Source organism: Oncorhynchus tshawytscha, linkage group LG16 (assembly GCF_018296145.1).
Source record: "Oncorhynchus tshawytscha isolate Ot180627B linkage group LG16, Otsh_v2.0, whole genome shotgun sequence".
In the NCBI taxonomy this organism is placed as follows: domain Eukaryota; kingdom Metazoa; phylum Chordata; class Actinopteri; order Salmoniformes; family Salmonidae; genus Oncorhynchus; species Oncorhynchus tshawytscha.
Genome location: NC_056444.1, coordinates 57,727,899 through 57,799,987, shown reverse-complemented (window position 1 = coordinate 57,799,987; position 72,089 = coordinate 57,727,899). Strand labels below are relative to the sequence as shown.

General features: G+C 42.2%; 1 protein-coding gene across 1 annotated transcript; it reads right to left on the bottom strand.

Moving 5' to 3' along the window:
- Window positions 1–12,154: 12,154 nt before the first annotated feature.
- LOC112215990 (neurotensin receptor 1 (high affinity)) lies at window positions 12,155–65,363 on the bottom strand. Its single transcript, XM_024375529.1, has 4 exons — window positions 64,547–65,363; window positions 27,086–27,287; window positions 14,393–14,474; window positions 12,155–13,171 (listed from the first exon to the last, which is right to left on the bottom strand). Exons 1-4 carry the CDS (start codon window positions 65,237–65,239, stop codon window positions 12,922–12,924), a joined length of 1,227 nt encoding a protein of 408 aa, XP_024231297.1. The 5' UTR covers window positions 65,240–65,363; the 3' UTR covers window positions 12,155–12,921.
- Between the last annotated feature and the right edge of the window lie 6,726 nt (window positions 65,364–72,089).

The window sequence follows — 72,089 nt, the reverse complement described above, 5'->3', positions numbered from 1 at the left end:
ATGAGCAGTGGCATCAATTGGTCCTGATGGATGCGCTGCTTGTGTCACCTATCCTCAGACACGTCCAGGGATATCTGAGCCCCTCCAGGTGGTATTCCAATAAGCCCCTGTTTAGCCCCTTTCATTTAAACTCCTGTAAAAGAAAGGGGTCATTCTGTAAAAGAAAGGGAAGAAAGTGAGGAATGCCCTCTTTGGCTTGCCAACTTGACTCTTCCAGTCCACTGCCTGGGCATGCCTCTGTTGCTTTGCCAAAGTCGGTGGGAAGCTGCACTGTAAAAAGTGGGAAAGCGCTGGTTTTCATCTGAAGTTCTTTTACTGACTGGAATGATTAAAAATTACGCTTTGGTTCGTTCAACCTATTTTATTCAAACTGTCTGAAATCCAATAATGAATTTGTCAGATCAATGTGTTTCTAAATTGCTTTCAGCACTTGCTACTTGAATAGCAGTGGGGGCAATTTCGGGGTGGCAGAATCATATATTGGGTTTTAACAAAAAATATTTTTTTTCCAATTGAGAAAACAAATTTACTTGGTTGATTCAAAAATGTATTGTTTACAGTGTGGTTCGTGCTCCAATGTTTTCCTTAAAAATAATTTGCAGAGCAGGTTCCCAGACCTGAGACTATTTGCACCTGTATTAGTTTGACAGCCCCATGTGGTTGGATAATAACATGGGGTTCATACGCTTCATATCACTCAGTATTTTATTTCTCTTTTCCTTCTGGGTGTGTATTGAGAGCATTTTCTGCCTGGCTGGTCCGTGTTCCCGGCTCCAGAGAAAGACTGGCTCAGAGGAGGCACATCCCACAGTGTACGAAAAACAACCATGAATCCAGTCCAATTTCAGACAACACTGAGGACAGAAAAAGAAATGTGAAAGAGCAATGGGGAGAGAAAAGCACAGAAAGAAACCAATGGTGCCATTTCTAGAGTAAGGACTGTCATTGGGGAAACAAATGTGACCTGGCTATGACCTTTCATCAATGGACTGGGACAAGATGAGAGCCACACTTCACATTATGACCAGATGACCTTGCATTTCAAACAGATTGGTTTGCATCCAATAATGTGTTGATGTATCGTTTTAGTTTTACACATGAATTCCCTTATATGCTCACTGCACGGTGAAAAGGGAAATGCAATATACATATCAGTACATTGTGTTCCCAACCGTGACTAGTGAACATTGCCATAAACATGAATACCACAACCTTTCACCTACTTTTCTATGCGGGATATCCAGGGGTGTCATGCATCCATTATTTTAGAGGGGCCACAAAGTACTTGAGTATGAAGAAGTTGGAGAATATTTTTTTTTTCAAGCACCTGCAATCCAGAACCATAATCATGATGCCTAGTTTTGTGTAAAAAATGTACATTTTTCTACATAGGCTATCTAATCATACCTCTTTACCTGTTCAATTGTCATTCTGACCGTTCCTAAATCACTCAATATACTGCACTAACATGCCTAGAATATTCCATCCAAATGACAACACCATACATGATATCATAACACACATCGTCAATACAGGCACATGTCATGGCATCATAATAAATGCACAAATATCATGATAATATCTTAATTAAGGTGCCAGGCTACTGTACATATAAACCAAGTATTTTTCTGCATATCGAAGCATAACTGTATCCTTCTGACTGGTGGTTATTTTTCTTAAGAAACTACAATGGCTTGCGAAAGTATTCACCCCCTTGGCATTTTTCCTATTTTGTTGCCTTACAACCTGAAATTAAAATGTATTTTTGGGGCGGTTTGTATCATTTGATTTACACAACATTGACACACTTTGAAGATGCAAAATATATTTTTTTAGTATGAAACAAACAAGAAATAAGACAAAAAAAGCATGCATAACTATTCACCCCCCCAATCCCCCAAATTCAATACTCTGTAGAGCCACCTTTTGCAGCAATTACAGCTGCAAGTCTCTTGGGGTATGTCTCTATAAGCTTGGCACATTTAGCCACTGGGATTTTTGTCCATTCTTCAAGGCAAAACTGGTCCAGCTCCTTCAAGAAGGATGGGTTCCACTGGTGTACAGCAAATCATACCACAGATTCTCAATTGGACTGAGGACTGGGTTTTGACTAGGCCATTCCAAGACATCTAAATGGTTCCCCTTAAACCACTCAAGTGTTGCTTTAGCAGTATGCTTAGGGTCATTGTCCTGCTGGAAGGTGAACCTCCATCCCAGTCTCAAATCTCTGGAAGACTGAAACAGGTTTCTCTCAATAATTTCCCTGTATTTAGCGCAATCCATCATTCCTTCAATTCTGACCAGTTTCCCAGTCCCTGCCGATGAAAACATCCCCACAGCATGATGCTGCCATCACCATGCTTCACTGTAGGGATGGTTTTCTTGGGGTGATGAGAGGTGTTGGGTTTGTGCCAGACATAGCGTTTTCCTTGATGGGCAAAAAGCTCAATTTCAGTCTCATCTGACCAGAGTACCTGTTCCATATGTTTGGGGAGTCTCCCACATGCCTTTTGGCGAACAACAATGTTTGCTTATTTTTTTCTGGTCACTCTTCTGTAAAGCCCAGCTCTGTGGTGTGTAAAACTTATAGTGGTCTTATGGACAGATACTCCAATCTCCACTGTGGAGCTTTGCAGCTCCTTCAGGGTTATCTTTGGTCTATTTGTTGCTTCTCTGATTAATGCACTCCTTGTCTGGTCCGTGAGTTTTGGTGGGCGGCCCTCTCTTGGCAGGTTTGTTGTAGTGCCATATTCTTTCCATTTTTTAATAATGGATTTAATGGTGCTCTGTGGGATGTTCAAAGTTTTGGATATTTTTTTATAACCCAAACCTGATCTATACTTCTCCACAACTTTGTCTGTGACCTGGAGAGCTCCTTTGTCTTCATGGTGCCGCTTGCTTGGTGGTGCCCCTTGCTTAGTGGTGTTGCAGACTCTGGGGACTTTCAGAACAGGTGTATATATTCTGAGATCATGTGACAGATCATGTGACACTTAGATTGCACACAGGTGGACTTTATTTAACTAATTATGTGACTTCTGAAGGTAATTGGTTGCACCAGATCTTATTTAGGGCCTTCATAGCAAGGGGGTGAATACATATGCATGCACCACTTTTCCATTTTGTTTTTTGTAGAAGTTTTTTTGTAGTAGTTTTTAAAAAGTTATTTGTTTCATTTCACTTCACCAATTTGGACTATTTTGTGTATGTTCATTACATGAAATCCAAATAAAAATAAATTTAAGTTACAGTTTGTAATGCAACAAAATAGAAAAATGTGAATGGGTGAATACTTTTGCAAGGCACTGTAAATATGCTTCCCTGCATCTCTGCTAAAATCTGGGTAATAGATTGAAAGGAATGTGAGTCTTATTCAGTACATTTAGTAGTGGATTACTTTTCTTATGTAGCAACCTTGCCAACAGGCATGCCGGCTAAGATAGTTAGGCAAGGTTCTCTACTTGATTGATAGCCTGAATTGGATTGGTTGCTAGATATGAAGTTGGGAGATTGGGAACTTATATAGCTGGCTAGCTAAAGCCAACTTCATAAAATTGCTACAGTAGGTGGCTAGTATTACAAAGAAATAACAAAACATTGTTTTATTTTTATTCATCAAAAATGAATTAATAGGCTAAATAGCTTGATCAAATTCATTTAAAACATACATCTTGCGAGTCCTTCCCATCACCGGCAGCTAAAACACAATCAAACGCTACACTCTCTCTCCTCCTCCACTGACGATACTCTCTCTCTCAGATATGCTAGCGTCCAGCCTATGCTCCTTTGTGCACCTGGGGAGGAACCACATACTAGGGGGAATAGAGGGGGGGTTCCAGTCAGTGTGCCCCCTACCTAAAATACTGTTGAGAGATCTTTTTATAAATAATTCTGATGAACCGTGGGCTTAAAAATGAAGTTTAGTAGTTAGTTGAACACAAAAAAACAAAACCATATCTGAGGGGGCACATGCCCTTGTGTTCCCTATGGGAATGACGCCACTGGTAATATCGAAGATCTTCTGCACCTGTCTTAGATGAAGCAAGTCTTAGATGATTTTCTATCTTATATGCATTCCTTAACTCAGGCTGTCATCTGATCACTGCATTTATCGTTAGTGAGAGTAAGGAGATTGAGTTTACAGGAATAGACAATCCCTTGGGTTCCAGCTTGAAAACAAAACGAACATAACCTGGCTGTAGTGAATTATTCAGTCTGCAAGTTATTCTCTCTCCACTCTGCCAGGCAGGAATCTTGTAAGCTCCTCTCCCTCCCTGAACGGGAGTAGCCAAGCGGGTGACAGAGCAGAAATGAGAGGAGATTATGATTTATGTTGCATGATTTCCTGAGAAGAGAAGGCTGGTCACTGAGGTGAACTCTACCCGGTGTGCCATGCCGGTTGTTTTAATCCACATGTTCCTATTTTGTGCAATCCCCCAACACCTGCTGTAAATCAAGTCCTGCCTTCGTGACATAATCATGAGGGGGGTGACTCAGCCCTCTGGACAGAGAGAGAAAGGCAGAGCCATCCCACTGGGCACAGACATCAGTTCAACTTCTAGGTTTGATTTACATTTAGTTGAGTTGTCAAAACTAACCGTGAATTCAACATGAAATCAACAACAAATGTCACCATGTCATTGGATTTCGGATAAAAGTTTGGTGAAAAGAGTAAATGCCTTTACTTTTTGCCAATCAAATCAGTTTTCCACAGGGATTCAACACCATCACATACATTTTTTGGTTGAAATAACGTGGAAAAATGTTGATTCAACCAGTTTTTGCCCAATAGGGTAACTGTTTCCTTGAACCCTAACAAGGACCTGCTGGAGAGAGCAGAGACAGGACAGGCAGAGAGAGAGAGAGAGAGAGTGAAAATGGAGTGAGAGAGAGAGGCAGAGGGGAATGTGGAATTGGGTGAGGACAAACAGCACAGATGGGTGAAATGGCATGAACATTAAGCTGCATCAGGGTTGGACTTTCAGAAAGCTATTGCTCTCAGAAAAAGGCTTTACAAACTGTAAACTTCTGCACTGTTAATTTGGTATTCAAATGAATGGGGAGTTATCTTGAGTGAGAGTGTACTGCATCTGTATCTCTGAGACAGTACGGTATAGGGTAGACTAGTGAAACAGGGAAAGCTGCCTGCATGTTCAATGCCTTAAAACAGCTTTATCACTTGCTAAACAAATCTTCATAAGTGATGTACTGCCTTCTTTGTTCATCACATAGAGGTACATTTGAAGTCGGAAGTTTACATACACTTAGGTTGGAGTGATTAAAACTCGTTTTTCAACCACTCCACAAATTTCTTGTCAACAAACTATAGTTTTGGCAAGTCTGTTAGGACATCTACTTTGTGCATGACACAAGCAATTTTTCCAACTATTGTTTACAGGCAGATTATTTCACTTATAATTCAGTGTATCACAATTCCAGTGGGTCAGAAGTTTACATACACTAAGTTGACTGTGCCTTTAAACAACTTGGAAAATTCCCGAAAATGATGTCATGGCTTTAGAAACTTCAGATAGGATAATTGACATCATTTGAGTCAATTGGATGTGTACTTGTGGATGTATTTCAAGGCCTACTTTCAAACTCAGTGCCTCTTTGCTTGACATCATGGGAAAATCCAAAGAAATCAGCCAAGACCTCAGAAAAAAATTGTAGACCTCCACCAGTCTGGTTCATCCTTGGGAGCACTTTCCAAACACCTGAAGGTACCACGTTAATCTGTACAAACAATTGTACGCAAGTATAAACACCATGGGACCATGCAGCCGTTATACCGCTCAGGAAGGAGACGCGTTCTGTCTCCTAGAGATTAACGTAATTTGGTGCAAAAAGTGCTAATCAATTCCAGAACAATGGCAAAGGACCTTGTGAAGATGCTGGAGGAAACAGGTACAAAGTATCTATATCCACAGTAAAACGAGTCCTATATCGACATAACTTGAAAGGCTGCTAAGCAAGGAAGAAGCCAGTGCTCCAAAACCGCCATAAAAAAGCCAGACTACGGTTTGCAACTGCACATGGGGACGACATCGTACTTTTTGGAGAAATGTCCTCTGGTCTGATGAAAGAAAAGTAGAACTGTTTGGCCATAATAACCATTGTTATGTTTGGATGAAAAAGGGGGAGGCTTGCAAGCCGAAGAACATCATCCCAACTGTGATGCATGAGGGTGGCAGCATCATGTTGTGGGGTGCTTTGCTGCAGGAGGGACTGGTGCACTTCACAAAATACATGGCATCATGAGTATTGAAAAGGATGTGGATATATTGAAGCAACATCTAAAGACATCAGTCAGGAAGTTAAAGCTTTGTCGCAAATGGGTCTTCCAAATGGACAATGACCCCAAGCATACTTCCAAAGTTATGGCAAAAAGGCTTAAGGACAACAAAGTGAAGGTATTGGGGTGACAATCACAAAGCCCTGACCTCAATCCCATAGAACATTTGTGGACAGAACTGAAAAAGCGTGTTTGAGCAAGGAGGCCTGGAAATCTGTCTGTGTCAGGAGGAATGGGCCAAAATTCACCCAACTTATTGTGGGACGCTTGTGGAAGGCTACCCAAAATATTTGATCCAAGTTAAACAATTGAAAGGCAATGCTACCAAATACTAATTGAGTGTATGTAAACTTCTGACCCACTGGGAATGTGATGAAATAAATAAACCTGAACTAAATCATTCTCTCTACTATTATTCTGACATTTAACATTCTTAAAATAAAGTGGTGGTTCTAACTGACCAGGGAATTTTTGCTAAGATTAAATGTGAGGAATTGTGAAAAACTGAGTTTAAATGTATTTGGCTAAGGTGTATGTAAACTTCCGACTTCAACTGTAGTTATGGCTGAGGACTTTCACCACCACAAAACACTCAATGGGCTAGGTGGATGAAGAACACACTCTCTCAGCTTGTCCCATGACCCCCGTGATTGACAGCTCCATTGTAAAGGCAGAGCTGATAAGCCACCAGGGTACACTTTAGAGAAGGTCAGACACATCTGTGCTAAATGGTGCATGTGCCTGCCTCTGTGTGTGTGCTTGGTGTATCCATCTGGGAGTGTGTGTACTTGGTGTGCGAGTGTGTGCCTGTCTGTGTGGCAGTATGAATGCATGGTGTGCCTGTGTGTGTGTGTGCCTGTGTGTGTGGAAGACCATGAACAACAGAGCAAGAAAACTGATATCACTATATTCACTCTTTTATTCATATATAGCAAAATGAGATGGAACTATTTATTTTCAAAACATTTATAAAGCAGAGCCATCTATACAGTATATAACTCTTAGATAAAGCAGAAATAAGCCTCCATTTTCCATAACAGAACTCAGACAGACATCACCATTGGCATAGAGCACAGTAGTTACAGTAAGCTGCAGGGGTACATCATGAGCAAATACTTAGATAAACGGGATGAATAGGTACAACAGCACCTGTCAGAAGCTACACATTGGACACAGATGTCATTTCAACATCTAGTTTTGATATACATTTGGTTGAAATGTCAACTATTGTGAATTCAATGTGACATGAACAAAACATGTCACCATGTCATTAGATTTAGGTTAAAAGCGTGAAAAATATTTTAAATGCCCTTACGTTGATGACTTTTTGCAAATGCAATGAGTTTTCCGCGTTTATTTAACAACATCACATAGATTTTTTTGGGTTGAAATGACGTGAAAACAATTGATTTAACCAGTTTTTGCCCAGTAGGTAAGTACCATGGTTCAGGGATGGGATCTCATTCGATGTACTGTGGCATATTGAGGTGCGTGACACACCCTCCTTAGCCACAAAGAATTTCACTGTACTATTTACACCTGTTGTATCCTGTGCATGTGGGGAATAAACTTTGAAACTCCAAACTATATTGAAGGCTACAAGGCGTTTGTTGGTGCATACTAAGCTGTGGAACCTGCACACCTGAGTGTTACTAATCAAAGCCTGCCGGCAGCGTTGGAGAGGGGCATGCTTGTTCATACTGCGCCCCTTTCAGTTCAGGAATTTGATTATCGTTATTCAAAGAATTAAAGCATTACTCATTATTTTGATTTAGGATTCTAGACTTAAACATTTAGGCTATGCTGTGCTACTGTTGACTACATTCACCTCATATCCAAGCTATCTTTGGGGAGAAAAACATAACTTTCGTGTTCTAATTAGGATCACATTCAAACCATCACCATGGCAATGGCTGGGAAAGTGGTAGATTTGTGCCTAGATATCCTGAGCATAGCCTTGTACAACAAACTGTTACTCTGTCATTAATGCACTTAAAACAGTGCCATTGGAAAGTATTCAGACCCCTTGACTTTTTCCACATTTTGTTAGGTTACAGCCTTATTCTAAAATTGATTAAATTGTTTTTTCCCCCCTCAATCTACACACAATACTCCATAATGACAAATTAAAAACTGTTTGTCAGACATTTTTGCAAATGTATACAAAAAACTGAAATATCACATTTACAGATCTTGTTAGATCTTGTTACAGCCTTATTCTAAAATTGATTACATTGTTTTTTTCCCCCTCAATCTACACAGATTACAAAAAAAACAGGTTTTTAGAAATGTTAGCAAAAGAAATGTATGAAATATCACATTTACATAAGTATTCAGACCCTTTACTCTGTACTTTGTTGAAGCACCTTTGGCACCGATTACAGCCTCGAGTCTTCTTGGGTATGACGCTACAAGCTTGTCACACCTGTATTTGGGGAATTTCTCCCATTCTTTTCACCAGTTCCTCTTGAGCTCTGTCAGGTTGAATGAGAGCGTCGCTGCACAGCTATTTTCAGGTCTCTTCGATTGGATTCAAGTCCGGGCTCTGGCTGGGCCACTCAAGGACATTCAGAGACTTGTCCGGAAGCCACTCCTCAGTTGTCTTGGCTGTGTGCTTAGGGTCGTTGTACTGTTGGAAGGTAAACCTTCGCCCCAGTCTGAGGTCCTGAGTGCTCTGGAGCAGGTTTTCATCAAGAATCTCTCTGTACTTGGCTCTATTAATCTTTCCCTTGATCCTGGCTAGTCTTCCAGTCCATGCTGCTAAAAAACATCCCCACACCATGATGCTGCCACCACTGTGATTCACTGTAGGGATGGTGCCAGGCTTCCTCCAGACGTGACGCTTGGCATTCAGTCGAAAGAGTTAAATCTTGGTTTTCGTTCAGATTAGAGAAGCTTGTTTCTCATGGTCTGAGAGTCCTTTAGGGGCCTTTTACTGAGGAGTGGCTTCCGTCTGGCCACTCTACCATAAAGGCCTGATTGGTGGAGTGCTACAGAGATGGTTGTCTTACTGGAAGGTTCTCCCATCTCCACAGAGGAACTCTAGAGCTCTGTCAAAGTGACCATCCTCCGATTGCTCAGTTTGGCCAGGCCGCCAGCTCTAGGAAGAGTCTTGCTGGTTCCAAACTTCTTCCATTTAATGATGTGTTCTTGGGGGACCTTCAATGGTGCAGAAATGTTTTGGTATCCTTCCCCAAATCTGTGCCTCGACATAATCCTTTCTCGGAGCTCTGTGGACAGTTCCTTGGACATCATGGCTTGGTTTTCGCTATGACAAGCACTGTCAACTGTGGACCTTACATAGACAGGTGTGTGCCTTTCCAAATCATGTGCAATCAATTGAATTTACCACAGATGGACTCCAATCATGTCGTAGAAACATATCAAGGATGATCAATGGAAGCAGGATGCACCTGAGTTTAATTTTGAGTCTGATATCAAAGGTTCTGAATACTTATGTAAATAAGGTATGTTTTCTATTTATTTTTAATACATTTGCAAAAATGTCCAAATCTGTTTTCACTTTGTCGTTATGTGTTATTGGGTGTAGATTGATGAGGACAAAAATTACAACGACCCTAAGCACAAAGCCAAGACAATGCAGGTTGTGGATCGGGACAAGTCTCTGACAAATACATTTGATTTTGATTTGAGTGGACCTTCCCTCTGTCCAGGAGAATACACTTATTTCCCCTCCTTTGTCCTAAAAAAATAATCTGGTCGATTTCCTGCATCCACTTTAAATCGACTTTTCTTCTTTCAATGTGTTTGATTAATTGGAACCGCGTGATCAGTTTCTGACTCACTGTCTCCATTTCTGAAATGTTCGCCATTCCCCATGGTACACAACATATTGTAAAGACACTCAGTGGCAGTGTGGTGTAAACTACACCCAGGTTAGCTACAGTGTTCTCTCCATGCTCCAGAGTCCATATTGTGTCCATAGTTCTCCGTTTTGTAATACAGCATTCATTTCATACAAGCCTCTTAAACATTATTATTTCAAATAAAACACTGTTAAAGGTCAGTTAAATCACAGTTAGATAAAAGCCTCAGTAGGAAAGATATTGGTTACTTGACCAATTGACGCCATGTGTGTAGTGATGTGATACATCCAAATTATTCCAAAACCAGCCCTACAAAATACAGTTGAAGTCAGAAGTTTACATACACTTAGGTTGGAGTCATTAAAATTCATTTTTCAACCACTCCACAAATTTCTTGTTAACAAACTATACTTTTGGCAAGTCGGTTAGGACACCTACTTTGTTAGGACATACTTATAATTCACCGTATCACAATTCCAGTGGGTCAGAAGTTTACATAACCTAAGTTGACTGTGCCTTTAACCTTCTTGGAAAATTCCCAAAAAGGATGTCATGGCTTTAGAAGCTTCTGATAGGCTAATTGACATCATTTGAGTCAATTGGAGGTATACTTGTGGATGTATTTCAAGGCCTATTTCCAAACTCAGTGCCTCTTTTTAAAAGAAATCAGCCAAGTCAGCCCAAAACAAATTGTAGACCTCCACAAGTCTGGTTCATACTTGGGAGCAATGTCCAAAAGCCTGAAGGTACCACGTTCACGTTCATCTGTACAAACACCATGGGACCACGCAGCCGTCATACCGCTCAGGAAGGAGACGCGTTCTGTCTCCTAGAGATGAATGAAATTCGGTGCCGAAAGTGCAAATCAATCCCAGAACAACAGCAAAGGACCTTGTGAAGATGCTGGAGGAAACGGGTACAAAAGTATCTATATCCACAGTAAAACGAGTCCTATATCATCATGAGCTGAAAGGCCGCTCAGCAAGGAAGAAGTCGCTGCTCCAAAACTGCCATAAAAAAGCCAGACTACGGTTTACAACTGCACATGGGGACAAAGATCGTACTTTTTGGAGAAATGTCCTCTGGTCTGAATAAACAAAAATATAACTATTTGGCCATAATGACCATCGTTATGTTTGGAGGAAAAAGGGGGACACTTGCAAGCTGAAGAACACCATCCCAACCGTGAAGCACAGGGGTGGCAGCATCATGTTGTGTTGGTGCTTTGCTGCAGGAGGGACTGGTGCACTTCACAAAATATTGTCATCATTAGGAGGGAAAATTATGTGGATATATTGAAGCAACATCTCAAGACATCAGTCAGGAAGTTAAAGCTTGGTCGCAAATGGGTCTTCCAAATAGACAATGACCCCAAGCATACTTCCAAAGTTGTGGCAAAACGGCTTAAGGACAACAAAGTCAAGGTATTGGAGTGGCCATCACAAAGCCCTGATCTCAATCCTATAGAAAATGTGTGGGCAGAACTGAAAAAGCATGTGCTAGCAAGGAGGCCTACAAACCTAACTCAGTTACACCAGCTGTCAGTCGGAATGGGCCAAAATTCATCCAACTTGTTGTGGGAAGCTTGTGGAAGGCTACCCAAAATATTTGACCCAAGTTAAACAATTTAAAGGCAATGCTACTAAATACTAATTGAGTGTATGTAAACTTCTGACCCACTGGGAATGTGATGAAAGAAATAAAAGATTAAATAGATCTCTCTACTATTATTCTGACATTTCACATTCTTATAATAAAGTGGTGATCCTAACTGACCTAAGAAAGGGAATTTGAACTAGGATGAAATGTCAGGAATTGTGAAGAACTGAGTTGAAATGTATTTGGCTAAGGTGTATGTAAACTTCTGACTTCAACTGTGTTGCTGTAATTGGTCAGGAGTTGGCATACTAGATCAGCCTATAGGGCTCAACCCCACAGCAGATCATCCATGAACTGTAACTGCCATCTGTTGCTCCTCTTCACAATATCACATCTTCTCCCAGCATTTCATTAACATTCACAGTTCAAGCAGAGCATTTAAATTTTTTAATGACCAGACATTTTGTTTTTATCAATACTCTTTCCAGGCATTAGTTCCTCAGCAGATAAGAAATGGTGGTTCATTTGATCACCATTCTCTGTATCCCAAAAAAAGAGTTGGATAACACCGCCCCTTCCACTTTACTGCCGCATCATGTCCCCTAATCTTATGCACTGGCTTTACGATTAGTACATAAAATTTGTGAAAACGCATTAAAGATAAATATACATACACATATTTGTGTATGTGGATGAATTTACTTCTGCCAGTTGCCTTTTATTATGTTTTTGCCCCTGAAACACCATTGCTCTTAGTTTTTTCCCATTGAAGACCAATTAAAAAGCTTACAATGTTCAAAAACTGAGGGGAAGTCACTTCCTGGTAACTGTCACAGCGTAAAGTTTTTTGCCTCCTACTTCAAAGATACGTGTTCTGATCGTCATCATATAATTTGATAAACTACTGTGTGGTTAAAACCGAGTAGCATTGATAGTTCTATAAAAATCAGAATGTACATAGATGTTACATTATTTACAGCGTTAAAGACTATTACATCCAACACTTCATCTTTCTTTCTATTAATCATACCAATATCACATTTTGGATATGTTCTGTGTGTGTAGCCTATGTAGCACAACGTGTCAGTGATTCAAAGTGCCAGAGTCCCCATCAAGCCCATATTTAGTCCTGCCGAGTACTAGAATACATACATTGCAGTTCTGAAATGGAATGTTATCAGGGGTGTGGTTCTGTCGTGGTCAGTAGACGGTCTCCTTGATGATGTTGGAGGAGAAGGTGTGGTTACTGCAGATGCTGATGGAGTGTCTGGTCAGAGGACGTCTCTGTTTCTTGCGACGACATGGTAGGCAGAGGCAGCGGAGCGTGTTGAAGAAGATCTCCCGGTAGTTGGCTGAGACCAGGTTGTAGAGGACTGGGTTGATGGCTGAGCTCACATAGAAGAGGACGTTGGTCACCATGAAGAAGTAGTGGTAGTAATCATACCCTTCCCTGTCGGGGAGGTGGAGGGAGGGGAGCACAGGGAGGAACAATCAGTGGTTTTCATTGATTGATGCAATACTGAAAAGCTTCATATCACCAACATGTATGCCAATTCATGTGTCATTGTAAATTTAAATAATTGTTTGCCCATAGTTTTCCTCTTTATTAACCACAACTGTTAACAAAATGTACTTCTACTGTCCTCTCCAAGACAACTGTGTTTAAATTGAGCATTAGGTCTCAGATGATAGAGGGGTGAAGTAAACCATTGAAGAATGTCAGATGGGAAAACTTGTTTACAGAAGGCTTACACGCCGAGTGTACAAAACATAAGGAACACCTGCTCTTTCCATGACAAACTGACCAGGTGAAAGCTATAATCCCTTATTGATGTCACCTGTCAAATCCACTCCAATCAGTGTAGATGAAGGAGAGAAGACAGGTTAAAGAAGGATTTTTAAGCCTTGAGACGATTGAGACATGGATTGTTTATGTGTGCCGTTCAGAGGGTGAGCGGGCAAGACAAAATATTTAAGTGCTTTTGAACTGGGCATGGTAGTAGGTGCCAGGCGCACTGGTTTGTGTGTGTCAAGAACTGCAATGCTGCTGGGTTTTTCACTCTCAACAGTTTCCCGTGTGTACCAAGAATGGTCCACTACCCAAAGGACATCCAGCCAACTTGATACAACTGGGGGAAGCATTGGAGTCAACATAGGCCAGCATCCCTGTGGAACGTTTTCGACACCTTGTAGAGTCCATGCCTGACGAATTGAGGCTGTTCTGTGGGCAAAAGGGGGTGCAACTCAATATTAGTAAGGCATGCCTAATGTTTTGTACACTCAGTATATATATATATATATATATATATACACACAACCACCTTCTCCATCTGTGAAGTTTTATTTGAATCCTTTCTGAGACGTGCTTCCTTAGCTTTAAACTCCCTTCTGCAATCACTTACTCAATGGTGTGCATTTGGTTCAATTAAAAAAACATATATTGATAGTTGTCAGGCGATCGTTTGGACATTGGCGAGAGAAAGACTTAGCTAATTTAATCAGGGAGATCTATCTACTCTGAATGGGTGGCTGAGCTCCCCTCTGTCACCCTGCTCTGATGGATGACTCTCTGACCAGTCAACCAATGTGTGTGTACTATGTATGAAATAAAGTATACAAAACACTTATTTACTGGTATGTGTACCCATTGAAATGTCTGCATGTTACTCACTCTGTGAACTCTGCGTAACAGTACATGAGGCGCCGTACATAATATGGTAGATAGCACACCACAAAGGCAACAACCACAGCCCCTGCCGAGAGAGAGAGAGAGAGAGATGTAAAGACATATTATACTATTCAGGCAGAGACAGACGCTCCATCTGAAATGGTACCCTATCCCTTATATAGTGCACTATAGTGATAGGAAGCCATTTGGGACAAAACCAGAGTGTGAATCTCTGTCATCAGGGTAACACATGATCAAAGCCTGCACAGTTGAATTACGTGCAGTGGGTCTAAGACAAACATTGCTTTCACAGTAACAATAGCAGTACATATTAGCAGTATACTATAGGTCAGGGATCATCAAATAGATTCAGCCGCGGGACCATTTTCTCTTGAGCAGATGGTCGGGAGCTCGCAACATAATTACAAATAGTTTGTAGACTGCAAATTGACCACAAGAAGCCCAAACAGATGTTTAACTAAAACAAAATAATTTCGAACCTTGCTCACATTTGTATACGATCACTTCTCTTAAATTATGCGTGGGAATACAGATTTCTTCAATAAAAATCGCTGATTTCCCGGTGGTTGAAATAAAAATAATTTAAAAAAGGCTCTAAAAACTTGGGGGGCCACACACAGGCCGCGGACCGCCAGTTGGGGAACCGCGCTGTAGGTATTTGACATGCTACTAAATAAACCAAAGACTAATTAGCTTAATTGTTACAGGGTGAGATGGCGCTGCAGTGGATAGCAGCCATTTGACAGACTCCTGACCAATTCTGCTATTTTCTGACGCTGATCTTAACTGTTTTTGTACATAATATCTCTGCCAATCAAAAACAGCTTCTGGACATCAGAAAAGAGATCACTAACCTTGATTTGATGACAATTTCTACTTCAACGTGTTTACTACGGACCAGGCCCTAATCCCAGGACTTGAAAGAGGAAGCGACAGCGCAAGAGAGGCAGAGGAGACGGTATCCTGACGGGACTATGTTGGCAAGCAAATAAACTGCCTCTACCCTCCGTTCTATCATACAGTCACTAGAGAATAAACTGAATGACCTCTGTTCGAGACTATTCCATCAACGGGACCTGAAATATTCTGTTTTTACCAGCATGTCAGCATGACACCATGCTAGATCTTCACGCACTGAAACACATACAAGGCTCTCCCTTGCCCTCCCTTTTTGCAAATCCGAACATAACTCTATCCTACAGATTCCTGCTTACAAGCAAAAACTCTAACAGGAAGTACCAGTGATGCGCTCAATACGGAAGTGGTCCGATGAAGCAGATGCTAAGATACAGGAACATATTCCGGGATTCATCTGGAAACATTGAGGAGTTTACCACATCAGTCACCGGCTTCATTAATAAGTGCATCTATGATGTCGTCCCCACAGTGACCGTACATATATATCCACACAGGAGCCATGGATTACAGGCAACTGAGCTAAAGGCTTGAGCTGCCGCTTTCAAGGAGCGTGACATTAATTTGGACGCTTATGTAAAATAACGCTATGATCTCCGACGACCAATCAAACAGGCAAAGTGTCAATACAGGACTAAGATCAAATTCTAGTACGCCGGCTCTGATGCTCGTTGGATGTAGCAGGCCTTGAAAATGATAATGCATTACAAAAGGGAAATGCATCCGTGAGCTGCCTAGTGACGTGAGCCTACCGCCCCATATGATTCCACATCTGTTATTTCATGGTTTTGAGGTCTTCACTATTATTCTACAATGTAGAAAATAGTACAAACAAAGAAAAACCCTGGAATGAGTAGGTGTGTCCAAACTATTGACTGATACTGTACACATGTTCATGAAATATAATAGATTGGTACTGTACACATGTTCATGAAATATAATAGATGGCCATAATCCCCCCTAGACACACCTGGCTAACTTGATGGGTCATGTAATCCTCTGAAAAAGTGAAGTCTTTTCTTTAGACATGTAGCTAGCGAACAGTACACTTTAACTTGCAATGAAATTACTTTCTGACAAAATTAGAAATGTGTAATATCTGAAAATGTAGCCAGACTGTTAGACTGTTAGACTGTTAGACTGCTAGACTGTTAGACTGTTAGACTGCTAGACTGTTAGACTGTTAGACTGTTAGACTGCTAGACTGTTAGACTGTTAGACTGTTCCGTATACATGGATGAACGCTTCACGGCAGCGTGTCTTTTCCGTTTTGGTTTGTAGATAGCTACAGCCTGTTTTTTAGTTTGAAAAAAAAGGACTTTCTAGGCAAGTCGGTTAAGAACAAACTCTTATTTACAATGACGGCCTACCGGGGAACAACTGCCTTGTTCAGGGGCAGAACGACATATTTTTACCTTGTCAGCTTGAGGATTCAATCCAGCAACCTTTTGGTTACTGGCCCAACGCTTTAACCACTAGGCTACCTGCCGCTCCACTAGGCTACCTGGCCCGTTGTTGTGTCAAGTTGCTCCAGTTCACACTGACCGTGTGCAGAAAGTGGTCCATCATAAATTTTCCCACGGATCTTTGTCGATAGCTAAATTCTGCGCAGCGATGTTGAGAGCTGTAGCAACACTTTTGCAGTTTTCCATGGCTAACGTTATATCTTTCCAAAAAGCTGCGGTAGCAAGGATTATCTACAAATACTGAGCAGCTCATGTTATAGAAAGAAGCGAGCTACATGGCGGGCCAATCCGAACTCATCTCTCGGTATGTCCAGCCCATAATTTAACAATTGTATTCATATTTACAAATGGCAAACACGTTTGTTATTAAGGCACATGAAAGTTCACATGTTCAAGAAGGCATTTTCTAGATAAAAAAACTAAAAAAAACGTTAAAATTCCTCTCCTGTGAAGTAGTGACGTGTGACATAGGCCTAGTTTCTTGAAACGGGTCACAAATGTGATCTATATACACTCAAACACACACGAATTCAGCATTAAAACCCTTTCATTGGGGCAGGCTACCCCACTGGCCACGGAGAGCTACGACGAGGACCTGAGACTGAAGGAGAAAGTGGACGCCGGGACCGACTTCATCATCACCCAGCTCTTTTTCCGTATCGACCCCTTCCTCAAGTTTGTCAGGGACTGTAGGGCTATAGGGATCACCTGCCCCATCTTCCCTATCCAGGTACTGTGGGACATGGGCCTAAATTGGGACATTGACGTGGGTGTGTGTGGTGTGGTCAAAGACTACATTTTATTGAGGGAGGTTTTAAAAAGGGAGCGTCTGTGTACTTTGTACAGTGCCTTGCGAAAGTATTCGGCCCCCTTGAACTTTGCGACCTTTTGCCACATTTCAGGCTTCAAACATAAAGATATAAAACTGTATTTTTTTGTGAAGAATCAACAACAAGTGGGACACAATCATGAAGTGGAACGATATTTATTGGATATTTCAAACTTTTTTAACAAATCAAAAACTGAAAAATTGGGTGTGCAAAATTATTCAGCCCCCTTAAGTTAATACTTTGTAGCGCCACCTTTTGCTGCGATTACAGCTGTAAGTCGCTTGGGGTATGTCTCTATCAGTTTTGCACATCGAGAGACCGACATTTTTTCCCATTCCTCCTTGCAAAACAGCTCGAGCTCAGTGAGGTTGGATGGAGAGCATTTGTGAACAGCAGTTTTCAGTTCTTTCCACAGATTCTCGATTGGATTCAGGTCTGGACTTTGACTTGGCCATTCTAACACCTGGATATGTTTATTTTTGAACCATTCCATTGTAGATTTTGCTTTATGTTTTGGATCATTGTCTTGTTGGAAGACAAATCTCCGTCCCAGTCTCAGGTCTTTTGCAGACTCCATCAGGTTTTCTTCCAGAATGGTCCTGTATTTGGCTCCATCCATCTTCCCATCAATTTAACCATCTTCCCTGTCCCTGCTGAAGAAAAGCAGGCCCAAACCATGATGCTGCCACCACCATGTTTGACAGTGGGGATGGCGGGTTCAGGGTGATGAGTTGTGTTGCTTTTACGCCAAACATAACATTTTGCATTGTTGCCAAAAAGTTCAATTTTGGTTTCATCTGACCAGAGCACCTTCTTCCACATGTTTGGTGTGTCTCCCAGGTGGCTTGTGGCAAACTTTAAATGACACTTTTTATGGATATCTTTAAGAAATGGCTTTCTTCTTGCCACTCTTCCATAAAGGCCAGATTTGTGCAATATACGACTGATTGTTGTCCTATGGACAGAGTCTCCCACCTCAGCTGTAGATCTCTGCAGTTCATCCAGAGTGATCATGGGCCTCTTGGCTGCATCTCTGATCAGTCTTCTCCTTGTATGAGCTGAACGTTTAGAGGGACGGCCAGGTCTTGGTAGATTTGCAGTGGTCTGATACTCATTCCATTTCAATATTATCGCTTGCACAGTGCTCCTTGGGATGTTTAAAGCTTGGGAAATATTTTTGTATCCAAATCCGGCTTTAAACTTCTTCACAACAGTATCTCGGACCTGCCTGGTGTGTTCCTTGTTCTTCATGATGCTCTCTGCGCTTTTAACGGACCTCTGAGACTATCACAGTGCAGGTGCATTTATACGGAGACTTGATTACACACAGGTGGATTGTATTTATCATCATTAGTCATTTAGGTCAACATTGGATCATTCAGAGATCCTCACTGAACTTCTGGAGAGAGTTTGCTGCACTGAAAGTAAAGGGGCTGAATAATTTTGCACGCACAATTTTTCAGTTTTTGATTTGTTAAAAAAGTTTGAAATATCCAATAAATGTCGTTCCACTTCATGATTGTGTCCCACTTGTTGTTGATTCTTCACAAAAAAATACAGTTTTATATCTTTATGTTTGAAGCCTGAAATGTGGCAAAAGGTCGCAAAGTTCAAGGGGGCCCGAATACTTTCGCAAGCCACTGTATTTCCCTGGAAAGTCTACAATACAGAGTTCAGCTAAGAGTGTTTTGAGTCTATGAAAGCTGCAGGTTTCATTGTCTTACCTTTACAAATGGCATGTGATATCATGTTGGCTCATTAGCTCATGAAAGAGATGATAGAGCGGGAAGAAAGGGCATCTCGCTGTAGTTTTGTGAGTCAGAGCGCTGTCTGTCTCCATGTGGAGCTCCACTGTGGCTCTGATCAAAGTCTATTTAACCCCACCATCCAGCCGTTAGCTACACGAAGCAGCAGGCGGGCAAAGACACACACTTAAACATGAACACAGAGCAAATAAACATGAAAGAGTAAAACAGTCATTTCTCATTGACTCAGCTCGGACAGACTGGATAATACTGTCACAGTGATTAAAGCCTCTGATTTTCTCCAGGGTTGGTTCATTTCTGAACGCGCTCATACACACACATTAACTCACATTAAGTCCACTTAGTTCCACTTTGTGATTGCCAATCAATTAAGAAGGGGCATTTCCATTTTTTCCTGTCATGATTGTGATCAGAGGCCGGAGTGACAGGCATGAGCTAGTGTCTTCAGGGGAGGTTAATGTCTGTTACCAAAACAAGCCAGTTGCATCAGTTTGAGTGGGACTCTGAGTGCTGTCACTGAGATTAAGTGCCAACAGTAATGGCCTTGTCCTACTACTATATGGCAGTTTTTCAGAAAGATTCCCTTTGCCTGTATTTATCAGTGGGCAGCTAGTTCACTAAGAGGACAGAGGCTGATGATTATGGTCCACTACTGTTTCAAGTGCATGTAATCACTGAGTGGCGTCCGTCCGTCTTCCCCTCTAGGAGGAGGAGGCATTGAGCTAATAATGCTGACAGCCTGACGCCAGGCATAAAGAAACAACTCCATCCTATTATTATGGTAATCAGGAGTTGAAGGAGGTTAACTTGTCCTTTGAAGACTTTGGTCATGTCTCTACCCAACTAGCCACAGCAGATGGAGAAAGCTGTGAGAGAAACTCTTGCTCCTACCCCCTACTTTTTCGAACATTCTGTTAAAAATCGCGCAACATTTCAGCGCCCTGCTACTCAGGTCAGGAATATAGTATATGCATATGATTAGTATGTGTGGATAGAAAACACTCTGACGTTTCTAAAACTGGTTAAATCACGGCTGTGACTATAACAGAGCGTCTGTTTCATCGAAAAGCGCAGGAAAATCTGATCACTGAAAATGGAAAAAAATATCCATGCGCCACTTCCAGGAATTGTTAAAGGTGAACCGTATTAAATGAGGCCGAGGTTGCAGTACCTACAGCTTCCACAGGATGTCTAGAGTCTTCTCATTTGCTTCGGATTTGATTCTTGGTCGAACCGACCCAAGGGAACCGATTCCCTCCGGCCTCCAACAGGATGTATTGGTTGAGTTTTTTCCGGACATTTTTTCCAGACGACCACCTATAGAATTTACATCGCCTCCTGATGAATTTTATCGCTTATTAACGTGTACTAATACCTAAAGTTGCATTACAAAAGTATTTCGAAGTGTTTTGTGAAAGTTTATCGTCGACTTTTTTACTTTAAAAAAATGACGTTACGTTATGAAACGCTATTTTTTTCCGTTTATCACACAGTCTTCATAGATCGATATCTAGGCTATATATGGACCGATTTAATCGAAAAAAAATACCCAATATTGATTATGGGACATCAAGGAGTGCCAACAAAGAAGATGGTCAAAGGTAATGAATGTTTTATATTTTATTGTGCGGTTTGTGTAGCGCCGACTATGCTAATTATTTTGTTTACATCCCCTGCGGGTCTTTTGGGGTGTTACATGCTATCAGATAATAGCTTCTCATGCTTTCGCCGAAAAGCATTTTAAAAATCTGACTTGTTGCCTGGATTCACAACGAGTGTAGCTTTAATTCAATACCCTGCATGTGTATTTTAATGAACGTTTGCGTTTTAACTAATACTATTAGCGTTTAGCGTAGCGCATTTGCATTTCCAGAGCTCTAGATGGGACGCCTGCGTGCCAGGTAGGAGCAAGAGGTTCATTAACCACATTTCCATCCACAGTTTTTAGGTGAGTAAAGTCATAACTTAGAAAAAATAAATAATGACAGCTGGGATGGAAATAGGAAGCTTCGGTACAATTTTATAAATGCAGAAAGATAATTCCTTCGTTCGACATGGTGGGATCTTTCTGTGTCGGTAAAATTAACTATGTGAGATTTGTAACAGATTGGTAATTTATGCGCAACTATTGATTTAATGACCATCATATCGAAGCAAACTTGGAGTCACGCAATGATATGTTGTGTGGTCCTCCCACTACGACTAGGGAAACCATGCAGTTTATTAGGCTACAGATTAAATAACTTGTGAACTTCACGGTGATCTTGATGCTCCTTTCCAATAAATCTCAAGGGTCTGATTCTGGTGACATGATGATCCATAATTGACTGCAGTTTGACAACAAAAAAATTCCCGCCAAAAAATTATTCTACATTGGAGATAATATAAGACAAGTATTGGAAACAATTAGAATACAATGAGAAATTTGGGAAACCAGGCCTGGTGTTCATAGCGGACTTTGAAAAGGCTTTTGATAAAGTACGACTGGAATTTATATACAGTATAAATGCCTGAAATATATACATTTTGGAGAAAATCTACATACAATGGGTTAAAGTTATCTATAGTAACTCAAGTTGTAAAATAGTAAATAATCGCTTTTTCTCCGAAAGTATTAAACTGTCAAAGAGGAGTAAAACAAGGTTGTCCACTATTGGCATATCTATTTATTATGGCCATCAAAATCTTAGCTATTAAAATCAGATCCAACAATAATATCAAGGGGCTAGAAATCCAGGGCTTAAAAACAAATGTGTCATTGTACGCTGATGGTTCATGTTTTATTTTAAATCCACAATTTGGATCCCTAAACAGCCTCAGAGTGTATTGTAGTGTACTATATTACGTACTGGATCACAAAAAAAAGACAACTTTTACATTAGCATGTAGTTTACCAATAAAATGGTCTGACGGTGATGTGGACATACTCGGTATTCATATCCCAAAAGAAATTATCACTACAATACATTTGAATAGAAAGTTACAAAAAATAGATAAGATCTTGCTACCATGGAAAGAAAAATACCTGTCTATTTGTGAAGAAAAAGAATCACCCTGATTCACTCTTTGGTCGTATCCCAGTTTACCTATTTGCTTGTGGCCTTGCCTACACCTAGCAACCTGTTATTTTATTATATGAGCTAAAAATATTACATTTGATTTGGAACAGCAAGCAGGACAGAATTAAACAGGCCTATTTATATAATGAATATGAATTCCGGGGGAAGAAATTATTAAATATTAAAGCATTAGACCTCTCACAAAAGGCTTCAGTCATACTTAAATCCAAACTGGTTCTCAGGTAGATTAGTAAGAATGTCTCACCACATGTTCAAGAATTGCCTTTTTCCCTTTATTCAGATTACAATATCTCACTTTCATTCTTTTTTTATTGAAATCATCTCCAAAATATCACTAATATTTAAAACAAGTGATAGAAAGTTGGTTGCAATTTCAGTTTAATCCACCAGAAAAGACAGAACAAATAATACAGCAAATATTAGGGTTAAACTCAAATATACTAATTGATCAACAAAAAAATATATATCTATAATTTTTTTTATAAAAAGGTATAATCTTTGTCAATTATATCTAACTAACAAAAATATTTAGTGCCATCCATCACTCCTTCAATTCTAACCAGTTTCCCAGTCCCTGTTGATGAAAAACATCCCCATCTGCCACCACAATGCTTCACTGCGGGGATGAGATTCTCGGGGTGATGAGAGGTGTTGGGTTTGCGCCAGACATAACATTTTCCTTGATGGCCAAAAAGCTACATTTTAGTCTCATCTGATCAGAGTAACTTCTTCCATATGTTTGGGGAGTCTCCCACATGCCTTTTGGCAAACACCAAATGTGTTTGCATATTTATCTTTTAAAGCAATGGCTAGTTTCTTGCCACTCTTCCGTAAAGCCCAGCTCTGTGCAGTGTACGGCTTAAAGTGTTCCTACGGACAGATACTCCAATCTCCACTGCGGAGCTTTTCAGCTCAGGGTTATCTTTGGTCTCTTTGTTGCCTCTCTGATTAATGCCCTCCTTGCCTAGTCTGTGAGTTTTGGTGGGTGGCCCTCTCTTAGCAGTTTGTTGTGGTGCCATATTCTTTCCATTTTTTAATAATAGATTTAATGGTGGTCTTTATGGTGCCGCTTGCTTGGTGGTGCCTCTTGCTTAGTGGTGATGCAGACACTGGGGTCTTTCAGAACAGGTGTATATATACTGAGATCATGTGACAGATCATGTGACACTTAGATTGGATGCAAGTGGACTTTATTTAACTAATTATGTGACTTCTAAAGGTAATTGGTTGCACCAGATCTTATTTAGGGTCTTCATAGCAAAGGGGGTGAATACACATGCACGCACCACTTTTCCACTTTTTCTTTTCTTTTTTGAAACAAGTTATTTATTTATTTTCACTTCACAAATTTGGACTATTTTGTGTATGTTCATTATATGAAATCCAAATAAAAATCTATTTAAAATACAGGTAGTAATGCAACAAAATAGGAAAAACGGCAATGGGGATGAATACTTTTGCAAGGCACTGTACGTAGCTGAAGGACGGAATTAAAAACAAACTAAATATAACTATTGTAAAATACATTGTGTCCATAAAATGTACATAGTATGTACAGTATAAGCTGGAAGTAGAAGCCTAAGTGTTGTTGTTAGGGGAGGGGTGGTAGGGCTAGGGGAAAATAATAAAGGAAGATGACCTGGCCTCCACAATCACCCAATCTCAACCCAATTGAGATGGTTTGGGATGAGTTGGACCGCAGAGTGAAGGAAAAGCAGTCAACAAGTGCTCGGCATATGTGGGAACTCCTTAAAGACTGTTTGAAAAGCATTCCTCATGAAGATGGTTGAGAGAATGCCAAGCTGTCATCAAGGCAAAGGGTGGCTACTTTGAAGAATCTCAATTATAACATATATTTTGATTAGTTTAACACTTTCTTTGTTATTACATGATTCCATGTGTTATTTTATGCTTTATGTATTCACTATTATTCTACAATGTAGAAAATTGTAAAAATGAAGAAAAACCCTTGAATGAGTAGGTGTGTCCAAACATTTGATTGGTACTGTATATTCTTGCTCTGATCTATAATAATTTAATTATGTAGACTACCTGTATCTCCAGCTGTTGGCTAGAGTGCACGTGCCAAGACCAGAGTTTTTGTGACAAATCTCTAAGTAGAGTTGAAAATGCGATGGAAACACATTGAACTTCAGATTTTTATTTAGTACATGAAAATTTAAGCAAAAAAGTACATTTTGTGTGCACTACATCCTCACGCACTGTTTTCTGTAACAAGTCCATTTGTTGGAAACGCCACTGTGGGAAGATTTGCATATTTTCTGTATGCAGATTTTGGGATATTCACATGAAAATTTGTCACCAATTAGATGAAAACCTAGCTAATGGAAAGGATTTATTCAGGTAGTAGATTTGGCTGCAGGTTCTCTCTTAGATAGTGTGTCCCTTACTGCAAATGAAATCAGTGGTGCTTAGAGATATGAAGAGTGAGGCTCAGGCTGGATGGGCCGGCGTCTGTTCTTTTAAACATCTTTACGCATATTTGTCATGGGAGGGAGGACTACTTTGGCGTCCTTGGATAAATGTACTCTTTATAGCTCCAGTACGCTATTATATCAACCAACTCAGTGGCCTTATGGTTAGTGTGTCTAAGATTGGAAGTTTGGGAGTTTGATCCCTGGCCGAGTCATACCAAAGACTGTAAAAATGGGCCCTGATGTGTTTTTGCTTGGCATTCAGCATTAAATAGATAGATAGGGGGTAAGGCCCTACGAAAGACTAGCGTCCTGTCCAGGGGTTTTACTTGTACATCAAGCCTACACTACAGAAATAGGACATACTACTGTTCCTATGAGCTGTTATTGCTCGTGCAAGGCTACTTACAATTTTATCAGGACATAAACAACCTTAATCTCAGTTGTTACCAATATGTTATTTATTGGCTTGGAGATGGGGTCTCACAAAAGTTGAGACCCCATCGTCTAATGTCTAATGACTGTTCTTCGGTATGTAGTAGTTCTTACAAACATACATACATAATACATACATACAGTTGAAGTCGGAAGTTTACATACACCTTAGCCAAATACATTTAAACTCAGTTTATCACAATTCCTGACATTTAATCCTTGTAAAAATGCCCTGTTTTAGTTCAGTTAGGATCACCACTTTATTTTAAGAATGTGAAATGTCAGAATAATAGTAGAGAGAATGATTTATTTCAGCTTTTATTTCTTTCATCACATTCCCAGTGGGTGAGAAGTTTACATACACTCAATTAGTATTTGGTAGCATTGCCTTTAAATGGTTTAACTTGGGTCAAACATTTTGGGAAGCCTTACACAAGCTTCCCACAACAAGTTGGGTGAATTTTGGCCCATTTCTCCTGACAGAGCTGGTGTAACCGAGTCAGGTTTGTAGGCCTCCTTGCTCGCACACACTTTTTCAGTTCTGCCCACAAATGTTCTATAGGATTGAGGTCAGGGTTTTGTGATGGCCACTCCAATACCTTGACTTTGTTGTCCTTAAGCCGTTTTGCCACAAATTTAGAAGTATCCTTGGGGTCATTGTCCATTTGGAAGACCCATTTGAGACCAAGCTTTAACTTCCTGACTGATGTCTTGCGATGTTGCTTCAATATATCCACATAATTTTCCCGCCTCATGATGCCATCTATTATGTGAAGTGCACCAGTCCCTCCTGCAGCAAAGAACCAACACAACATGATGCTGCCACCCCTGTGCTTCACAGTTAGGATGGTGTTCTTCAACTTGTAAGCATCCCCCTTTTCCCTCCAAACATAACGATGGTCATTATTGCCAAACAGTTCTATTTTTGTTTCATCAGACTAGAGGACATTTCTCCAAAAAGTACGATCTTGGTCCCCATGTGCAGATGCAAACCGTATTATGTTTTTATTATGGCGGTTTTGGAGCAGTGGCTTCTTCCTTGCTGAGAGGCCTTTCAGGTTATGTTGATGTAGGATTCGTTTTACTGTGACTATCGATACTTTTGTACCTGTTTCCTCCAGCATCTTCACAAGGTCCTTTGCTGTTGTTCTGTGGATTGATTTGCACTTTTCGCAGCAAAGTACGTTCATCTCTAGGAGACAGAACGTGTCTCCTTCCTGAGCGGTATGACGGCTGCATGGTCCCATGGTGTTTATACTTGCGTATGATTGTTTGTACAGATGAACGTGGTACCTTCAGCTGTTTAGAAATTGCTCCCAAGGATGAACCAGACTTGTGGAGGCCTACATATTCTTTTTCTAAGGTCTTGGCTGATTTCTTTTGATTTTCCCACAATGTCAAGCAAAGAGGCACTGAGTTTGAAGGTAGGCCATGAAATACATCCACAGGTACATCTCCAATTGACTCAAATGATGTCAATTAGCCTATCAGAAGCTTCTAAAGCCATGACATCATTTTCTAGAAACTGCCAAAACTGTAGTTCTTTAACAATAAATTTGTGGAGTGGTTGAAAAACAAGTTTTAATGACTCCAACCTAACTGTATGTAAACTTACGACTTCAACTGCACATACCTGTTTAAGCATTTCTGCCAGTTAAAAGGCATAGTCTTGTGTTTAACTCTTCATAGCTGTTTATGTGTGTGCGTGCGTGCTTGTATGTGTACACAAGTGAGCATTGTATACTTACGTAGAACCATGACTCCATGACGCAGCGACTGTGTGCGGTTTGGCTCCACAGCGATACTCAGCATGGTAGGGTTGCCTTCAATGATGCAGATGCGGGTGTCCTGCTTCGTCTCTCTGAACATACGCAGCAGCTGACTGGCGATGACCCCATTCAGAGCAGATATGGCTACCATGGGAACCACAAAGGACAGGAACACATTCACCTGTCCAGAGAAAGGGAGGGGCAGTGAGAAAAAGTTAGTAAGACTGTGTAATTTTTGGAATTCTGCCAATGAGCCAATATAGTATTTGCCTCAAACAGTTTTGGAAATGCAATCATCAACGATCAATAGACATATTGATTCCTTTTAAGTCTGTTTAAATGTTGGTCTGAAAGAGAGAGAGTAAACAGTAGAGGAGAGGACAATGTGGAAGATGGCCCTGTACCTGTGTCTGGAAATAATTAGTTATATGTTATCTGATATCTGAATGCTACACCAGACAGACCAGAAGTTTCAGCCATGTTCCCCTCTCTTATTAGCTGCTGTCCTTTAATATCAGCGGTGGTGCTTGAACAATATGCGTTTCATCATTAGTATTCTGGGAACCCCTATCCCCACCCCGCCCTACCTGCTGTGCCCCCACAGTCCCCGCCTTGCACCGCTTCCATTGCTTTTTCAAGCGCAACGATCATTTCGGATGAAAGATGTTAATCGTCTTAATTAACAGATTGCAGAATTTTAGCGTCTCTCAGTTTGCCTAGATTACATACTAATTAGGCTTGAAATGGGAGAAAACGGATAATGCCATGGTATGCTGTCAAAATAATAATTTGGGCAAGTGCTTTTGCAAAGCTGGTGCTATAATGTGTGCCCAAGCTAAACCTTTGGATAATTATTTGTGTCATGCACTTTGTTGTGCTCATGGGGGGAGATAGGGGGTCCAACTAAATCACCCCAAACAACCCAAAACAGGTACCCAAAACAGATACGCAGAACAACCCAAAACCAAAAGTACCCAAAAGGAACACAAACTATGGCGTGGATGTATCACCGGAAGATCTGGAGTGATGCCATCAGATCGGCATAAAACAGAAGAATGCTAAATACCCTTGCATGGTAATCTGTAAACTGTGAAACTATGCGACCAAAGTCAATATTATGAAGACAAGGGGGAAAGGAGATTAAAATCCATGGCCAGTCCATTTGATTCATCTAGGATCTGTCTGCTAAACCGAGGGAAAATCATAAGCAATTCCTTCTGTTCAAACAGTCACTGGAGGAAAAAGGAATAAAGACTCAATTCCGATTCCCGGCAGTGCTGTGGGTATGGAAGGGAACACAGAGGATGGAGTTCACATTCGCCAATGAAGCCCTGAACAGGTTGCAGGAAATCTTTCCAGTTGAGAGCCCAATGCCCTAAGGAGAGGAAGAAGCTGAAATAAGTGATAAGCATACTAGGCTACATACAGTGATGCCCAAGACCAGTTTATTGTAAGTTCAGACAATATTCTTTCCCCCTCCTCCAATACAATCTAGACTCAATCTATTGTCCCCAAGTAACTGTTCTTCTTTAGGAAGTAGGGATGGAATTAGCCGATGCCAATGAGATACATGGACACTGAAACACAATATAAATGGGAAATATAGCATGTATGTTAGTAATTGTCAATAATTGACCTGTTTGTGTGGGAGAGAGGGTGTGAGTGGGTGTATGTGCACATGGGTATACACTGAGTATACCAAACATTAGTAATATTGAGTCTCCCCCCCATCCCCCACTTTTGCCCTCAGAACAGCCTCAATTCATCAGGGCATGGACTCTACAAGGTGTCAAAAGCATTCCCATGTTGACTCCAATTCTTCCACCGTTGCTTCAAGTTGGCTGGATGTTGTTTGGGTGGTGGACCATTCTTGATACACACGGGAAACTGTTGAACATGAAAAACCCAGCAGCGTTGCAGTTCTGTACACAAACCGGTATACCTGGCACCTACTACCAAACCCTGTTCAAAGGAACTTAAATATTTCTACTTGCCCATTCACCTTCTGGATGGCACAAATACACAATTCATGTCTCAATTGTCTCTACGCTTAAAAATCCTTCTATAGCCTGTCTCCACCCCTTCATATACAGTGCCTTGCGAAAGTATTCGGCCCCCTTGAACTTTGCGACCTTTTGCCACATTTCAGGCTTCAAACATAAAGATATAAAACTGTATTTTTTGTGAAGAATCAACAACAAGTGGGACACAATCATGAAGTGGAACGACATTTATTGGATATTTCAAACTTTTTTAACAAATCAAAAACTGAAAAATTGGGCGTGCAAAATTATTCAGCCCCCTTTACTTTCAGTGCAGCAAACTCTCTCCAGAACTTCAGTGAGGATCTCTGAATGATCCAATGTTGACCTAAATGACTAATGATGATAAATACAATCCACCTGTGTGTAATCAAGTCTCCATATAAATGCACCTGCACTGTGATAGTCTCAGAGGTCCGTTAAAAGCACAGAGAGCATCATGAAGAACAAGGAACACACCAGGCAGGTCCGAGATACTGTTGTGAAGAAGTTTAAAGCCGGATTTGGATACAAAAAGATTTCCCAAGCTTTAAACATCCCAAGGAGCACTGTGCAAGCGATAATATTGAAATGGAAGGAGTATCAGACCACTGCAAATCTACCAAGACCTGGCCGTCCCTCTAAACGTTCAGCTCATACAAGGAGAAGACTGATCAGAGATGCAGCCAAGAGGCCCATGATCACTCTGGATGAACTGCAGAGATCTACAGCTGAGGTGGGAGACTCTGTCCATAGGACAACAATCAGTCGTATATTGCACAAATCTGGCCTTTATGGAAGAGTGGCAAGAAGAAAGCCATTTCTTAAAGATATCCATAAAAAGTGTCGTTTAAAGTTTGCCACAATCCACCTGGGAGACACACCAAACATGTGGAAGAAGGTGCTCTGGTCAGATGAAACCAAAATTGAACTTTTTGGCAACAATGCAAAATGTTATGTTTGGCGTAAAAGCAACACAACTCATCACCCTGAACACACCATCCCCACTGTCAAACATGGTGGTGGCAGCATCATGGTTTGGGCCTGCTTTTCTTCAGCAGGGACAGGGAAGATGGTTAAAATTGATGGGAAGATGGATGGAGCCAAATACAGGACCATTCTGGAAGAAAACCTGATGGAGTCTGCAAAAGACCTGAGACTGGGACGGAGATTTGTCTTCCACCAAGACAATGATCCAAAACATAAAGCAAAATCTACAATGGAATGGTTCAAAAATAAACATATCCAGGTGTTAGAATGGCCAAGTCAATGTCCAGACCTGAATCCAATCGAGAATCTGTGGAAAGAACTGAAAACTGCTGTTCACAAATGCTCTCCATCCAACCTCACTGAGTTCGAGCTGTTTTGCAAGGAGGAATGGGAAAAAATGTCAGTCTCTCGATGTGCAAAACTGATAGAGACATACCCCAAGCGACTTACAGCTGTAATCGCAGCAAAAGGTGGCGCTACAAAGTATTAACTTAAGGGGGCTGAATAATTTTGCACGCCCAATTTTTCAGTTTTTGATTTGTTAAAAAAGTTTGAAATATCCAATAAATGTCGTTCCACTTCATGATTGTGTCCCACTTGTTGTTGATTCTTCACAAAAAATACAGTTGTATATCTTTATGTTTGAAGCCTGAAATGTGGCAAAAGGTCGCAAAGTTCAAGGGGGCCGAATACTTTCGCAAGGCACTGTACACTGATTGAAGTGTATTTAACAAGTGAATTCAATAAGGGATAATAGCTTTCACCTGGTCAGTCTATGTCATGCAAAGAGCAGGGTGTCCTTAATGTTTTGTACCCTCTGTGTGTTGTGTGTGAATGAAGGAGAATGGATGAGTAAGTAGATGTAGAGAGGGGTGTAGACGTGTCTGAGAAGAAGGGAGGGTGGCAAAGATGGATGTTGGGATAAACTTGCCCTGGGTGGGTAAGAGAGGACATGTATGGGAGGTGGTGATAAGCTTGGCTTGGGGGCGCAAGGATGGGTATGGATGGGTATGCTTGTTTGGCAAAAAGGGTGAGTAAAAAGTACACATGTGAGGTTGGAATAAACTTGGGTGGGGTAAAGGGGGGAGAACTGGGAGGGGTGGTGGAGAGGGATGGATTTGGTTTGGGATAGGGAGAGAAAGTGAGAAGGAAGGACTTAATTATATACTACAATGCTTTTTTGTGTGACTTGCAAACCCATTGTAAAATGAATAAGAGTTCTGGACAGATAAGAAAGGATGTTTAATCATTATTATACCTTTCTTGTCATAATAACAAAGGTTCAATGGTGGTTATTGGTGAGAATGGAGAGGGGCTTTAGCCAGGGGATTGGGTTGGGGTGACTGAGAGGGCATCGGACATTTCTCTTAGGTGTGTGTGGTGCCTCCACTGATCCCATTTCAGTCTCTAGGTGGACCCTCTCTCCCAAATTAGACCCCAACAGCCACTATACTTGAATTTATAAGGTAATAGAAACTGACCACAGTACTTAACTGTCAGTCTTTCTTCAATGTATGTATAATGACATAATGCACATTAGGAGAGGAGTTTGAGCTAAGAAGACCTAAAAAGGCACAGCCGCTCAAGTACAAAGACGTGCCATGCTTTATGTTTTTGGTCTGCTGAGTCCACATGCCCACACATTCAAAGTGTATTCAGACCTCTTGACTTTTGCCACATTTTGTTACATTACAGCCGTATCCTAAAATTTATTAAATTATTTTAATCCCCCGCATCAATCTACACACAATTCCCCATAATGACAAAGCGAAAAGGGTTTTATGTTGCACATTTATCAAATTTAAAAAAAAACTACAGAAATACATAATTTAGATAAGTATTCAGACCCTTTGCTATGAGACTCAAAATTGAACGCAGGTGAATCCTGTTTCCATTGATCATACATGAGTTGTTTCAACAACTTGGAGTCCACCTGTGGTAAATTCAAATGATTGGACATGATTTGGAAAGGCACACACCTGTCTATATAAGTTCCCACAGTTGACAGTGCGTGTCAGAGCAAAAATCAAGCCATGAGGTCGAAGCAATTGTCTGCAGAGCACCGAGACAGGATTTAATTTATATTATGGTGCTTCTATTCCAAGAGAAATTCAATTACATTTTACAGTAGCCTATGTCTTTCCTACCTAAAACATTCGTTAATAGATTTGAATTCCTTTAAAATAGAAACAACATATCATAATGTTATAAAGTAGAATATAAACTAGATACTGGCTAATGAGGGTGGGATAGGCTAAATAATTACAGCCGAATAGGCCAATTCAAATAATAGTTATAAAGGAAATGAAAAATGCTAGGTAGAGCAGGCCCAGAGAAAAATTGTATCTGGTCGAATTACACTCCTCGCTCTTACAGTGCCTTCAGAAAGTATTCATACCCCTTGACTAATTCTACAGTTTGTCGTGTTACAGCCTGAATTCCAAATTGATTAAATAATTAAAACAGCTCACCCATCTACACACAATAACACATAATAACAAAGGGAAAACATGTTTTTAGACATTTTTGCAAATTGTTTGAAGATTAAATACAGAAAAATCTCATTTACAGTGCATCGGAAAGAATGTACCATTCGGAATCCTGAGTGGTGCAGTGGTCTAAGACACTGCATCTCAGTGCAAGACGCGTCACTGCAGTACCTGGTTTGAATCCAGGCTGCGTCACATTCGGCTGTGATTGGGCGGCGCACAATTGGCCCTGCGTCGTCCGGGATTGGCCAGGTTAGGCCATCATTGTAAATAAGAATTTGTTTTAACTGACTTGCCTAGTTAAAGAAAGGTTAAATAATAATATATTTAGACCCTTTCACTTTTTCCACATTTTGTATGCAACTGCCTCATTCTAAAATGTATTAAAAGCGTTGTTTTCCCCCTCATCAAGCTACACACAATACCCCATAATGACAAAGCAAAAACAGGGTTTTAGAAATGTTTGCACATTTTTTGAAAAAAAAATCTGATGTGACCGACCTGCTCAATTCGGATTTAAGTAGCAACGTTTGAAATTATGTTTTTTACATTGGATAAAAGTAGGGACTCAGAGCTAGAAAAGGGTATATTATACACTAAAGTTGAGAAGAAATGGGAAAGTAATTCTGCTTTGAAAATTGATAAACTTGTAACCCCACTTTTGAGAAAATGGCCCTTGAATGATTTGGTAAACCTACTGGATAGCTCTTCTTTGTCCACACCCATTCAGCATACAGTGGGGCAAAAAAGTATTTAGTCAGCCACCAATTGTGCAAGTTCTCCCACTTAAAAAGATGAGGCCTGTAATTTTCATCATAGGTACACTTCAACTATGACAGACAAAATGAGAAGAAAAAAAATCCAGAAAATCACATTGTAGGATTTTAAATGAATTTATTTGTCAATTATGGTGGAAAATAAGTATTTGGTCACCTACAAACATGGAAGATTTCTGTCTCTCACAGACCTGTAACTTATTCTTTAAAAGGCTCCTCTGTCCTCCACTCGTTACCTGTATTAATGGCACCTGTTTGAACTTGTTATCAGTATAAAAGACACCTGTCCACAACCTCAAACAGCCACACTCCAAACTCCACTATGGCCAAGACCAAAGATCTGTCAAAGGACACCAGAAACAAAATGGTAGACCTGCACCAGGCTGGGAAGACAATAGGTAAGCAGCTTGGTTTGAAGAAATCAACTGTGGGAGCAATTATTAGGAAATGGAAGACATACAAGACCACTGATAATCTCCCTCGATCTGGGGCTCCACGCAAGATCTCACCCCGTGGGGTCAAAATGATCACAAGAACGGTGAGCAAAAATCCCAGAACCACACGGGGGGACCTAGTGAATGACCTGCAGAGAGCTGGGACCAAAGTAACAAAGCCAATCATCTGTAACACACTACGCCGCCAGGGACTCAAATCCTGCAGTGCCAGACGTGTCCACCTGCTTAAGCCAGTACATGTCCAGGCCCGTCTGAAGTTTGCTAGAGAGCATTTGGATGATCCAGAAGAAGATTGGGAGAATGTCATATGGTCATATGAAACCAAAATATAACTTTTTGGTAAAAACTCAACTCGTTGTGTTTGGAGGACAAAGAATGCTGAGTTGCATCCAAAGAACACCATACCTACTGTGAAGCATGGGGGTGGAAACATCATGCTTTGGGGCTGTTTTTCTGCAAAGGGACCAGGACGACTGATCCGTGTAAAGGAAAGAATGAATGGGGCCATGTGTCGTGAGATTTTGAGTGAAAACCTCCTTCCATCAGCAAGGGCATTGAAGATGAAACGTGGCTGGGTCTTTCAGCATGACAATGATCCCAAACACACTGCCCGGTCAACGAAGGAGTGGCTTCGTAAGAAGCATTTCAAGGTCCTGGAGTGGCCTAGCCAGTCTCCAGATCTCAACCCCATAGAAAATCTTTGGAGGGAGTTGAAAGTCCGTGTTGCCCAGCAACAGCCCCAAAACATCACTGCTCTAGAGGAGATCTGCATGGAGGAATGGGCCAAAATACCAGCAACAGTGTGTGAAAACCTTGTGAAGACTTACAGAAAACATTTGACCTCTGTCATTGCCAACAAAGGGTATATAACAAAGTATTGAGATAAACTTTTGCTATTGACCAAATACTTATTTTCCACCATAATTTGCAAATAAATTCATAAAAAATCCTACAATGTGATTTTCTGGATTTGTTTTTCTCATTTTGTCTGTCATAGTTGAAGTGTACCTATGATGAAAATTACAGGCCTCTCTCATATTTTGAAGTGGAAGAACTTGCACAATTTGTGGCCGACTAAATACTTTTTTGCCCCACTGTATATATTGATTGCAATTATTTCCGGATGAGTGAGCGTTCATGTGCAAAGGATTAGCATTTCAATGGTTATAATTATCAACTCTGTAGTGCCTTCTCAGCTGACCCCCCCCCCATTCCCCTTTTGTCTCTTACAAGCCACCATGCCGGTTTAGTCCACTAGGGCACATTCTCCTATAATTTCCTTGTAACCATATCTACTGTTTGTTGTGCATTTCTGTGAGTACTTAGTAAATAAATAATTTTAAGACAATTGATGTATGGATGACTCATAGTGAAGACTGGGTTCGTGCAGATAACCAACAATTTACAACGTTTGGAATGAGGTAATGACTTCCTAGTTAATTACAGTTATATGATTAATCAGTTTAATCGCATAATAATAATTACAGAGAGTTATTTGATAAATAAGTCTTCAGTTTTAATGATGCCAAGGACACAACATATTTGATGCCCCCGTGCGAGGATTCTAAGATAGAATTAGACTTTGCTGTTGTCACGGCTGTTGAAGGAACTGGAGCAAGGTGCAGCGTGGTAAAAGTACATTTTCTCTTTTATTCGAAATGACGCGGACAAAACTAACAATACAAAACAAACCATTAAGCTTCAGACTATGTGCCATCAAACAAAGTTAACTTCCCACAAACACAGGTGGGTACCTAAGTATGGTTCCCAATCAAAGACAACGATAGACAGCTGTCCCTGATTGAGAACCATACCCGGCCAAAACGTAGAAATAGAAAATCATAGAAACACAAAACATAGAATGCCCACCCCAACTCACGCCCTGACCAAACCAAAATAGAGACCTAAAAAGGATCTCTAAGGTCAGGGCGTGACAGCTGTGGACTTCTATATATCAATTGTGCAAACAGAATTGTACAAACAGACTGCTTTCTATACAAATTGGTTGTGTGTGTATTCCCATTGGAACAAGCTATTACGGAGCGCCTCCGGTCGTGTGTCGTTAGCGTCAGAGCAATGAGTGAAACATTCCAGATTTAGTCCGTTAGGCCAAACGGTACTATTTCTGTCGGTCAATATTAACTTCTAGAGCAAGTACATAGAGCCAGTAAGGTTAGAAATTAGAAGATATCTGTTCCGTGACCGAGCCGAAGTATTCTGTCCTCCTACCGCACTAAGCAAGTGTGGGCAGACCACAGGCATATCTGTATTTATGTACCGTGTCGCTCCGGTAAACATAACGCTATGCCGAATGGGTTAATGTGAGACGTCACTAGTAAACCCACCCTTTCCATGGTGAGAGGACCCTATTTTGTACTTGGAAGTGATATTTCTGAACAACGTAGGATTAGCTTGCACGGGATGCTAAGCTAACAAAATGGAAACATTATTTCCTGTGTCCATTTCAATTCCTCCGCCTTGCGCGACGGAAGTCCAGCCCTTTGTACTTCCGTTTGATTTCAGCATTCTGCATCACTGGTGGTGAAGAATCGCAAGTACATCTCTTAAAAGAAGTAGGGTAAATCCAAACGTGCATCACGTTAAGATATCCAGCCAATCGCAATTGACTGGATATCGATGTTTCATTCAATTTAACTAACAAGTGAAATTGACAGATTTACCTTTTAAATAATATCCAATTTTATTGGGCTTCTACAATGAGACAAGATTAACGTTTTCCACATTAACTTCTTATGGCTGCAGGGGCACTATTTGAGTAGCTTGGATGAAAGGTGCCCAGAGGTGCCCAGAGTAAACGGCCTGCTCCTCAGTCTCAGTTGCTAATATATGCATATTATTATTAGTATTGGATAGAAAACACTCTGAAGTTTCTAAAACTATTTGAATGGTGTCTGTGAGTATAAGAGAACTCATATGGCAGGCAAAAACCTGAGAAGAAATCCAAACAGGAAGTGAGAAATCTGAGGTTGGTGGATTTTCAAACCAGGCCCAATTGAATTCACATTGGGATATGAATGAAGTTGCACTTCCTAGGAATTCCACTAGATGTCAACCGTCTTTCGAAACTTGAATGAGGAATCTACTGTGTTGTGGGACTGAATAAGAGATGAATGAGTCAGCTTACTGGCAGAGAGCCATTTCCTGGTCACGCGTATTCCACATGATATCGACTTGCGTTCCATTCCTCCTCAAGACACAAAGGAATTCTCCGGTTGGAACTTTATTGAAGATTTATGATAAAAACATCCTAATGATTGATTCTGTACTTAGTTTGAAATGCTTCTTCGACCTGTAATATAACTTTTTGAAGTTTTTGTCCGAAGAAATGCACGAGCGTTCTGGATATGTATACCAAACTCGCAAACAAAAGTAGCTAATTGGACATAAATAACGGACATGTTCGAACAAATCAAGCATTTATTGTGGATCTGGGATTCCTGGGAGTGCATTCTGATGAAGATCATCAAAGGTACGGTAATATTTATCATGTAATTTCTGTTTTTTGTTGACTCCAACATGGCGGCTAATTGTATTATATTTCTGAGCGCCGTCTCAGATTATTGTAAAGTCTTTTGAAATCTGACACAGTGGTTGCATTAAGAGGTATATGTATAATTCCATGTGTATAACTTGTATTATCATTTACATTATTAGTATTTCTGTTGAATCGATGTGGCTATGCAAAATCACTGGATGTTTTTGGAACTAGTGAACATAACGCGCCAATGTAAACTCAGATTTAAAAAAATATAAATATGAACTTTAACAAACAAAACATATATGTATTGTGTAACATGAAGTCCTATGAGTGTCATCTGATGAAGATCATCAAAGGTTAGTGATTCATTTTATCTCTATTTGTGCTTTTTGTGACTCCTATCTTTGGCTGGAAAATGGCTGTGTTTATTCTGTGGCTTGGTGGTGACCTAACATAATCGTTTGTGGTGCTTTCGCTGTAAAGCATATTTGAAATCAGACACTGTGGTGGGATTAACAACAAGATTACATTTAAAACGGTATAAGATACATGTATGTTTGAGGAATTTTAATTATGAGATTTCTGTTGTTTTGAATTTGGCGCCCTGCACTTTCACTGGCTGTTGTCATATCATCCCGTGAACAGGATTGCAGCCCTAAGAAGTTTTAACTTAGATGAAGCTCTCAGGTTAATTTAAAGTTTAATTCCCAGATATCCTATACAGGTTTGATCAATCAGTAAAATCTGCTTTTGCAAAGCACAATCAATCTGTCCCGCCTCCAGCGGGAATTCCATATGGCTGTGGCCTGAGGGGAAAGTATACCATAGTGGTGAATGTACCTAACATTACTTTTATGATAATCCAGCAATCTCAATTGGGTATCATCATCTCATTGAATTTATTTAAATTGTTGAACATACCTTTCTAGGTTCTTCCAATTAAATGAGACATCTTAAACTTTGCAATAGTAACCTAGATGAACCATCTTCCCAGATAGCCTATCCAGGCATGATTAATCATTATCGATTAATTTAATTTGATTTTGCAAATTCATTCACGTCCAACTCCCCATTCATTAATTCGAAGACTAATTGATCAGATATTAGGAAGACAACTTTCTAATCTGAATATTTTCCTTGATGCCCTGACTTCCTAGTTAATTACAGTTACATTGCGTAATAATAATTACAGAGACTTATTTGATAAATAAGTCTTCAGTTTTAATGATGCCAAAGACACGACAGCAGTATGAACCCTCAAAACACCTGTGACCTTTCAAATCAGAGAGCCTGTGACTTCTATTTAACATGACTGAAAATAGGATCAGCCAGTACATAGTTCGTTTTTTTTTATACCCCTACACTCCAAAGGTTGTGTCCCGCCATTCATTCATTTTGGTACAGTGCGTCTCCTCAGCTGATTATTAGATGTTGTCAGACACACATGGGTTTCTGAAGATGATTATCTTCCTCAAGTGTGCAGCGAATTCTGATAGATTAAAAGATAAAATTAGTATGATATCCTGGCATTTAAAACCTAAAAACAATTCTACATTTCTCATAAAACAATTTTTTCGCATACCCAAAATGCTTACTATTTAGAATGCAAGTATTCAGTCTGTTGTCTTGGCACTGGTCCCGAGGAGTTTGGGGTTTCCCTTTGCCCTGTTCTGCCCTCCTGCTTTTAGACAGATGACTGGAAATTAGGTGGTTGGTCTGTCTGCCAGGGAAATTGGTGTAAAAGCTCCCCCTTCTGAAAACCTGAGAGGACTTAGTGTGCGTAATGAACAGGGTCAGAAACGGCAGGGCAGAACATGCTTTGGGAAAACATGAACCGTCTGATTGCATGGCCCTAACGAGGCTAAGCTGGGGCAGGCAATTAGAGGAGACAAGACCCTAACGAGCTGCAGCCAGTCTGAGCCACTTTCAATGACAGCTTTCAATGATTAGAGCTTTCTAATTATATATATTTTTCTCTGAACTTGTACTTTTGAGAAAAAAATAGGCTAAATTAGGATTTAAACAATTTGCTCGCATGCTCTGTTGCATGCTTTGAGAATGCCATGTTATTAGCACTCCATAGCTTTAGCAGACCTTTGAACTTCAGAGCATATACTGTATCACTCGTTAAGCATTCCCCATTTGTTCAGCGGAACTGACATGATTAAGGGAAGGATCATGAATCTGAGGACACCCGTCTAGACTATAAAACATCTCTAAATCATACTGTGTCTCTGTCTGTCCCCAAGATCAATACAGTATGTTCCAGCCACAGCAGCTCCTAGCCTCCAGTAAAAGATGAATGACCAAAACAGCTTTATTTTGGTACTATGTTAACTGTTTAATGCAATGTCATGAACGCTACCTTTCAGAAACTTCCTCTGTGGGCATCCAGTTGTCATTTGTGGGTATACAGTTGAGTTAGATTGCATTGTCAATACTGGGCGATGATTATAGCTTTTCATAAGCACACACACATTTTTTGTTTGTTTTGCAGTCTGTGGAATGTGCGAGTCCATTGAGCATCTGACAGGCTGGCTCTGGGTTTAACCCCGGTGCTGTCTCTGACTGGGTCCCAGGGAGAGCTGTCTGCTCTGGGCTCAAGGCCAGTCTCACACACAAAACAAAGAATACCTGCCCAGAAACCTCAGCACCATGAAAACACTCCTCCCGGGAATGCCCATGCATTCAATTTTCTCTCTTGCTCTCTCTCTCTCATATAGATACAATTATGCAGGTACAGATGGGGAGAGGATAGTTTTTTTTAGAAGTAGATGAAAGTGTCTTGATGTGTAGTGGCATGTTTCCTTTCCTCTCCAATCTCATTAAGTTCAATGAAAAATCATTTTGTTTATGATCAGAGGACAGCTGACGTCAGGCTATTGGCTCTGTGGCGTTACGCATACAGGGACCCAGCAGGACTAATCAAACACACTTTGGCTCCGTTTGGAAATACAATGTGTGGAAATTGCATGATTACCAACAGCAGTATTGGCTGTTGCTCTGATGATGACTGGTCCTGGGTAGCCATATTCTGTCCTTTTGTGTCAGCCCTCCTGCTCCTGATCCAAACTCAAACGCTGCTAACCACGTTTCTCTTTAATTTTTGTAAGTCTGTTTTTGTAATTTCTGTAGCAATTAATTTCACAGTTCTTTACCCTTTTGTTCTCCATCCATTCCCTTATTGTGGGTGTTGTGTGAACCTTTCTTAGTTTGGCTGTTTTGACCACCCTTTTATGACCAGGCCAATTTGGAGTTTCTACTGCCATGTGCCCACAGACCTGAATAAAGGCTTCATGATAAGAAAATATTAATTATGAATTCCCTTGAAACCCCCACTCTATACAAATCAAATCAAATTTTATTTATTTACTATAATTATGATATGAATACCACTAAACCATATAGCTATAGCATTTCGCTACACTCGCATTAACATCTGCTAACCATGTGTATGTGAAATAAAATTTGATTTATAGTCCAGCAGTGTTCTATAAACATGTGTGTCCATAACAGCCAGGTACATTGCATTAGACAATGTCTTGACAAAATAAATTGATTAATTAAATAATCAGATTTGTCTATTGAAGATCCTAATGAAATGTGTGATTATTCTGTTCTCAGTATGTGGGGGTCTGACTTTTTAGGTTAAAAAAAGTTGTGGAAAGTAACGTGATCGGAAGGTTGGGTGTTCGATTGGCAGGTTGGGAGTTGGATCCTCGGTCGAGTCATACCAAAGACTCCAACATATCCCTCTCTGATTGGCACTCAGCATTAAGGAGATGAATTAGGGGTAAAGCCCTGTGACAGACTAGCATCCTGTCTAGCGTTCTATCCAGGGGGCGTACTTGTACACCAAGCTGTCTCTCGCTGTAACGCTCGTCTGAAGAAGTGGACCAAGATGCAGCGTGAGGTAGGTTACTCATTATTTAATGATAACCAGGAACAACAAGAAAGAGAAAACCAACGAAACCTACAGCCTTGAAGGGCTCAACTGCAACAATACAAGGACAAGATCCCACAACTTAGGTGGGAAAAAAGGCTACCTAAGTATGATTCCCAATCAGAGACAACGATAGACAGCGGCCTCTGATTGGGAACCACACTCGGCCAAACGCAAAGAAATACCAAACCAAATAGAGACATAAAAAGGCTCTCTAAGGTCAGGGCATGACACTCGCTACAGAAACAGGGGGTCCTCCTGCCCTATGGGTCACTATGACTTGGGCTCTATTCAATCCATAAACAGAAGTTCAGTGTTACAGCGCGATTGAAATTTAAGGCAATGTTCCCGCGTTAGCAGACAATGCATTCACAGTAAACGCTGCATATGTTGGCTCAATCGGAAATCACCTTTACATTTCTAGTGTTCTATCTATAACACTTCAACGATACAGATTGGGGGGGTATACAGATTGCTTACTGTGACTCACTGTGACCACAAGTTGATGTGATCCAATTTCAACATCTAGTTTTGATTTAGGTTTAGTTGAGTTGGCAACTAACCTGAATTCAACAGAAAATGTCACCATGTAATTGGATTTAGGTTAAAAGTTGAGAGAAAACAAAAAATCCCTCAGGTTGATTAATTTTTGCAAATCCAAATCAGTTTTCCACTTTGAATTTTATGTTGTTGGAATCAAATCAAACTTTATTTCCCACATGCACTGAATACAACAAGTGTAGACTTTACCGTGAAATGCTTACTTACAAGCCCTGAACCAACCAGTGCATTTTGAGGATTTGTTAAGCAGTCTAATGGCTTGGGGGTAGAAGCTGTTGAGGAGCCTTTTGGTCCTAGACTTGGCGCTCCGGTACTGCTTGGCGTGCGGTAGCAGAGAAAACAGTCTATAACTTGGTTGACTGGAGTCTACAATTGTATGGGCTTTCCTCTGACACCGCCTATTATATAGGTACTGGATGGCAGAAAGCTTGGCCCCAGTGATGATCTTACACATTGTTTACCTAGCTGGCTAGCTACATGTCTTAACAAAAGACTCCACTATGCAAGTAACCATTTCGGCTGCATTGGTAAATTCAGTTTGAGTATGCCAGGGCTCAGAATAACTGATGAATTTACGAATGCACAACACCCATTGAATATGTTCAGTGTCAGTAAAAGTCGGCAAAAAAGGCTAATGAAATTGTTGCCAGCAGAGCTGATTAGGCTGTTTTCATGTTATCCGGAGGTAAACAAGTCATCGGCCAGAGCATCAAGTGTGCACTCTGAATGCTCCGAGAGTGAAACGAGATGGGTGGGGCTAAAGCTTAAGAGCAATACTGAATGGGTGTAAACAAAGAAGAGCTCTTCACTAGGTACCAAAGCATTCAAAGGCCATTTTCTCAAATGTGAGTTTACAAGTTTATCAACTTTCAAAGCAGAATTCCTTTCCCATTGTTCCTCAAAAATGTAGTGTATGATATATAATTGTGTAGCTCTGAGTCTCTACTTTTATTCAATGTAAAAAACACAATTTCATAAGACCGATTTGAGCCGGTCACTTTTGATAATGGTGTTTTCCCGATAATGGAACATTTGCACGTATAGCCTACTGCCATGTGCACATTGCTGCGCTTATAATGTGAAGAAATAGCCTAATAGTTGATCAACATTTAAAGCTAAATGTTCTGATCTGTTGCGTCAGCCTCATAGTGAAAAAAAGGTTTTTGATGCTAGCGGTTGAATTAATTTGGGATCTATCGCATCCCACAACTGTCTCAGACTATGTTTGGAATATTTATTTCTCACACAGAATAGGTCAACTTTTATATTCATTCCATGGGAATATATTCATGGGAGATAGTAGATTGACATAGGCTAGTGCTTTTGCTGTTCGTTAGGCCTCATTTTGTTGGCTGATGAAAAGTAAATGTGGACAGTTCGGAATTGGATAAGGGCACATGCAGTTGCCTCCCCGATGTGTCTGTCTTCACTTGTAGCCTGTGAGAAAGACCCGATAATGTGACAGAGAGCCATGTGAGTGAGAGGTGCTTTGGAGCGTGCAGCACTCAGGGAGAAGGGCACAACGCAGCACTCCGGGACAAGGGCACAATGGCCACAAAAGGCATGGATTTTTTTGGGGTGCATTAGGGCCACCCAAAAGGGATGCCACCGTGAAATTTGAGGCATTATCAAGTGCTTGTCAAATGTTGAATGAGAGACTGAAGTGTGTACAGCCTGCGCAAAAAAAAGCAGAGCACATGCCTTTCATGCAACTTTTTTTCAAATCATCATGTCCCATCATGCAGCCTTACAATGTATTACAAATCAAAACATATAGCCCAACGTTTGTAGAACTAAAGTTACATTAACAACTCTAAATGAAGCACACAGGAGTACCTATTTCTTTGTTAATTGCTCAATACAGAATAGCAGCGTGTGTGCACTCCCTCAAATCGTTTGGAGAAAATATCCAGTGTATTTTATTCAGCTATGTACAATTGTATTCTTCATACTATAAAAGAATATAAAATAATGCCAAGGAAATCTAAGCAAATCTTTTCTGCTAAATCAACTAGTGTAGCCCACAGCCATTTGGCATAGCCATATCAGGACCTCTCAGAGTATGATATTCTGTCCTTCTGAAATAGTCTACATTTTCTTCATATCATGCTTCTTTAGACCCGTCTAGAATAAATAAGGGATTTATTGTGAAGGTGTAGACTATATTACATGGATTTATTAGACGCCTTAAAATGTAGATGTTCCAAAGGTCTGCATCAGGAGATGCCAGGAGATGCTACATGTTTTTATGTTAATTAACGGTCAATTACCATGAGACTAACCGTTATTTGCTTGACAGTCACCAGCTGACGAAATGTCATGACCGCCACAGCCCTGGTTTGGATTTCCATTTCACACCTCACATTTTTTCAGGTTACTCACTTGTACATGCAATGAAAGCATTTGATATTACTGTTGATGTAATAATGAAAAGGACCTTGAATATGCACAGGAATTTATTTACACTTTTCAGAAACAGTAGGGGCAGATGTGAAACCAATTTCACTGGAATGAAAGAAAACACGGTGAAATTAAAATCTCCCTCCACTCGTAAAGGTCTAGATTTTTCCTTAGCACCCCCTGTTGACAGCACCCCCAAACCAAAACAAAACATCTTCCTGCAGCCATGCTGTAAAGGTCTCTATTTTTCCTCAGTATCCCCTGTCGACAGCATCCCCAAACCAAAACATCTTCCTGCAGCCATGCTGTAACGGTCTCTATTTTTCCTCAGCTTCCCCTGTCGACAGCATCCCCAAACCAAAACATCTTCCTGCAGCCATGCTGTAAAGGGCTCTATTTTTCCTCAGCATCCCCAAACCAAAACATCTTCCTGCAGCCATGCTGTAAAGGGCTCTATTTTTCCTCAGCATCCCCAAACCAAAACATCTTCCTGCAGCCATGCTGTAAAGGTCTCTATTTTTCCTCTTCTTTCTCTCAGATAATGACAATATATCTTCAAACACAGAACTCTCCTTCACCTTTCCATTTCTGCCTCGTCTTTCAGGGTTGAAATACATTTATAGGGATACTTCAGGATTGTGGAAATGAGCATGCTAGCAGATACCCATAGACTTCCAGCCATTGCGTTGATGCTAATTAGCATTAGCAAACCTTCCTTCATACTGGACACAGAGACGTAAAAATAGCACCCACAGCTTCATCTGACTATTGGTAAGTAGATAAAATCACAAAGTATCCCTTTAACGTCTAGACTTGTCTCTCTAAAGCACTTTATTCCCAACCTAAGGAGATCTTGATGGTCCTCTTTCATCTCTCATGATCAGAGTATGTGAGCTGACTTGAGCAGTCGGAAATCCTGCTGTCATGCCCTGACCGTAGAGATCTTTTTATTCTCTATGTTTGGTTGGTCAGGGTGTGACTCGGGTGGGAAACAAATGTTCTTTATTTCGACCGGGTATGGTTCTCAATCAGGGACAGCTGTCTATCGTTGTCTCTGATTGGGAATCATACTTAGGCAGCCATTTTTCCTTTTGTATTTGTGGGTAGTTGTCTTCATTTAATTTTGGTTGTTTATTGTTTTGTTGGCGACATTAAAAAATAAAGAGAAAATGTATGCTCACCACGCTGCACCTTAGTCCGGTCATTTTCAAGACAGCGATCGTGACGGAACTACCCACCACAAACGGACCTAGCAGAGCGGCCAGGATGGGCAGACAGAGTGGAGGACATCATGGATCTGGGAGGAGGTGATGTCAGGACACGAGAGCCTGCCGTGGAAGCAGGCAGAGGCAGCGAGGAAGGCGGAAGCAGAGAGAAAAGGGGACCAGCGTTACACAGGTTCACGGCTGGCAAGGAAGACCGGGAGGCCACTCAAAAAAATATTTTTTGGGGGGCACACAGGGAGGTTGGCGGAGCTAACTCACCGTGCTCACGGTAGGGAGTGTGGTACTGGTCAGGCACCGTGTTATGTGGTGAAGCGCACGGTGTCTCCAGTGCACGTTCACAGCCCGGTGCGCTACATTCCAGCTCCCCGCATTGGACGGGCTAGAGTGGGCATCCAGCCAGGACGGATGGTAACGGCACAGCGCTCCTGGCCTCCAGTGCGTCTCTTTGGCCCAGGATATCCTATGCCGGCTCTGCGTCCTGTGCTAGCGCCCCGCATTTGCCGGGCGAACGTAACCATCCAGCCAGAACGGGTTGTGCCAGCTCTACGCTTGTGAACTCCATTGCGCCTCCACGGCCCAGTGTATCCGGTGCCTGCTCCACGTACCAGGCCTCTAGTATGTCTCCCCAGCCTGGTAATCCCCGTGGCAGCTTCACGCGTCAGGCATCCAGTGCATCTCCCCAGTCCGGTGGGACCTGTTCCTGCTCCACGTTCGAAGCCTCCAGTGATGATCCATGGCCTGAAGCCTCCAGTGATGATCCATGGCACAAAGCCTCCAGTGATGATCCATGGCACAAAGCCTCCAGTGATGATCCATGGCACAAAGCCTCCAGTGATGATCCATGGCTCGCAGCCTGCAGGAAGGATCCATGGCTCGCAGCCTGCATTAAGGATCCATGGCATGAAGCCTCCAGCTTTGATCCACGGTCCGGAGCCTGTAGCGAGGTCACCTGTCCGGGGCCTGCAGCGAGGGTCCCCAGTCCGGGGCCTGCAGCGAGGGTCCCCAGTCCGGGGTCGGCAAAGAGGGTTCCCGCACCAGAGGCACCGAAACAGTTCCGTGTGGAACACACAGACACAGAAAACAATCACCCACGAAACACTGGTGGGAAAAGGCTCCCTAAGTATGATTCTCAATCAGAGACAACTAACGACACCTGCCTCTGATTGAGAACCATACCACCCCAACTCACGCCCTGACCATACTAAAAACAAAGACAAAACAAAGGAACTAAGGTCAGAACGTGACAGCACCCCCCCCAAAAAAAAAAGGCAAACCCTGAACCTATAGGGGAGGGTCTGGGTGGGCTTCTGTCCGCGGTGGCGGCTCTGGCGCGGGACGCGGACCCCACTTCACCATAGTTTTTCTCCGCCTCCGTGGCCTCTTAAAAATGGGGACCCTAGCCCCGGGTCCCGAATGGACGGGAGATTCCGGCAGCACCGGACGGATGCGAGACTCCGACAGCTCCGGAGTGAAAGGCGATTCTGGCAGCTCAGGACAGACGGGAGACTCTGGCAGCTCAGGACAGACGGGAGACTCTGGCAGCTCAGGACAGGACAGGACAGACGGGAGACTCTGGCAGCTCAGGACAGACGGGAGACTCTGGCAGCTCAGGACAGACGGGAGACTCTGGCAGCTCAGGACAGACGGGAGACTCTGGCAGCTCAGGACAGACGGGAGACTCTGGCAGCTCAGGACAGACGGGAGACTCTGGCAGCTCAGGACAGACGGGAGACTGGCAGCTGGCAGCCCAGGACAGACGGGAGACTCTGGCAGCCCAGGACAGACGGGAGACTCTGGCAGCCCAGGACAGACGGGAGACTCTGGCAGCTCAGGACAGACGGGAGACTCTGGCAGCTCAGGACAGACGGGAGACTCTGGCAGCTCAGGACAGACGGGAGACTCTGGCAGCACAGGACAGACGGGAGACTCTGGCGGGAGAGCACAGGACAGACGGGAGACTCTGGCAGCTCAGGACAGACGGGAGACTCTGGCAGCTCAGGACAGGACAGGGAGACTCTGGCAGCTCAGGACAGACGGGAGACTCTGGCAGCTCAGGACAGACAGGGAGACTCTGGCAGCACAGGACAGACGGGAGACTCTGGCAGCCCAGGACAGAGCCCAGGAGACTCTGGCAGCCCAGGACAGACGGGAGACTCTGGCAGCCCAGGACAGACGGGAGACTCTGGCAGCACAGGACAGACGGGAGACTCTGGCAGGCTCAGGACAGACGGGAGACTCTGGCAGCTCAGGACAGACGGGAGACTCTGGCAGCTCAGGACAGACGGGAGACTCTGGCAGCTCAGGACAGACGGGGGGACCTGTAGGAAGGAGACGGAGAGACAGCCTGGTGCGGGGGGCTGCCACCGGAGGGCTGGTGCGTGGAGGCGGCACCGGATAGACCGGACCGTGGAGGCGCACTGCAGGTCTCGAGCACCGAGCCTGCCCATCCTTACCTGGCTGAATGCTCCCCGTAGCCAGGCCAGTGCGGCGAGGTGGAATAGCCCGCACTCGGCTGTGTTGGGGAACCGGGGACACCATGCGTAGGGCTGGTGCCATGTACCCCAGCCCGAGGAGACACACTGGAGACCAGATGCGCTGAGCCGGCTTCATGGCACCTGGCTTGATGCCCAACCTAGCCCGGCCGATACGAGGCGCTGCTATGTACCGCACCGGGCTATGCCTGCACACCGGGGACACTATGCGCCTCACGGCATAACACGGTCCCTGCCCGGTCCCTCTCTCTCCACGGTAAGCACGGGGAGTTGGCGCAGGTCTCCAACCTGACTTCGCCACACTCCCCGTGTGCCACCCCCCACAAAAGTTTTGGGGCTGCCTCTCGGGCTTCCAGCCGCGCTGCCTCCTCATACCGCCACCTCTCAGCTTTCGCTGCCTCCAGCTCTGCCTTGGGGCAGCGATATTCCCCAGCCTGTGCCCAGGGTCCTTTGCCGTCAAGGATCTCCTCCCATGTCCAGGAGTCCTGAGATCGCTGCTGCTGCCCGTTACCACGCTGCTTGGTCCTTTGGTGGTGGGTGATTCTGTAACAGGACTCGTCTTCCGCTGATGAGGAGTAAGAGAGGTCGGACCAATTTGCAGCGTGGTATACGTCCATTTTAATAATACAAACTGAACACTATACAAATACAAAATAACAAAGTGAAAGACAGAAACGAAAACCGAAACAGTTCCGTGTGGAACACACAGACACAGAAAACAATCACCCACGAAACACTGGTGGGAAAAGGCTACCTAAGTATGATTCTCAATCAGAGACAACTAACGACACCTGCCTCTGATTTTTAGATTAACTAACTTCAAAGTAATGACTCGGGACGTCGGGTTTGATACGAAAGCTTCCTCTTAGTAAGAATACTTGTTCACCGTACATTTAACAACTTTGTTTTGGTACAGAGCAATGCAGGTAAGATGCTGTCGGAAAGTCAGCCACAATCACTGACACCTGCACATAATTGGCGCGTTATCTGGCTCATTCCTCTCGCAAAGCATTCTGGAACTTGCAGTCAAAAGGCGTAATTCAATTCAAACCAATAATCATCAGATGTAAATAACTGTAAAGAAATATGTTTAGATACAGCTCAATGAGTTAACTTAAACATTAACTCTGTAACACATTAAAGTTACAACATCCTCCCCCCCCCCCGATGAACAACTGTTCATCTAGATCTCTAGGCAGTATAGTAGTATATAGCAGTATATCAACTGAATAGGTCTCCTCAACAAAGTCCCTGAAGCAGTACGAACTGAACATGATCTAACTAGGCCATCTCGGCCTGGAAAGAGTTCTTCAATCTTTCCTAGTTTCCAGGTTTGTCTGGGTGTGGTATCTTCTCCGATGAGTACAATGTCACCCGCCTTCAGTGGGGTGGGCTGTGGTGTGTCACAGCAGTGTGCTGACTTCAGATCCAGCAAGTAGTCTCTTCGCCAACTGTTCCAGAAACTGGTCACAAGTCTCTGCGTGTCATTTCCCACTTGTTTAACGTTGGGTGCTGAGTGTCACTTGCTCCAGAATGCATCACCTTCTCATGGTGGTACTGTATCAGCATTTCTGAGTATCTGTACTTATTGGGTAGAACCCATGGGTGCTGCTCTCTAAATGTGAAGTTGGACTGTTGCAGTCTTCCTCCTACACTGAGTAGTTTGTGTTCGTCCAGGAAAGGTTTCAGTTCTCTGATTTTACAGTCATTGTTTAGGCTTTTTCCTGCCTTCAGTAGTTTGGTCTCCTGTCCGAAACTCTGTTGTTGTGTTACCTTAATCCAGTACTTTTCTGCATCGAACAGTTCGTCAGCAGTCAGTTCACCTTGCATCTTTATGGTTGTACGAGCATTGGCTATGAATCTCTTTATCCAGGCGGTGACTCTGAACACTCTTTTCAGTTTGCTGTACCTTTCAAGCTCCAACACAGGTTCAGTGCTGTCTGTGCTGTTTGCTGCGAGTTGTACAGTAACCTGGCAACTAGACTTAATCTATATTCACCTCATCCGGAACCTTGTTATCATCAGTCTCTTCGGACTGATTGGGTGATGTCAAAATTCTGGGTCCATTCCACCATAGCTCGATCTGTGTCAAGTTTCGAACAGTTTATCCTCTGGTAGGGAGGTCAGCTGGATTAGTTTTCCCTTCAATATGTGACCATGACTCTGGATTGGTCAAGGACTGGATCTCCGTCACTCTGTTCGCAACAAACTGTTTCCATTTCTGAGCTGAGCTGCAAATCCAATGCAGCACGATCATCGAGTGTGTCCACATTTTGATCTGTTTTTCTTCCATTTTCAGTGTGGTCATCAAGTTGTTTGCCAGTCTCGCTCCAATCACAGAGGTCCATGCCTGCAATCGACAGCATTCGCTTTGCAGTTGTTGTCACAAAGTAAGCCTCTTCAACATGGCGTGAACTTGCAATGAAGTCATCTACGTAGAGTGACGCTCTCAGTATCTCTACAACTTCTGGTTGTTCTGTTTCATATTGTTTCAGGTGCTTCCTGATTGTAGCTGCCAGCAAAAATGGACTTGGGGAAGTTCCAAATACCACTCTTTTCATCCTCAGCACCTCTTCATTTTCTCCCCTTGGTGGGCCAGTGAGCCATAGAAATCTCACGGCGTCTCTGTCTCTCTCTGCTAGGGATATCTGCATCAAAGCTTTCTTGATGTCTGCCATGAATGCGATCTCATGTAGTCTGAACTTTATCAGAACGCTGAGCAGATCCGGATTCAGGTTCGGTCCTGTGAGTAGACAGTCATTGAGGGATGGACAGCCATCTTCATGGGACGAGGCATCAAACACCACTCTCAGTTTTGTTGTCACCTTATCTTCTCGGAGTACTGCATGGTGAGGTAAGTAGTATTTTACCTTGTCTGCACTTGATGCGTTGTCCTTGGGCACGTCCTCTGCCATAGCTTGTTGTAAGTAGTCTTCTACTACTTCATTGTATCTGCTGTACAACGTCACATCCTTCTTCAGTCTTTTCTTCAGACCTTCAAACCGTTTCTTGGCGATTCTATAGTTGTCTTGGAATTCTGGAATTTCTCGTTTCCGTGGCAACTCCACATGGTATCGCCCATCTTTGAAGGTGGTTGTTTCCTCAAACCTTTGTAGAGCCTCGTTTTCCTCTGGGTTCTGTGTTTTCTCGCTTAGAATACCCAGAGACTCAAAGCTCCCAGAATGCATGCAGTTGATTGGAGACTAATGTGTCTTCATCAAGTGGGATGAACATGCAGGTTGCCTCTGCGACACTTGACATGGACACGGGTCCCTGCACCGACCATCCAAAGGTGCTCTCTAAAGCAACTAGCGTCTCCGTCAGTCGCTCCACTCTGCCTGATACTATCTGCCAGTAGTAGTCTGCTCCTATCAGGACAGAGAGTTCAGGATCATTGTCATCTCCTGGAAAGTCTGCGAGCTGCAGTCCCCTTTTACTGAGCTCATGCTGAATCCGTCCACCAGGAACCTTCATCACAGCTGTGCACACTTGTGGGGTTTCAATTGCCTCTATCTCTATTCTCTGCTGTTTGTCCCAGACATTCTCCAAGATGACTTTCACTGTGTTGCGTTGGGACGTTGCTGGGGCAGAGGAGCCAAACGTGTGAAGAGTGAGTGCCTCTTGTCTGATTACTGGTAGCTTCAAGCCCTTCACAAGGTTTTCATGTATGAAGCTTCTCTGACTGCCTCCATCTAGTAAGCAACAAGCTATCTTCCTGCCCGATTGGCCTTCTACCCATGCCTTTGCCGTTTGTAGCAACACAGTGTTCTGTCCATCTGGTTTCATCTTCACTGAATGGGGAATAACTGAGGAAACAACAGCATCTACAGAAACAGTAGGGGGTTGCACCTCACTCCTCTTACTGGTACACACCGCAATGTGATGTGTGATGTCTGCTTCCACATGTTGCACATGACACATCTTTGACTTTACAGAATTTTGCTATGTGTCTCTGTCCTAAACATACAAAGCATCTTCCCATGTTCTTTAGTTTCTCTTTGCGTGTAGCAATATTGTAGTCAGGGCAGTTTTCTGATTTGTGGTCTGCACTGTCACAAAATAGACACGTTTGTTGTTCTTTCTGGCTGGCTGTATGCAGTGCTGCAGCAGAGGGCATGTTGGGTCTTTTTGTTTTCATTTCATTGGAGAAGCATGACTTGTTCCATGGTTTGCTCTCTTTCTGTTGGTTGTATGATCTTGTCATTTGTAGCGGTCTCTCCCTGCTCTGAACCGCTTTCTGTAGGAAACTGATAATCTCAGACACTTTCCATTCATCATCTACTCCCCTCTGACGACTATAGTCAAGAGCTATGTCCTCTGGAATCATCTGCAGTAAGATTGGGAATAGTAGGCTTCCATAGGATTCTGACACTACACCCAGTGATTCCAGGCTCCTAATCTGAATTTCACATTCATCATATAGCTGCCTCAATGCATTTAGATCAGAGGATTTCTTCACAGGTGTGAGATTCAGCAGCTTTGACATATGAGCACTAATCACAAGATCTTTCCTTCCAAATCTGCTCTTGAGTAGAGCAATTGCATTATCATAGTTACTGTCTGTTAACATCAGTCCTGCTACTGCCTTTGCAGCTGGTCCAGTGAGATATGTTTTCAGATAGATAAACTTCTCCTTATTACACAGTGAATCATTGTTGTGAATAGCAGTCTCATATTGGCTCCAAAACTCCTGCCACATACTGACATCTCCATAGAATTTCTCAATAATCAACTTCGGTAGCCTTACTGATTGTCTCTGTGATATGTTTGAGTTAGCGTCACTCACACGGGCTGGTAGTGGATTGACGTCCTGTTTCTTCTTTATCACTCTTTGTACACGGCTCTTCAGCATGATAATGCGCTCTTTATAATCCTCCGTGCATGCAATCTCCGCCTCCAATCCGTCCAATGGCGTTAACTGTTCAATTCCACGATTGAGTTTAAACAAACTGTCCTCCTTAGCTGATAACAATTCCAACAATGTACTCAAGTGATCGGTATCCGGATTTGACTGGGCTATTTCCACGTCAATCTGATTCAAAATCCGTGTTGTTGCGCCTCGAATGGTACCCCGCTTTCGTCTCATTCTTTCTGCTTCATGCCGACGTTCCTCCTCAGCCATTTCAGCCACTTCTTCGTCGCAGCTCATATCCCGGGTTTCGGCACCAAATTTTAGATTAACTAACTTCAAAGTAATGACTCGGGACGTCGGGTTTGATACGAAAGCTTCCTCTTAGTAAGAATACTTGTTCACGTTACATTTAACAACTTTGTTTTGGTACAGAGCAATGCAGGTAAGATGCTGTCGGAAAGTCAGCCACAATCACTGACACCTGCACATAATTGGCGCGTTATCTGGCTCATTCCTCTCGCAAAGCATTCTGGAACTTGCAGTCAAAAGGCATAATTCAATTCAAACCAATACAATCACCAGATGTAAATAACTGTAAAGAAATATGTTTAGATACAGCTCAATGAGTTAACTTAAACATTAACTCTGTAACACATTAAAGTTACAACACTGATTGAGAACCATACCAGGCCAAACGCAAAATACAACATAGAAAAACAGACTGCCCACCCCAACTCACGCCCTGACCATACTAAAAACAAAGACAAAACAAAGGAACTAAGGTCAGAACGTGACAAATACATTGTGAAGCATTTGAAAGTGCAACACACTAGGCTGGCAGGAACATTAAGCGCTCAGCATTTAAACAACATTTAGTTGTAGTAAATTATTAGAGTCTATAAATCGCGCAAATAGGCTGTGACTTACTTAGAATTAAATAAAACATTTACGAAATGCCATATTAGGCTCAATTAAATAAAAATTCCTTTGAATGAACTTTTAGAAAGAGGAGTTTGGCCAGAGTCTGTGGCTTCAGGCTCATGCGATGGTGCCTGGAAAGCAGGCCAGCAGCAGAGAATACCCTCTCTGCGCTTGCAGAGCCACTGGAGATGTTTAACACCCTTCAGGCCACTCTTCCCAGAATGGGCAGGGATGCAGAGTTTTTTTCTGTAGGTAGGCCTAAAGGTTTTTAGGCAAAATAACCCGATAGAAACGGAAAGCTCCTTGAAAGAGGTAATATGTCAGGCCTATTGGGCCAAAATCAATGATAGCCTATTGTATAGATAATAGAACGAAAATTAACAAAACTTTTAAGAGATCTGATTGTTTGCTTATAAAATACTTGACACACCTAGTTGGCTACCCATCTCGTTCCTTTCTGTTAGCATGTACATGTAGTATAGCATCACGCTTTCAGGAATACGTGTCTAGATTCCACAATGATTCTTTAGTTGTGGGCACTACATCACTGCACTCCCTCTCTTGCTTTTGGTCCACTTCATCTTTGTAAGTCACCTTGATTTTGCACCTGTGTTTTTTATCAGTTTATTTATTTAAAGATTTAGCAAACTCAATGACAGGGGTTATAGCAGCACACAAGTAGCCTACAAATACATGCTGGGCTGGGCATGCCCTGAACTCATAAAGTGAAGTGAGCACTACTGGAGTGAAATTGGAGAGGGCGAGAAGGCCGACGCTCCAGCCTTTGGGAAACTCGCTCCGCACTCAAGTCAAATTGGGCATGCTCCGCTCACATACTTTGCTCACGATCTCTGTCTCTTCCTGGTGGATGGACAGAGCAAGGGAATCAACTGGACAGCTCTCTGAGCCATAACAATATACATAGATGAGCCAAGAAAAATGTAATTTGCTATTCTGCTAGATTTTCTTATTTTAATCTAAAACTAAATCACTAGAATGGCACCAGGATAGATTGAATATTTATTCAAGGATTTAGCAGGCTATTACACATTCCAAAAAAGCAATAACTCTTACTGTTTGCCCTATAGAAGATCAATTAATTAATTAACTGTAGGTTGTGATTACCTTACTGTTAATCTTATAGCCAGCATAGCCCTTAGTGTGCCAAAACATTCCTGGGTCCCTGGGTCACGTAGGCACACTAAGCTGAGCAGTTCTCTGAATGGTGTAACTCATGCTATTGATATAGCTTTTAGTCTGGAGCTGAAATGAGATTCAATTCACCTGGTGTCTAGAGGCTCTCTGGGTGATGGAGAGAAAATTACAAATGATGAATGTTTTTGATACCTATGCCCTGGGTATGGGATTCCAAAAAATGCAATACCTTTGTAATAAATTAATTAACTCTTAGCCCCAAGGATCAATCCATATTATCATTTACAAGGGTCCTCTCCCTCTCCTATGAGGGCACATTGAACAGCAGTTCACTGATCATCCATTGTTGAAGTAATTCTAGAGTCAGAGATGACCATACATCGGGTAGCACAACCCTTCCAAATATCCTCCCCCTCACACATGAGCATGCCAACCTCACCACAATGGCATATTTTGCTTTGGCTAGTTTGGAAAAGACACCCAAATAAACTTGTTGGCACCGCCAAACTGGCATGAACAAAACAAAACCACAGGCATCACCAACATGAGACCCAAACTACTCTCAGTTTAAACTCAGTTTATTTTGTTTATTCTCAATTGCTTTGGTTGAAAACAATGTTTGCCTGTCAGCCAAGTTTGTGCTGAATTCCAGCCTCAGAGATGGAACAGTGGAAACAGGAGTCTGGGTACTGCCTTCCCTGCGGTGTTGTTAACTCTTTATCATGTGTTATTGTATCTGAGTTTGAGGCCAGAAGCCTACAATACAAACACACAGGAGAAAATATGCTTTGGTCTGAATAATCACAAATCATAAAAGTTGATTAGGTTGCATTGAGAAAGTTGATCTACTTTTTACACAAGGCTTGGACTAGTTCCTGTTCGCCATATTGTAGGTTTTCAAATTCTCAAACCAAATATCTTCTTCTTTCTGAGCCTGAGTGTTGGGAGGGGATGTAGGAGGGAAGGAGTGGGGATAGAGTAGTCATCACATCACCAGCTAGCCAGCAGCTAGGTGGACCAGACGGGCCAGGAAACCAGTGTCCAGACCCCAGCACAGGCTCTCTCTCCAAGGGGAGTGGTGCCAGGAGCACATGCCAGCAGACCAGAGAGCCAAACGGGTGTTAGTGTCCATCCTCCCAACTCTCTCTGTGAGAGTGTTTCTGTGCAACATGTCAATATCGCAGAGGCATTGGCCAACCCTAATGCTAGGTTCTGAATGGCAGATGGATTGGCATGGTAGTGGGAATGACAGGACATGTTTGTGTGTCCCTTTGTGTCTAATATGTTCGGTGGGTGAAGAGACACAGCTAGCTTTAAAATGTTATCAAGTGGTAATTTACCCCTGAATCTTACCCAAATTGTAAGGGATTTGTTTGCCGATTGTAAGCTTTGGTGATAAAGCAGATGGAGTATGTTTGTAATTCACAGCAATTGTCACTAATAGGCTGTGTTTAGACCACTTTAAAAAAGTATTTGTTGTTTCAACTTATTATTTCCAGTCATAAAGTTGCATGGACTCTTTCAAGCTCGATCAACTTAGCTTACACAAAATGTACTAATAAAATATAAAATAATTGTATTTATTGGTCCCATACACAGTATAGCAGGTGTTGTGGTGGCTGCAGAGAAATGCTTATGCTCCTAGTACCTATCAATCAATAAAGTGAAAAAGTAAATGTCAACAAGCACACAATAATACAAAATAAAAAAATTATCAAAAGTTTAGTACAGCAGCAGATATATCTATAGTATGTAAACAATATTAAAATGACTAGTGTTCAATGGCTATGTACATTCTGTAGGACAGCAGTCCCTAAGGTGCAGGGTAGAGTACCCGATGGTAGCCGGCTAGTGACAGTGACTGAGGAGCAGCGTACTGGGCAGAGGGCAGGGTAATAGGCGGAGGCCGTCTAGTGGTGGCTGTTTAACAGTGTGATGGCCTGGGCATAGAAGCTGTTTGTCACTCGGTCCCAGCTTTGATGCACCTGTACTGTCTCCATCTTCTAGATGGTAGTGGGGGTCAACAGGCCATGGCTTAGGTCCTTGATGATCTTCTTGGCCTTCCTGTGACACCAGCTGCTGTAGATGACCTGGAGGGCACCACCCTCTGAAGAGGCCTGTGGTTGCGGACGGTGCAATTGCTGTACCAGGTGGTGATACAGCCTGACAGGTTGCTCTAAATGGTTGCTCTCAACCTGATGGGTTGCTCTCAATCTGTAGAAGTTTGTGAGGGCCTTAGGGGCCAAGCCAAATCCTGAGGTTGAAGAGGCGCTGTTGCGCCTTCTTCACCACACTGTCGGTGTGAAGGGACCATTTCAGGTCATCAATGATGTGCATGTCGAGTAACTTGAAGCTTTTGACCCTTTCCACTGCAGAGTAAACTGCCTTCTACTCAGTCCCAGATGCTAATAGATGCATATTATTAGTAGATTTGGATAGAAAACACTCTAAAGTTTCTAAAACTGTTTGAATGATGTCTGTGAGTATAACATAACTCATATGGCAGGCGAAAACCTGAGAAAAATCCAACCAGGAAGTGGGAAATCTGAGGTTTGTAGTTTTTCAAAGCTTGGCCTATCGAATACACAGTGTCTATGGGGTCAAATTGCACCTCCTAAGGCTTCCAATAGATGTCAACCGTCTTCTACTATAAAGGAGGGGGGAAGGAGGGCTCTTTGAGTCAGTGCTCTGGCAGAGTGTCACAGAGTTAGCTCTCATTCCATGGCTTTTCTACAGACAATGGAATTCTCCGGTTGGAACATTATTGAACATTCATGATAAAAACATCCTAAAGATTGATTCTGTACAACGTTTGATATGTTTCTACGACCAGTAATCTAACTCTTTGGAATTTTTACCCGACCTTTCCGCTGGAAGCACGCGCGTTTCGATTTGTTTACCAAACGCCCTAACAAAAGCAGGGATATGGACATAAATTATTAACTTTATCGAACAAATCAAACATTTATTGTGGAACTGGGATTCCTGGGAGTGCATTCTGATGAAGATCATCAAAGGTAAGTGAATATTTATGACGCTATTTCTGACTAATGTTGACTGTGCAACATAGCAGATATTTATTTTGGCTGGTTTGGGCTCTGAGCTCCGTACTCAGATTATTGCATGGTATGCTTTTTCCGTAAAGTTTTTTTGAAATCTGACACAGCAGTTGCATTAAGGAGAAGTATATCTAAAGTTCCATGCATAACAGTTGTATTTTCATCAATGTTTATAATGAGTATTTCTGTAAATTGATGTGGCTCTCTGCAAAATCACTGCATGTTTTGGAAGCAAAACATTACTGAACATTAGTTTTTTGGATATAAATATTCACTTTATCGAACAAAACATACATGTATTGTGTCATCTGATGAAGATCATCAAAAGTTAGTGATTAATTTTATCTCTATTTCTGCTTTTTGTGACTCCTCTCTTTGGCTGGAAAAATGGCTGGGATTTTCTTGTGGAGCTTTCACTGTAAAGCATTTTTTAAATCAGACATTGTGGCTGGATTAATGAGAATTTTATCTTTAAAATGGTGCCTAATACTTTTATGTTTGAGAATTTTGATTTATGAGATTTCTGTTGATGTGTATTTGGCGCCCTGCAATTTCATTGGCTGTTGGCGCTAATGGAACCCCATTCCCAGACAGGTTAACCACTAGGCTACCTGCCGCCCAGTACAGTGTTTTTCCCTGAGAGCCGGGTCGGTGTCGGCTTGTGGGGGAATGTGCACGGCAGTGACTATAATGGAAGAAAATTATCGAGGGGTAATGTGGTCTGCATTTGATGGTGAGGTATTCCAGATCGGGACAATAAAAGGATGAGTTTCTGTATGTTACCCCAATCACACCATGGGATTTCATGAGACATACTGCTCCACCTCTGTGTTTCCCGGTGAGTTTGTTGTTCCTGTCCGCGCAATGAATGGAGAACCCCGCTGGTTGTATGGACGGGGACAATATATCCAGAGAGCGACACAATTCCGTAAATGAGAATATGTCCTTTATGTCGCTCTGGAAGGAGATCCTCACCATGAGTTCATCTATTTTATTTTCCAGGGACTGAACGTTAGAGAGTAATATACTCAGAAGCGGTGAGTGGTATGCCTGCTTCCCGAGTCTGACTAAGACCCCACTTCTCCGGCAGTGACGTTTTGGAGTATCCCCGGGATGAATGGGGCTGACTCGGGCAGTTCAAACAAAGGGACATTTCTGGTAAGGGAAGTCATGCCTTGTAAAATTGCTCATCAACCATACGGGAGCTGCCATAGGCGTCCCTCATGTAGGTAAGTGACCGTTGATCTAATATTCAAAAGTTATTTTCAGCTGTAGGTAATAGTACTAGAAATGTTCTGAGCAAATAATGTAAGAAATAACACAACAACAAAAATAATAATGCAAAGTTGGCTAGGAGCTAGAAGCAGGGCGACCATGTCTGTAGGCCCCATTTGACAGTATAACCTACAATTTTCCTAGTCAATTTTAGTTATAACTTCAAATGTAGAGTTTTCCAAACTAACACCAAATTTACTTTGACTAATAAAAGAAAGTCAAATCAACTTTACAGTTTCAGTACAACCTGCTATTTATAGTTGAATCAATTAATGTTTTGGTAGAGAACTTCACATTTTCAATTAATCTAATTTACTATCAATTTAAACAGACTATACCTGCATATACAGTACCAGTCAATAGTTTGGACACACCTACTCATTCAAGGGTTTTCTTTATTTTTAGTATTTGTTTTTACATTGTAGAATAACAGTGAAGACATCAAAGTAACACATTTGGAATCATGTAGTACACAAAAAGTGACAAACAAATCCAAATATATTTTATATTTGAGATTCTTCAAATAGCCCCCCTTTTCCTTGATGACAGCTTTGCATACTCTTGGCATTCTCTCAACCAGCTTCATGATGTAGTCACCTGGAATGCATGTCAATTAACAGGTGTGCTCTTTAAACGTTCATTTGTGGAATTTCTTTCCCTCTTAATGGATTTGAGCCAATCAGTTGTGTTGTGACAAGGTAGGGGTGGTATACAGAAGATATCCCTATTTGGTAAAAGACAAAGTCCATATTGTGGCAAGAACAGCTCAAATAAGAGAAATGACAGCCCATCATTACTGTAAGACATGGAGGTTATTCAACCCGGAAAATGTCAAGAACTTTGAAAGTTTCTTCAAGTGCAGATGCGTTATTTCATAGTTGTGATGACTTCACTATTATTCTACAATATAGAACATAGTAAAAATAAAGAAAAACCCTTGAATCAGTAGGTCTGTCCAAACTTTTGACTGGTAGTGTATGTACATGTGATTTCATATATATATATATATATATGTACACACACATTTGTAAACATTTCTAAAAACCTGTTTTTTCTTTTTCATTATGGGATATTGTGTGTAGATTGATGAGGGAAAACAACAATTTAATCAATTTTAGAATAAGCATGTAACGTAACAAGATTTGGAAAAAGTCAAGGGGTCTGAATACTTTCCGAATGCACTGTAGATGATGCCTGTACGATGTTTGACTGATTGTTGCTAGTGTCTCAACTCAATTTGAGTGGTCCACAATGTGTTCTTTAAAAATATATATGTTGTATTATTGCATCATTGTGGAGTAACATTAAATACATTTTTCTAACTCTACTTTAATGCACTAACTGTAGTCATTCTGGATAAAAGCGTCTGCTAAATGACCATTTTGTAAATGTTCAAATTAAACAGTTTCAAAGATTGCTAGGCATTATTCTAATGAGCTACTCCCCCCCCCCCCAAATAAATAAATTGAAGTCCTCTGAACTTGACATTTTTTTGTCAATAGAGCTGTTCTGTTGTTTTAGAGGATTTTAGTTTTTGGGCAGTAAAACTGCATAAGTGTCACTTTCCACATTCTAGAGGACCGAGTTTTTGAAATCAGTGGAATTTGAGTATGATAGCTAAGGAGTTGGAGAAAACACCTGTCTCGGGATTACATCTTCAAACTAAGGGCAACCATGGCATCCGACAGGAGACACATCAATCTATGAATGATGTATATGGGTAAGATAGTCTAGCTAGCTACATTTACAGATATTACACATTACTAATTTTGAAATAAAATGGTTTCATTTCAAGTTAGTGTACTGTTTCGCGTATGATCTTATTATTCGTATCTCAGAGCCATTTGCTTGGCTAGCTATAGCCTATTGTTAGGTAGCTAACATTGAACCTGGTTGGTTAGCTACCTGCAGATTCATGCACAGTAGTAACGTCATGAGTTGGGATTATGTAGCTGGCTAGCTACATGTCTTAACAAAAGACTCCACTATGCACGTAAACATTTCGGGTGTGTTCATAAATTCAGTCTGGCCCGCTACTCCAATTTCAGAGCACTCGTCAGTGTGCCAGAGTCCAGAATAACTGATGAATTTACGAACGCTCAACACCTGTTTAATATGGCCGGTGTCAGTAAACATTGGCAAAAAAGCATCATGAAGTTGTTGCCAGCAGCACAGTTAGTCACCAACACTCTGGATAACATGAAAACAGCCTAACCAGCTCTGCTAGGGTGAGTAAAATGGTCAGAGTGGGGTGTTTTCTCATTTGTGTCTGGAAGTAGCTAGCAAGCTAGTCAGTCAATGTTAACCAGTTAGCTTGGGTGCTTGACTGCCATTGTTTGACTGCCAATCTCTAGGTTTCTTCCTAGATTTCTGCCTTTATAGGGAGTTTTTCCTAGCCACCGTGCTTCTTCATCTGCATTGCTTGCTGTTTGGAGTTTTAGGCTGGGTTTCTGTATAGCACTTTGTGACATTGGCTGATGTAAAAAGGTCTTCATAAATACATTTGATTGATTGTGAGGTCAGACCGTTCGGATCAACCCTACTCATCGACCAGAGCGTCCAGTGTGCACTCTGAATGCTCCGAGAGCGAAATGCTCTGAATTTACAAACGTTGCAGGCACCAACGCTCTAGATAATATGACAACCTAACCAGCTCTGCTAGGGCCAGTAATGTCCATTGAGATGTTCTCTCATTTGTGTTTCGACGTAGCTAGCAAGTTAGCTTGGGTGCTTGACTGCTGTTAGTACAGAATGCTCGGATGAACCCTTAAAGGGATGGGTGGGGTTAAAGCTTAAGAGGGTGTGAACGATGCTGAATAGGTGTAGATAAAGAACAGCTCTCCAGTAGTAGTACCAAAACATTTTTAAATCCATTTCCTCAAAAGTGAGTTCACAAGTTTATCAACTTTCAAAGGAGAATTACTTCCCCATTGTTCCTTAACTGTAGTGTATGATATACCATTTTGTACCTCTGAGTCTCTACTTTTTTCCAATGTAAAAAACACAATTTTTGCTACATTAGACCGATTTGAGCCAGTCAGCCACATTTTTAGTCAACAAAATGTATGTTGCTTCAGTTTCTTTGACTTCATGGCTCTGTACTTCTAAGTTGAGTAAACACATTGTTTTTGTTTACTCAACTGGATTTTTTTTTTCTCTCAGTGAGTCAACCTAACATTTTCCTAATTTTGTTGACTTGGCTTGATAAGATGAGACATTTTGACTGAATCTCAATAACTTTTATACAGTGCACAGGCAGACCAATTTCACTAATTGGTCTTTTGAGCAATCAGATCATATCTTTGGCCAATACTTGGGCAAAAGATCAGAATTGGGCTGCCTAAACGCAGCAAGACATTTTAAGACTCATGTCGAGCCTTGGCTGAGTTTGTGAGGTGTTACCTGGAAGGCACAGAAAGCTGTGCCACGGTTCTGTCATCAGTCATGAGTGTTAGAGTTTGGTTTGTTTCCCAGTGGCGTCACAGCAGGCTGAGGTGGTTGGAATAAGAAAGACCACAATCCCAAGTGTTTCACACGGCATGGACCTTTCCAGAAATACAACCAGAGAGTTCCCTGCACAGAGGGACACCACTCATGTTAATCCCGGAGTTCCCCTATTATTCTGTGGTGCTCTATGCCAAAAACTAAGTAATACTGCACACGCCCACATACACAAACACACAAACACTGACACACACACACAAACATGCACGTATACACTGACAAACAAATATCAACCATTTTGAGGGCTACTTTTCCTCCACACCCAAAAACATCTGTGGGCAGCTGGTGGAGCAACTATCTGACTCTCTTTCTTTTTCTGTAGTGATCAAACTGGTGGATGAAGTGTTATAGGGCCCTGCAGTACCAAACAGCAGGAAGCTAAACTGAAAGGTCAACAGACTTATTAGTTCAGTTGCTTCTGAAATGGGAGTCACTAATACATCTCTGACACATGCACACACAACTAGTGTAGTAGTGGAGACCCCCCTTTTATGACCATTCCTTAGGTTGATAAACTGCCTCCCGTGTCCTGATGCTTGACAATGTCAGTATTTATGCCCAACAAAATAAAATAAGCGAAGACATTTGTGGCTGCCCTCCAGGTATCCTAGGCTACACATGGTTTGTTGCGGAGGAGAGTGTGTGTTCCTGCAGCATGTGTAATGACATCCCTATGCGTAGGAGGAGGAGAAGAAGTGAAATTACATGATGTAAGAAATGGTCATGTAGGGAAAAGAGAAGTGCAAAGAAAAAACTGACAGCTCTGGCAATGCAATTCTTATGAGTTTGGAGATTATGGTAAGTTCTGTGGAAGCGCAAAATTCATACAATTTATGGTGCCATTCCATCAAGCTCCGAGCTCAACCTTGCTATACCATTCATTCTGAAGAAATATGTTGCGCAACAACAGCACCCTTAGAAGACAGAATTTCCTGTATTTGCTTGCTGTTCTCTCAGTTTTTGTATATGACAGTGATATGTGAGGATGGAAGTAGGGGGTGTGGGGACATTGCAAGGAGGGACAAGATTATATGTACTTTATAGTGCATTAATGTACAGGGATCGGAAACATATCTTTACGCACAACCCAACCCCCTGAGACACACACATATGCCAAGTGGTGGGAAGCAATCACAGTGCAGCAATTATAGGTGGTTAAGTGCCTAGTTTAGATGCACAACAGCAGGCAATAGAATTTAGGATTATGCCAGCAACCCTCTGAAATAAATCTTCTGAGCTAGGATTCTAACCAGCAACCCTCCAGTTGCTGGCCCGCTTTTTTTAGGCACTAGGCTACCTGATGCCACAATATCACCAGTCACACACTTCCACAAACAACTGCAGCAGCCCATCACCATGACAACCAGACCACTTCCATCCAAGGACCCCTCAACAGTATTAGTATTGCATCTCCAAAATATACCACCAGGTTGTCTCTCATGAGTGGGGAAATTAATGAAAATGTTCTGATTATTGGGTATTCATCTCTGTATCTGTATCTCTCTCATCCTACTCTCCTGCACCATTTCTCCCCCTCTCTCTCTGTGTGTGTGTGTGCTGTGCAGTGACTAAATAGGTGCATGAAATACCACTACTCCAGTGGAGGCTGCTGAGGGGAGGATGGCTCATTATAATGGCTGGAACGGAGTAAATGGAATGGCATCAAACACATGGTTTCCATGTCTTTGATGTATTTTATACCTTTCCACTCATTCTGCTCCAGCCATTACCACAAGCCTGTCCTCCCCAATTAAGGTACGGGCCAACCTCCTGTGCACTACTCAACTGATTGTTGTGAAATAAGGAGGCGTTTCAAACCCACCTGAATCACTATCTTCAATAAGACAGGTGACACGATTGTGGTGCATATCTTCTCCCTTTGGGGCCCATGGTACTTCTGGCCCATGGTGAAGAGCATCGGAGAGGCCAGGAGGAACGAAGCCACCCACATCCCGCTGATCAGCTTCTTGGTGCGGCTGCGCGACATGATGCTCTTCGCCTTGAAAGGGTGGCAAATTGCCATATAACGCTCCACGCTGAGGCTGGCGATATTGAATGCTGTGGCATAAGAGCAAGCATCCCGAATGAAATAGTAACCTTTACAAACGACTCCTCCGAACGCCCAAGGGTGATGGACCCAGATGAAGTTATAGAGTTCAACGGGCATACTAAGGACAAGTATGAGCAGGTCGGAGACGGCGAGACTCGCTAGGTGGTAGTGGACAGTGCTTTGGAGATTTTGTAGTGACTTCTTGGTCAGCAGGGTGTACAGCGTAACGGAGTTTCCTAAGCAACCGACCGCAAAGAGCGCGATATAGATCACAGTGACCAGGACTTTCGAGTAGATGTTAGTGTTCACGTCCAATGAGTCCTCCTCATAGAACCCCGATCCGTTGTCAAACAGAGAGTAGTTCACCAGACGCAGAGAGTAGTTGTTTCCCTGAGTCAGAAGTTTCTGAGCCAACGTGCGTAAATCTAGAAAGTCGCGCCCTGTCAGTGTAAAATTACCCTCCATATTGTGTAATGTAAATAATTTACTCTTAGAATCACTTGTTAAAGACTGCAAAATATAAAAATCCTGTTGAGAAAACACATGTAGCGTTAGTGAGGGAAGTGAGTTTGCGCGTAAAAGCAGCAAAGCGAGAGTACGGATTAGAGCCCAGGAGGCAAGTTGTGATGATTTTATATCTGGAACAGGAGGAGGCGTGTTTTGACTCGAAACCTTGTACGATGACGCAGTGGCATTCAGTAAAAAAAAAAGGTTTTTGTTGATATATGCATTGATATTTCACCTTGAATACCTAAAGTAGACTTGATCATTATAAACGGATTATTTCCATTAATGGCTTTAGAAAGTAGATAGCCTTCATCTATGTCTATAAATGTTGACTGAAATATCATTGGCTATTGGACTAATATATTTGGGGGGAAAAATTGACATTGAAATGACTGAATGAAAATGACAAGTGATCTCTGGATTTTGATATGTAATAGTTTTAGAAAACTAGAGTGCTTGGGTGTGCTTAACTACTCTTTGTATCAGAGACAGCCAGACTGTCTGTGTGTGTGTGTGCGTGTGTGTGTGTGTGCGCACCCAAGAGAAAGATTCATGATGAATGGTTACTGTAACTCACATCTGTATGGAGAGCAGCAGAGCAGAGGATAATGCCTAATCAATGTGAAATATACAGCAGCAAAAAAAGAAAATGTAAACAAAAATGTAATCAACTAAGCAGACAATGATTGCATGCATTAGTTTATAAAGGGCTCTTTGTACAGCCTTATTGCTAATGGGATATAGAAGCACCTAAATCTTTTTGAATGGATTTTGTGTTGGAGAAGGTGCCGACTCCCTCTCCTCCTACATCTTTCTACACAGGGCCCCATGGAGAAGATTTAAGCTACCACATCCTTAGAAGCTTTCCACTGGGGACAGATGTCTATTTAGTGTCTATGGTAACAATGGCGCCGGAGAAGAAGGCTGACATTTTACGTGTCCCCAACCGATTGTGTTTTCTGTTCATTTATTTGCAACGTATTTCTTTACTTATTTTGTACATAATGTTGCCGCTACTGTCTCTTATGACTGAAAACAACTTCTGGACATCAGGACGACTACGATTACTCCCCACGGACTGGCAGAATCCTTGTTTTCCTTTAACGAGCCCAACGCAAATTATATACTGCTTTCTCAGGAACAGGCCCAGATCCCCGTGATTTGCATGAAGAGGAGGTGGAGAAAAAGGGGCCAGAGGGCGGGCTACCTTCTGAGAATTCGTAGGCGATCGAATAAACCTCCCTTCAATTCTGCTATCAAACGTGCAAGCTTTGGAGAATAAAATAGATTACCTTCGCGGAAGATTAAACTACCAATGGGATATTCAAAACTGTAATATCTTATGCTTCACAGCATCGTGGCTGAGCGACGACACTATCAACATATAGCCGGCTGGTTTTACGCTGTATTGGCAGGATAGAACAGCGGCGTCTGGTAAGACAAGGGGCGGCGGACTATGTATTTTTGTAACTAACAGCTGGTGCACAATATCTAAGGAAGTCTGAAGCTATTGCTCGCCTGAGGTAGAGTATCTCATGATAAGCTGTAGACCACACTATCTACCTAGAGAGTTTCTGTATTTTTCGTAGCTGTTTACATACCACCACAGACGGAGGCTGGCACTAAGACAGAATTGAATGAGCTGTATTCCGCCATAAGCAAACAGGAAAACGCTCATCCAGAGGCGATGCTCCTAGTGGACGGAGACTTTAATGCAGGGAAACTTAAATCAGTTTTACCTAATTTCTATCAGCGTGTTAAATGTGCAACCTGAGGGAAAATAATTCTAGACCACATTTACTCCACACCTAGATGTGTACAAAGCTCTCCCTCGCCCTCCATTTGGCAAATCTGACCATAATTCTATCCTCCTGATTCCTACTTACAAGCAAAAGTTAAAGCAGGATGGACCAGTGACTAGATCAATAAAAAAGTGTTCAGATGAAGCTGTTGCTAAGCTACAGGACTGTTTTGCTAGCACAGACTGGAATATGTTCCGGGATTCCGCCGATGGCACTGAGGAGTACACCCCATTAGTCATTGGATTCAACAATAAGTGCAACGATGATGTCTCCCCCCCCACAGTGACCGTACATACAAATCCATGGCTTCTGGTTTTGGTTAAAGGCAACATCCGCACTGAGCTAAAGGCTAGAGCTGCCATTTTCAAGGAGCGGGACTCTAACCCAGACACTTATAAGATCTCCGACAAATCATCAAACAGGCAAAGCATCAATACAGGACTAAGATCGAATCATACTATACTGGCTTTGACGTTCGTCGGATGTGGCAGGGCTTGCAAACCATTACAGACTACAAAAGGAAGCACAGCCGAAAGCTGTCCAGTGACATAAGACTACCAGACGAGCTAAACTACTTCTATGCTCGCTTCGAGGCAAAGAACACTGAAACATGCTTGAGAGCACCAGCTGTTGCAGAAGACTGTGTGATCACGCTGTGACGACCCTCCCACTCTGTCTGCCAAAATCTGGGGCGGCAGGGTAGCCTAGTGTTTAGAGCGTTGGACTAGTAACTGAAAGATTGCAAGTTCAAATACCTGAGCTGACAAGGTACAAATCTGTTGTTCTACCCCTGAACAGGCAGTTAACCCACTGTTCCTAGGCAGTCATTGAAAATAAGAATTTGTTCTTAACTGACTTGCCCAGTTAAATAAAGGTAACAAAATATATATAGCTTTCTCTTTGCTCTTGTTTTCCTTAATAGGATGTCAGTGGGCGGAGCCCTAGTCTTTGTGCGGATTTGCGGTGGATAATTACGCACTGTAGCCCGCTGGCAAGGAAAAAAACACCCAGCACGTTGGCAGATTCCCCAAAGCCATGGATGTGCCCCCAAGACAATTGTTCAGTCCACGGACACCACACAAAAATAACAAACAATATTACCATGTCCAACTTATTCCAAAATGAAACACATCGCTAAGCCTAACAGGGGAAAAAGAAAGGCTATAGCTCCAGGTAGCAAGTGTCAGTACCCTACCCAAATCTCCCACTGAGGTACACAGACGATTGGTCTGAGGTGAGTACAATGTCCCAACAGCGAGTAGAGAAAGAGCTTCCAGCCTGGGCGCGGGCCTGGAAACTAACCAATGTACTCTCTCCAACGCAGCACAGAACAAGCTATCCACCGCAATGGCAAGTTTACCAAACAAACAAAGGCAACTAACACTGGGCCTACCAAACATTACAACTCAAAAGCTGTAACAAAAGATGCAAACAAAGTACCTGTAGGTTGAACAATTCAGAGACATTGGATGTTTTAGACTTCCTTTGCGCTCACCTACATGTTGATGGGCGGGAAGAGATGGTTGGTTTGATTCAGAGATTTCAAGGTTTGTTTTCTGATACACCTACATGTACAAACTTAATACAACACGATATTGACGTTGGGGATGCTGATCCCATTCGTCAGTGGTTCTATAGAGTTTCTTCAGAGTAACTGCTTTGTCTGGATGCTGAGGTCAGGTACATGCTGGAGAGTATAGCAGCGCTTTCTTTCTCCAGTTGGGCTTCTCCCTGTATCTTGGTCAGTAAACCGGATGGGACAAACAGATTTTGTACAGACTAAGGTAAAGGTAAACAGTGTCACTAAAACAGATTAATTTCCTCTTCGTCGGATGGAGGACTGCGTTGATCAAGTTGGAGCAGCTAAGTTAGTAAGAAAATTTGACCTGTTAAAGGGCTACTGGCAGATGGCACTGACGAGTAGGGCACGTGAAATCTCTGGTCTGTACTCGTATTCGGTTATGAGTTTCGGCCTGCGTAATGCACCTGACACTTTTCAGCGACTAATGAACAGGGTTGACTCCAGTCTGGCCGGGTGCACTGTTGATCTGGACGATGTAGATACTTGGGAGGAACATCTGTCCCGTATTCAAGCCTTGTTCGACCGCCATGTCGGAGGGCGGAGCCGGGAGGGTTGTCAGCGAAATGGGACACACCTGGGATCGGGTGTGTCCTGGGATAAATACACCTCTTCCCCATTCATTGAGACTCTCTCCATGCAGACACACTGTTAGAGTTTGGTTGTGACATTTTTGTGGCCGTTTTGTTTGTTTGCTTTGACACCTTTCAACACTCCTCAGTATCACATCTATGCACGCAACCACTCACTTACACTGCTGATTACTGACTACACACACCATTGTATTTATGTTGACCAACTGGCAAGTGTCTTCACTGACATTTTCAACCTCTCCCTGTCCGAATCTGTAATACCAACATGTTTTAAGCAGACCACCATAATGCCTGTGCCCAAGAACACTAAGGTAACCTACCTAAATGATTAGCGACCCGCAGCACTCATGTCTGTAGCCATGAAGTGCTTTGAAAGGCTAGTCATGGTGGTAAGGGTAGGTAACAACACATCCACCATGCTGATCCTCAACACAGGGGCCCCTCAGGGGTGCGTGCTCAGTCCCCTCCTGTACTCCCTGTTCACTCATGACTACACGGCCAGGCACGACTCCAACACCATCATTAAGATTTCCAATGACACAACAGTGGTAGGCCTGATCACCGACAATGATGAGACAGCCTGTAGGGAGGAGGTCAAAGACCTGGCCGTGTGGTACCAGGACAACAACCTCTCCCTCAACGTGATCAAGACAAAGGAGATGATTGTGGACTACAGGAAAGAGGACCGAACACGCCCCCATTCTCATCGACAGGGCTGCAGTGGAGCAGGGTCAGTGCAGTGTCCACATCACCAACAAACTAACATGATCCAAGCGCACCAAGACAATCATGAAGCGGGCATGACAAAATATATTCCCCCTCAGGAGACTGAAAAGATTTGGCATGGGTCCTCATAAGGTTCTACCGCTGCACCATTGAGAGCATCCTGACTGGTTGCATCACTGCCTGGTATGGCAACTGCTTGGCCTCCGACCGCAAGGCACTACAGAGGGTAGTGCGAAAGGCCCAGTACATCATTGGGGCTCAGCTTCCTGCCATCCAGGACCTCTATACCAGGCGGTGTCAGAGGAAGGCCCTAAAAATTGTCAAAGACTCCAGCCACCCTAGTCATAGACTGTTCTCTCTGTTACCACACGGCAAGTGGTACCGGAGCGCCAAGTCTAGGTCCAAGAGGCTTCTAAACAGCTTCTACCCCCAAGCCATAAGACTCCCGAACATCTAATCAAATGGTTACCCAGACTATTTGCATCCCCCCTCCCCCTCTTTTACACCACTGCTACTCTCTGTTGTTATCATCTATGCATAGTCACTTTAATAACTCTACCTCAACTAACCTGTGCCCCCGCACATTGACTCTGTATCTGTACCCCCCTGTATGTAGTCTCGCTATTGCTATTTTACTGCTACTCTTTAATTATTTGTTACTTTTATGTCTTATTCTTATCCATATTTGTTTAAACTGCATTGTTGGTTAGGGCCTCGTAAGTAGGCATTTCAAGGTAAGGTCTACCTACACCTGTTGTATTCGATGCATTGATGAATACAATTTTATTTGATATTCCACATCGGTTCAACATAATTTAATTGAAATGACATGTAAACAACGTTGATTCAAGCAGTGTGTGCCCAGTGGGCTGTGTGTAGATGATAGCTCTCTCTACAGGATACATTTTGGTGTTTTATTTTAAGGGGGGCCTTTGATGAAATGAGAATGTTTCATTAAAGAAAGACCAAAAGTCTCTCTCTTTCTCTCTCAACCATTCTGAACGATGCGGCGGAGCAGGAGGAGCAACCCAGGGTGTGAAAAAAAACATACAAATTTGACATTTGGAGCAACTTAAAAATGTAACCTTTCGAGAAACGTGGATAAAAGTCAGAATCTAAATTCAAATTGGTAAAACCGTGACATCTTGTTGCAAAGTTGATGATGACATAAGTGGGAAGAAGTGGGCGCTGGTATTCTCCACACATGTTGTTACAGGTGCATAACACACACACACTCCCCACAGTGTGCAGAGGTTAAAAAGGAAAACTCTTTCACAGCTGGAAAACGTAAACGGTAGATTGCACATAGTGAGTCGCCTGGTGATGATGACCCAAACTCAAAGAAAATAAAAGAATGTCGCTAAGCCTCTGAAAGGCGATGGGGATGTCGTATCTGCTGCTTTAGAGCCCACTGAGGCAGGCAAGTCTGACGTTGCACACAGTTCACCTCAGACACATCTCCACAATTTGTTTCTAATACATCATTTAAAAAAGATAATTCTCAGAATCCATCCTTGTTTATCTGCTTCAGTGCGCAGTGAGCTATATTGTGTGGATTCAACACTGTAGCATTCATTGTGTGCTGGCTCTCAGCTGGATGGATGCTTGGCGTAATTTTAACATTGACACTTTTGTCAAACTGAGAAGTTCTCGCTATCTGTCAATGAGAGATTCTTATCTTATACCCCTGTAAACTGACATTTGTCTGCTGAGTGAGATGGGGGTCTTTCTTGACTCACTCGCTGTCCTCAGGCCAGGCTAATCAAAGGGCCTGGCTACGCTGGAGGGCTGCTCTGCTCTGTCTGCAGGCTCCAGTCCCAGTCTGTCACAACCACCTATATTAATATTTACCAGTGTACTTATCTACAGTATAGCCTCTCTTCAGAGCCAGAAGAGCCCTGCTTAACAGCTATGCATGGCTCAAGGCTTTTGTGGATGAGAAAGACAGATCTTGATCCAATTAGCCTAGATGTAATAATTGTATGGTTAGTCACATCTATATTAGGTTTCGATTGGCCAATGCATTAGCATTATCCCACAGGTGAGATCTCAGGAGACATTTAAGAAATTCCATGCATTTGTCAACAGTGACACTCAAATAACAGAGA

What these genes read in the sequence shown, in the direction of transcription:
- LOC112215990 (XM_024375529.1), bottom strand. Translation starts at nt 65,239, where the DNA reads ATGGAGGGTAATTTTACACTGACAGGGCGCGACTTTCTAGATTTACGC. An exon ending in TATTGAAGATAGTGATTCAG is followed by an intron (nt 27,288 to 64,546) that starts GTGGGTTTGAAA and finishes TTCTCTGGACAG; the next exon opens with GTGAATGTGTTCCTGTCCTT. An exon ending in TCATGGAGTCATGGTTCTAC is followed by an intron (nt 14,475 to 27,085) that starts GTAAGTATACAA and finishes CTCTCTCGGCAG; the next exon opens with GGGCTGTGGTTGTTGCCTTT.